We start from the raw sequence: 72089 nt of genomic DNA, 5'->3' as shown, positions 1-72089 counted from the left end.
GCCTTAGAATCTGTGTGAAAAGAGTTTTCCAATAAATATCAATTCTACTAGATTGATGCGAACAAACAATTAAAAAAGAAAATTACAAATGAACACACATGATGTGGGCACGATTATTTTATGAAAATAGAATCTCAATTTCCAAAAAATGAAAAATGAAATCATGTGTGACTAACTAGCCTTGAGGTGAGTGGAGATGCTAATCAGAACTTGTTTCCATGCTTTGGGGAAGAAAAATGAGAGAGAGAGGAGAAGAAGAAGAAAATGAACCATTAGATTGATGTCATGGTATATGTTAGTTTGTAGGAAAAATAATGGAGCATTTAGATCCAAGTCGAAAAATTTGAGTCAAACTTTCCGATTGAGTCCAGTTCCATGTGCCTTATATCAGTTTATAGGTTCAATTGATCTTTTTATGCCCATTTTGCCCTTTTATAATTTAAATGAAAATATATTTAAATTTTTTTATTTATCCAAGTTTTGAATCTTCAAAATGCCTTTAATCTATCCAATATCCGAGGAAAAAAAATTAATATCAAAATTCATGGCACGTTTTATCAACAACAAAATCTACTGTGATATAATTAGGCTTATTATATTACACCTCATAAATTGTTGAATAAACCTCATACACTTAATACACCCCATATTTTCTTTTTCACTTAAAAATTATCTTAATACAACCCACATATTTTCCCATAATACCCCCACACCCCACATTCTCAATATACACCTTATATTTTGTACATACACCCCACATTTCTCAAATCTTATAACACTCATTTTTAATTTTTAGGGACTGAATCTAACCATTTAAACATTTAGTCTGCCGAAAGATTTCAAATCATCTAAACGTTTAGTTTGCCGAATGATTTCAAAATGATGATTTGAAATCATCTTAATATAGTTTGCATTGACAGATGTCTACCATCGTTAAGTAGGGTAACATCAATAATGGCTTTATTGCTGGATTTTTAAGAACAGGATCAACTTTACCATACTTATCGTACAATGGCTCTCTGTGGGAAGAATTTTGTCGCCGCTGTAGTTTAAATCAAGCTTTCTTGCAAGTTCCCCAAAGTATGCCTCTGCTCCCCAACTAGTTCCAAGAGGAATCACTTGGATCAATACATAGCCAGGTCTCATGAACAGAAAATGTGTCATGGTAGCACCGTGAACCCCTATCATGACATCACTCAAATTAAGAACCCAATAAATTTTTACCAACTCGGTCCTCCAATCAGATCTAAGAACTTCAACTTCAAACCCAATTTTCTCAGACATTTCCACCAACAAGTCCTCATTGGTTTTGCTCTTGATCTATACGATCACCAATTTAGGCCTCTCTATTTGTCAAAAACAATTTTTCTTAATCAACATGTTCATAGTTTCATTGGTTAGGGTTTTGTTGAACAATGGAGCGTGAGAAGGTTTTGATAGTTGAGAAGAGAAATAATACACTAAAAGTGATTTGGGGTGTATTTAGAATTTTTATTTTATTTTAAAAAAAAACCTAATAAGGTCAAAATTGTCATTGCATAGGGGGAAATAAGTCATTTAATATTAAATTTTAATGTGGGGTGTGTTCAACATTTTGTGGGGTGCTAATATAAAATTCCTATAATTACCTAAATATTATTCATTCTTGATAAAAGTATATTACAAAAAGAAAAAACCTATGATATAGGTACATAAATACAAGTAATAAGTGATGAACATATGTAAATAATATCTAATTAAAAAGTGGTGTAGGTAAATAATGCATCTAATCTGTGATGCAGGTAGACAATGCAATCAAGCTTTGATGCAAGTAGTTTACAAACAAAAAAAAAACATATGATACATATGCAATTAATCTATGATATAGGTAGAGTATTATTTAAAAAATAATAAAAAAAATTAAAAAAAAAAAACCTATGGTATAGGTAGATAAACGCAAATTAATCTTAGATAGATTATCAACAAAATATGTGATATATATATAGGTAGATAGATACAATTATTCATGGTGCAGGTACACTATAATATAAAAGACAAGTTGACACACCCCGACCCGAAATGTCCACTAGGACCCCAAATCGAGCTGTGTTAGCCGACACCTGGAAGGTGACGAAGCCATAAAGTGTGATAGTGTATAAAAAGTGAATAAATTTGAATCTAAAAGTGTCTAAATACCAAAGTGCGCTACGAGTTGGAGCGAACCCATTTCACACACAATGTCAGAGCATAAGTAAGGTACAGTAGTGTGGGTAAGAATCATACCCTTAAAAGTAGCCACCAATACTAAGATTAGCTATATATCCTCGTCGATACGAACTTAGCAGTTAAAACTTGAAGGGGGTACAAAACAGAAAATGTGAGTAAGCAGTAAAACCAAGCTTCCCAAATCTATTACCTTTCTAACAGTAATAACCCATCACTGTAATTCCCTTATCGTTTTGTATAGGATAGTACAACATATATATATATATATATATCCAAACCATGCTCAGAAATGACCAAAACCACGGTTTGCCATCAACTCCACCATACATTAATAAGTAGGCCAAGTGAACTTAATCAATACAAAATGATATATCAGTTAGAGTCATCTAAAATGACATATACAACTTATCCATATCTCATCAATCATGGCTAGCATATAAGTTGGAGTCACTTACAGTGACCTGTACGACTTATCCATATCTCATCAATCATGGCTAGTATATAAGTCGGAGTCACCTATAGTGACCTGTACAACTTATCCATATCTCATCAATCATGGCTAGCATATAAGTCGGAGTCACCTCTTGTGACCTGTACGACTTATCCATATCTCATCAATCATGGCTAGCATATAAGTCGGAGTCACCTATAGTGACCTGTACGACTTATCCATATCTCATCAATCATGGCTAGCCAATAGCTCAATAAGTATACCTGCACACGAGTTGGAACCACCTAAAGTGGTCTGTACGACAGGATTGGGTGTAAATAAATACGCTCAAGTGTTACGATCACGTGAAGACTGTGCGAATAATCGCGGGTCACCTACGAGTCGGAACCACCTAAAGTGGTCTGTACGACAAGACTGTGCACCTACCTTGGATCCAAGGTGAGCGTAAGGTGCGAGAGGTGAACATCACGTGAAGGACTGTACCCTGGCCACGGGCGGGAGCACTAACACCGGGGTGCAGGTTTATGAGCTCTCAATACATCTCAATATAGCATGTGCAACTCATGGCAACCATTACGACAATATCGAACTTGCCTAACACATAAATGTAGTCATGCTATAACGCAATCGACTCAACTAATACCATAAACTCACCTAAACTTATCAGGGTGTTCTGCGTTCATCTTTGCACTTGAAAGCATTCCCAATAATTATATGCAAGTAATATACATATGGATATACCATGATGCAATCTAATACTCAACCATGTCGTAGCATTTTCAATTATAAACAATACGGTGTGAAGTGTACAATCAATAACGCCCTACTCCCGAACTACTTATTTTCAGGGATAATTATCCATAACAACCCAATTAACACTAATTTAACTAACTAATTCACAAAACTAAAACTTGCCTTTACCAATTTCCTTCGCATTACTCAATTTCCCAAATAAGGCTTTTGTCTCAAATATATTATGGCTACATCTAACGTCTCGTTAGACTGCTTACGTACCTTAAACAGGGATCAAGTCATTCGTAGTTCATATAGGTACTTTAAGCATTCACAATAATTATATCAAGGTAATATACCTAATCAATTTAAAAGTGTCAATAGAACTCTCAATAATATGCTTGATAAAAAGGAAAAGATCCATTCACCTGGAGTCCACGCTATGATTCTCTAGCGCACGCATCGAGGCGTCCTGAATGATTGGTTCATGTGACCAATTATCAAATCACATCTCATAACTCTTATCCGTAGAATACGTAATTCACATAAAACACAACCTCAACGGCATTCTAAAATAGTTTGAGACCCATTGACCACAAGTCAACAGTCGATTAAAGATCGTCGGTAGGGTCTACAACCCTGTATAACTTGACCCGGAAGATCCGCATATCAGATTTCCAATCCGCAACTCCCAACGATCCACAATATGTTTCTAGAATAACATGTTAAAATTTCATTACGATCCAACGGTCAGATCTCCGCCAATTGCCTAAAACAAGTGGCCGTGAACATTTATTTTACTAACTTACAAATCCAATTCAGGAAGATCCGTAAGACGGATTCTCGATCCATAAATTCCTATGATCTTTAAATATTTCGTATTATAATGTATCCAATTTTGGTGACGATCCAACGGTCGGATCGTCGATTCACATTTTTATCAAGTAACGTATCGTAACGAATTTAGGTTCCAACGATCAACCTACGTCATTCAAATGACAAAACTGAAATCAAGACATTCGACATAGCCTAAAAATAACATTGGCGGCTCACTGGCCATGCGCCGCCGCGGGTGGCAGTCGGCCACCCCAACTCGCCAGAAAATTCAACTATTTCCAAAAATTCTCAAACTTCACATAAATGAAGATCTCAGTGAGTGGAGCAACTTTCATACCTTCCACGAAGTCCAAAAGTGGACGAAAGATGGTCAATTTTGCCCACAAAGCCGGTGGGTGCGTAAAACTTCCCGATGTCGATTCATCTTCTACAGTGGTTCAACGGGGTCAAGGTTGGTTGGGTTTTGCTCCTGGGATGATGAGCTACAAAGCCCAAGTGGTGGCATCGGCCATCACTTTGCCGATTTGCCGGAAAATCAAAAAGAGTGGCCGGAGCACCGTTGATTTTCGTTGACTTTCGTGGCCTCAAACCGCCACATACCATGGTTAATCAAGGTGGTTCTTGGGTGGGTTTTTTTTTTTTTTTTTCTTTTCTTCTTTTGATTTCTGATTGGGTCTCACCCTCTCCCTCTAATTTAATTGGTTCCTTTCTATTTGTGCCTAAAATCAGATTGGTCACTTTCCCACAAGGTGGGAATTCAAATAATTTATAACTAAACTTTAAATAGACATTTTCAAACATCCATAACTATACCGTTATAATCCGGACTTGCAAACGGTTTTCGCCTATGCGTTCACATCCATGAGTACTACGAGAATATGTTAAAAGAATAAGTCATACGTCTCTCTAGACAATGGTCAACATAAGTCAAAATCTTTGCCTCTATGGCATTTTCGTAAATTCACGCTTTTAAAATAACATAAAAACGTAAAATTTGGAACGTGTTGTCACACAAGTGATATAGGTAGATAAAAACCAAAAACATTCGTGAAGAAAGATGATATTGAGGGAGGAAACACAAAAGAAAATACTAATTCGTATAAAAAGGAGAAATAATCTAAAAATAAAAGATAAGGAGACGAAGAACCCCAAAATACAAGATTGACTAGTGTAATCTCTTTTTTTTTTTAATCCAATCAAATGTATATTGATCATCCTTATGGAAGGAGGAGGAGCAGAAGAGGAATATTATGGAAGAAGATTATTGAGCAAAATAATGCAGGAAGAGAAATATATTGTGAGGGAGAAACAAGAAAAGAAAAATGAACGGTTTGTGGAAGGAGAAGAAAAAATGAGATTTAAATCCCTAAAAATAATCCTATAATTAAGAATAAGATTACTATTAATCACAAATTAAAAAAAACAGTAATTACTTAATTAGTTAATTTTTAAGGGTAAATGTGGCAAGAGAATACAAATAAGCTGATGTGGATAATAAATTACTCGACCTAACTCAAAAATTAAACAAAAGTGGACTATAACTAATAATGGCTCATAAAATTGGACCTATATTAAGTTTTTCCAAAAATTATGAGAATTTTAAATATAAAAGAAAGGCAAGAGATTATATTTAAGATTTGTCCCGTGGCGAGTTTTGAATGGATTGTAGTGCCAATAACCATTCGTTCCGGTATAAATAGTCAGTATTTGTTTTTCCAGCAAAAGTAGGGACAATTGAGATTGTTTAAGCAACTCACGTAATCATTGACCTCTTGCCAATTGATTCTAAGTAGCTTATCGAGATTAGAAGCGAATTGTGCAAAGGCTTCTAATTCTGCAAATTGTGCCAATTCCAATTTTAATTTGCCAACTACTTGTTTCATCGCTTTAATTTGAGCAGCATATCCTACCCTGGAAATCGAAATACCCACATTAATGGCCGGTCTGATTCCAGAATTGAATAAATTGGCAGATAAAAATGTTTGTCCATCTGTAATGGAAATTATATACAAATCAAGTCTCATACAAATTTTTCTCAATTTTCTCGCTTTTTACTAACACATAATAATTAGAATTTCTCCAATTTATAATCCTTTTTAGGTCAAGTTTTTGTTTTTGTTTTAATTTGTTTTTATATACAAATAATTTTCATAAAAACCTTAAACACGACCCATTTACCTATCTTCTCACCCCGCTCTAGACATGCACTAGCTATTTGAGACTACTTTTTTTTCCTAATGTCCATGTATTTGAAATTGACATGCAGCATGCTCCATGGCCACACAAACTCTACAGCCTTGATCTAATGACATTCTTCTTTATATGTAGGTACGTAATCTTATGTTAAATTCTTTTGAATGACGAATTCGATAACTAATAATAATTGACTTAACTCAAATCCTTCCTTTATAATATTGTTGCAGAAAATTTGTAGTAGACTTTCTAATTTTGGGATCATAAAAAATACGAACGAATAGGAATTAAACACTCATCCTCGTCAAAAGAAAGATAATTTTAATGTTATCCTCCAAAATCATATCAATAGCAGGTTGACTTGTTAGCCAATAAAATCATACATGAAAAGGGTCATCAAATTTTTTTCCCTACATGTTGTATTTGAGTTTGCTTTTCTCCAACACCGAGTTTTCCACGTGCTATCCACACGATTACGTGTGAGGTCCCCGTATGTTTAAGTTGTATATATGTTATTTGGAGGAGAATAATACTACGTTGGTGATGCAATTAACCTTTAGTTAGGTTTTTTAATTGGCAATATGCATGTCACGAGGTGTAGTTTTTACAAGTTTGTCTTTTATGTATGGTGGTGACAAACTATTACTAGTTTGATCATTATGTAAGCAGGAGGTGGCCAAGTAATTACATGCAGTTGTTGTGTTGGCAACAATCTTACATGCAGATGATTTGCACGTAAGTTGTTAGCATGAGGTGTTAATATTATCCAAGTTTTGGAGATACGTTTTGCAGCCACATTCAACTAATAAGGGCATTGTAAATTGTAATTGCGGACTTTATAACCTATAAATAGCAGCATTGCTTCATTGTTTTTTCATGGCAGCATGCAGAGAGTTTCACGTAGAGATATAGAGAGTGTGGGAAATAGAAAGAAACAAAGAAATGATGACGTATGGAGTTGGCAGATAAATTTCTTGACAAGGGTCGGTTTATTGAGGTCAGTTGTTTATGTAATGTGTTTAAAATATTCTTATTTTTCTTATAAATGTGAAAACCACGAGCTATCATGGGTTTTGATCTATATATTTTCGGATATCTCTCTATTTCAAGTCAAGCATGTTGGATTTGTTGAAATGTTTTAGAGTTATTATATATGGTGATAAATGGAAGGCACATGGGAACATTAGGGCAAAATGGCCAATTTAGGGTCATGTGGTGAGCTATATGTTATGGAGGACACTAACATGTGAAGGGACAATGTGATATGGCAGATACATCATAAAGACTTTGATATGATTGTACTATGTTATAGTGTGAGTAAAACAGCACGCTTGACTGGCATATTACCTATTCTACTTATTGGTGATGATGGTTGTTGCTCACCCCTTATCCTTTTATTGTACAAATGAGTTATTTGGCAAGATAGGTGCTAGACAAGTTGAAGTTGCATCAGACAACAGATTTAAGAGTTTTTATTATTTATGTACACCCTGTAAAGATTTTCGAGTTATTTGTATAAGAGAAGTTTTTTTTTTCTTTTTATTTTGTTTTACTCGCACGCCTACGAGGGGTCATATTTTTCCACCAACTCCAGGTTCGAGACGTGACATTATCTCTAAAGGGCAATAATGTCAATTTCTCCATACTCTTCTTCTTCGTCCTTTTCTCCACACCCAAGTTAACCAATTCACCTCTCAAACCTAGCATTTCTATATGTTTCTACTCTGTTTAACCTCTCAAACCCAATATTTCTATATGTTTCTCCTCCAATCTCCAAACCCATCATTCAATTTCTTATTATTTTGTTATTCGGTCAAGGCGTGGATTGGGTCAGTGGTGTTGAAGCTCCGGTTGCCGCAAGAGTCCAAGTGGAGAGAAGAACGAGCTTGCCACTGGAGTTTTCTGTTAATCTACATAAATCTATGGTGTTTTTAGAGAGAGGAAGGAGTTGGAGAATATCAGAGAGAAATGAGACAGAGAAGAATCTTTAAGCTTTTTGTATTAATTTCTTAATCATTAAGAAAGTACATTGACTTGGTACTCATACAATTTACAACACTTCTAACAAACAAACTACCTCTCTAAGACTGTGACATTTGTCACAATTCTACAGTTACTATATACCTCTATCACCCCCCTCAATCACATGCTTTGACGAACCAAGCATGAGATTCTTATAGTGAATTCTAAAAAAATGGTGCACTTAGCTCTTTAGTTAATATATCAGTTCTTTGGAAGACACAAATTGCACACGAAGTTTCCCTTTGGCTACTCTTTCTTGGATAAAGTGAACATCGATCTCTATATACTTGGTCTTCTGGTGTTGTATAGGATTAAAGGAAAATGTAATAGTTGAGAGATTGTCACAAAACAACACCGAACAAATAAGGAAGGAAAACTACAAAAATGTAAGAATCTATTAGATCCAATCTAATTCTGCACTAGTAGTGGACAGTGCTCTATATTAGCTTCAGTAAAGAACTTTGACACTGTCTGTTGCTTCTTAAGTGACCAAGAAATGAGATTGTTGCCTAGGAAAACAACCAAATCAGTGGTGAACCTTTTGTCATTGGGATCCTCTACCTAATCAGCATTACTAATGGCCTTCAATCCTAATTCACCTCTAGAATAAGAGAGATCAAAATCCGTAGTTCATTTCAAATATGTCATAATCCTTTTCACTACAAAGAAGTGAAAGACCATAGGTGCCTGCATAAATTAACAGGTTTGGTAAATGTTAGATACTGTAACGCATCTACTACACTTTTATACAATGCAGGATTAAGGAAGGGTTCACCATCATCTTTCAATAGCATGTTATAAGGTAGACATAGAGTGTCACGTGCTTTAACTTCAATCATTTCAGTCTTGTGAAGCAAGTCCTGAACATATTTCTATTAAGACAGAAATAAACCATTGGCTGTTCTTGAGATTTGAATGCCCAGAAAATAATGAAAAGGGCCCAAATCCTTAATATTAAACTCAGAAGTTAAGGCTTTAATCACTTGTTGAATTGCATCAACATCACTACCATCGACATAGAGCATCAAAATCACAATTTGAGAACCAACATTTTTCATAAACAATGAAGAGTCTGAGTATGTGTTCTTGAAACCCAGCTGAGGAAGAAACTGAGTAAATCGATCATTCCCTGCTCTTGGGGCTTGTTTCAACCTATAAAGTGACTTATATAACTTACAAACCAACTAAGAAGAATTTAAATCTTCAAAACCAGGTGGTTGACCTCCTCCTGCAAAATTCCATGCAAAAATGAATTTTTGACATCAAGTTATCTAAGTGACCAATTAAATTGAGTTGCAATGGCTAGAACAATTCTCACTGTTGTTGGCTTAACAATAGGACTGAATGTTTCACTATATTCTATAACATGCTCCTGACTAAACCTTTTTTGCAACTAATCGGGCCTTATGCCTTGTTATTGAACCATCAACATGTTTTTTGATCTTGAATATCCATTGACAACCTGCAAGATTTTTGTTTACAAGTAAAGAAATCATACTCCATGTTCCTTGATGATGCAGTGCCTCAATTTCTTCTTTCACGGCTTATAACCAAACTGGACTTTTAAGGGCAAACTTATAAGTATGTGGCTCACTAGTAGATAAATCAACAGGCTGAGAGGCACTTAATGCATAGAGTAATGCTTTCTTTTTAATAATTCCACTGTTACTTCTAGTCTACATAAGATGTAAATTAAGAGGTGGTATAGAGATAACCACTTAAAGAGCGTCACAGGAATGATCAAGAGCAACAAGGATTGAAGAAGTTGTACTTGATGCATCAGTAATGAACTGGGATGTGGATGGTGTAGATAGGTAGGAAAAGATATGTGAGGTACAAGAATATAAGATTCAGGAGATGAAAGCCTCAATAGTTATGTATTTGAAACGGAATGTGTATCAGTAGGTAATGTATTTGTATATGACTTAACTATAGGTGTTAGAGGTTGCGAAACAACATTTTGAGATGTAACAACTGGAAAAATATTTAAGCCAATATAAGTGCATAAGGAAATTGCATTTGTTTTGTTTTGGTCAATAAGTCTGTGTAGGGAAATTTTTGTTCATAGAAAACCACATGCATAGACACATATATCCTTTGAGAAGGTACATTAAAGAATATAAAACCTTTGTACTTGATTGCATCACCTAGAAATACACATTTGGTGGCTTTGGCTTGTAATTTGGTGCTGTTGTAAGGTTTGAGAAGAGGGAAACATGCACATCCAAATATTCTTAAGTGAGATAAGACTAGAACACACCCAAATAGAGCTTCAAATGGCAACTTATTTAATAAGACTGAGGAATGCATTTTATTTATGAGATATGCAACAGTTTGGCAAGTAAATGACCAAAATTGGGAAGGTAATTTTGCTATTTGTGACAATGTAACTGTGGTTTCAATAAGATGCATATGTTTTCTCTTGGCTAACCCGTTTTGTTTTGGTGTATATGGACATGATTTCTGATGTAGATACCTTTGGTTGACAAAAAATTCTGGAATGTCTTACTAATGTATTCATCCCCTCCATCAATTTGTAAAATTTGAATTGTTGCAGAGAATTAAGTAAGTAGAAATGAAACGCAATAAATGTTGCAAAAAAGTTGAAATCCAGAAATATCTAGTACATTCATCTATTAAAGTAACAAAATACCTAAAGCCATCCACATATAGGCAAGGTGCTGGACCCCACAAATCTATCTGCACCACTCAAATGGTTTTACATACTTATTGATACTTGTAGGAAACGGTAACTTGCAAAATTTCCCTTTTAGACAGCTCAGACATATGATAAATACGGACTTTTTTACACAACTAGTATTGAATTTTTGTAACATCAGAGACACAATAGAATCAGTGGGATGACCTAACCTGTTATGTCATAGTGTAGAAGTGACAAGTTGACCAAGGAAAGCTTTAGCTTTCAAACTGCTTTAAGTAGATGCTGGATAAGAGTTGACATGAGAAGAAATGGGATAGAGTCCATTATTGCACAACCCCTTGTATAGTATCCTTTATGTGGCCTTGTCATGTATTCAAAAGCAGAAAGCATCAAGGATAAGCCAGCAATTATTGTCTAAACATATTATATGTACTGACAATAAATTGTGTCAGCTTTGGAACATATAATACTGAATTTAACTTAATAGGATGCACTGATGGTTTGAGAATAGTGTTGCTAATATGTGACATAAACAAACCTTTACTATTTGCAGTTTGAATGGTTTCATTAGATGGATAAAGAGAAGCCATATAAAGGTTGGTCAAATCAGATGTTAGATGATTTGTAGCCCTTGAGTTAGTGAGCTAAACTTGTGGCTGAGAAGAAGAAGGTTGAGACACCATTGTATGCTAGCCTGCATTTGTGAGTGTGGGGATGGATTGTAATTGGCTTGAAACTGTTGTTGAGGGCTAAACTGAGACTACTGACTTATGGAACTAGAACCAATATAGTTAGGACTCTTCTCATTGTAAAAACAATACCAATTGGAGTGATTGAACTTTTCACAAATTTGACAGTTAGACATCTCATGTGAATTGGAACCACAAAATGCAGCAGAGTAACCCTCAGTATTACACAGCTGATATATGAGTAATGGTGGAGCTGAAGGTCATGTGTTGAATTGAGGAGATGGACCAAGAACACCAGGATTTGGTGTTTGTATGACATGAGTCTAAGTAGGGTAATATTGTCTAGGCTGAAAGTTTCAAGCCCCTTGATTAAATCTCCTATTGCCTTTGTTTCTGTTGCTGTTAAACTGTTTAAACCCTCCTCAGACAAGTCCAAATTGACCAGAATTGGAATGAAATTACTGATTGAATTTATTTTGAAAATTGGAAGGAGGATGATTAGCCACCGTTGCAGATACGAACTATGTAGTTGTATTAGAGTTAATGATAGCCTTTTCAGCAAGCAACTGAGGTTTGAACTCTTTAAGAGATATGACATTCTCTATTCCCAGTCCTGAATGTGTTATATCCTGCAGGTAAACCATTCAATGCAAGAATAACAATATCCTTATCCACAAAGTATACTCCTACAACAAACTAATAGTCTCTAGCCTCCTTGATTTTCTGTAAGCGTTGAGATATAGAATCAGACCCTTTCTTAATTGTTTGTATGTTAGACTTCATTTGGAAAATGCTAATTTTAGATATTGTAGAAAACTGTTCTTTTAGTTCAAAGATCTTTGGAACTAACAGTTCCAATAACAGAAGACATAACCACTTAAGACAGAGAAGCAGTTATGAGTTGCATAATTGCTCGATCATACATCATTAATACTAAATATGCATCACCATCAGTAGACGATGAAGAATCTGTTGAATGAAGTCCAGATTCACTAGACTAAGATGCATTGTGTGGAGGACAAGGATTGGAACCATCCATAAATCCCATAATTCCATTACTTTCAAGCAATACTTTTGGAAATGCCAATTCAAGTAATTTGTATCATCAAGTTTAACTTTTACAGAAGTTGAAATTGATGAAATAAAAGCAATAATAGGAAATTGAAGAAGTTGCAATTGAGAAGCAATTACCATTTTCACCGACTTTGCAAAAAATTCTGAAATTGCACCAAAAGCTAAGTGCGCGAAAACGTCGAACACTTGTTGTACATCGATTGAAGAAACTAGAAGAAGAACTGAGGTCACATATGTCAATTAAGAACACCACGAAACCCTAGATTATTGAGAAGACGAAATTGAATCGATCAAACCTTCAATTGTTAATCACAGAGGTAGTCGAAGCAAGAATCCTAAGTAGCAAAAGCAAGAAAGGATTGAAGATCAAGTGCGAGCAGTGGCCATTAATACCATGTTAATTTATAGAAATCTATGGTGCTTTTAGAGAGAGAAAGAAGGAGTTTGAGAATATTAGAGAGAAAAGAGAGAGAGATCTTTAAGCTTTCTTGTATTAATTTCTTGATCATTAAGAAAGCACATTGACTTGGTATTTATACAATTCATAACACTTCTAACAAACTAACTACCTCTTTAAGATTGTGCACAATCTTACAGTTACAATATATCTCTATTACGTTGACGAGGTGGGGAAATGTTCAGTTGACGACCATGACGGTGTAAACATAGTCGTAGCCCCATTTGGGAGTATTTTGTACCCCGTTAGAGAGATAGGTCATGTTGAATCGAAATCCGAAACCCATTGGAATTCATCAGGACGTTGCCTTATGTCTCTTAAGCTCTTCCATCTAGGGATGGCAACGGTTCGGTTTGAGGATGGAAATGTTATATCCATCCCCATAACCACAAAAATTAACCATATCCATAACCGCAAATTAACCATTGCAGATTATCCATAACCATACCCACCGATTCAAAATACAAATTACCAGTTGTACACAACAAAATGCATATTTACTACAATACAATGATTACATGAAAAACCACAGATTCAAAATACAAATATTACCAGTTGTACGCTAAAAATAATAACAAACCAAGGAGTTATACTAAGAAATACCAAACTATCCAAGAAGTACAAATAGGCTTGCAATAACAAGGACATTGTCGCTTGAAGACTTTACATTTCTTTGAATACCTCCAAACGAAAGGACCTTGAGAGTGAAATAATGCCCTTAATGCTTGACCCTCAACAATTGTTGCCTCTCTCTATCTGTATGGGCATAAGCATATGGATCAAAAGAAAGAAAATCTTGAACTACTATATGCAGAAATAAACATTTGATCTCAATCAAGAAAAGTGAAAAGACATACAACACTTGAAGCCAAAAGTTTTTGATTTTATTTTATTTTCATTAACCAAACCAATACCATAAACAAAGACTTCTTTTTTTAATAAAGCATAAACATTAGTAACTAAGCCAACGCTATAAACTAAATCATTAATTAGCCCAAAAATTAATCTCAAATTCTTACCTTGTCTGCAGGTTCTTTGTGCAAATAGAATAGAAACTGCAAAGCAAAGAAAGCCACGGCTTAAGAATGAAACATCAATAAAAAATTTATATTAAAAAATCTTAAACATATAAAAAGGTAAAAACTACATGTGCAGAAGAGTGCTAGCATGTATCAAATCAAGAGCCTTGAAATATTAATTTCATTAGATTACTACTTCACGACTGACAATAAGGATTGATTTTTATTTTCCATATTCAACACCAGAATTTGATAACTTTTTCTCCAAAGGCTACCCACTAATTAACGTTTTCAAGAAAACAATGGGTGATAAGATTAAACTGAAATATGTAAATAATATTTATCCACAAGCTAAAATTATAAGCATGAATAAGCATTGAGTTTGGTATGATTAAGGACCAAGAAGGGGAAAGTAGAATCACAATTTGTGATGGAATTCAAGAAACACAATTCCAATAAGAGTATAATCAGAATCACACTTAAGAAATTGGGAGTCAAAATTGTCCAAATAATATCATTAAAATCAGATAACAAAAAAAGAAAAAAAAAACAAAGAACAAGCACCCTGATTGAATTGCGGAAACAAGCATGCAATTAAAAAACTAGGGTAACCCTCAGTCTCACAGTTTTCAAAATTCTTAACCCCTTCAATGCTCTCCTTTCAAAACCCCAAATCCACATTGTCATAGAGAAAACCATAAATCCAACTCCATCTCTTTGGTTTTGAAACCCTAGCCCAATCCCCGATCCCTAATCTTTCGATTTTAAAACTTGAAATCAAAATCACCAAAATGTAGAACTTGAAATCAAAATCAAAGAAGCAATACCTTCAGGAAAATTAGGACATATGTACATCAAAATCGAATATAAATTCAAGTTCGAAATCGAACTCAATTGGAATCAGATTGAAAGCAAAATCTAATAAACAATCGCGACTTGAGAAATGAAAATTGAAATTAGAGAAATATACAGAGCACACACCTAAAGAAGTTATAACATAGAAAGAAAGAATCACAATATCATCAATGGAGGAGATTCACCACCCATAATTTAATCAATCTCATAGATCGATTGCCATTTCGACTGACAATAGCGATTGTGCCAAAGCCGCCATCGCCTCTGAAATCCACCGAGATATACATCGGTGAGATCTCGTGCTCTCTAGTTGGAGACAAAGATGAAGATCTTGTAGATTGGGAATACCTGACATGCCCAAAGGAATAGAAAAAAAAAATTAGGGTTAGTTTGGGGTTGGGCTAATCTTCGACATAAGAATAGGGGTGAGACCTGGTGGTTGGTAGCGTCTGATATGAAAACGATAAATAGGTTTCATTGAGATTTGAAATTTGAGTGTGTATTATTATACTTGTTGATTAAAAAAATTAAAAATTATAATTATAACGACAACACTTACAGTCCATGGTAGATTTAAAAAGGCGCTATTGTCAAAAGTTTTGTAACAACGGACATGCCTCGTGATAATATATAGCCAAACTATAACAGGCTTTAAACGCACGTTGTTGCTTTAACACCTTCAGCCATGGGCAACTCTACGCCCGTTGTTAAACTAATTTATTTACCACGAACTTCAAACATCCGTGATTAAATTGGACTTTTATGTCTGTGATCAATCAGCCGTTGTAGATGTGGTGTTGTGGCATAGTGGTCTAATAATAAAAAACATAACAATGAATGAATTTTATAGAGTATAAGCATAGTGATCTAATAATAAAAAACATAACAATGAATGAATTTTATAGAGTATAAAAATAAAAGTATTGAATAAAATATTGATGATGTGAGCTGTTGATATCTCCCATAAATATTATATATATATATATATATATATTATGTATTATATATATTATTTGGTTTGGATTCGGGAACGAATACGGATTGAGAACCATTATAACCATATCTAAAACTATAACCGATTAAAGTTCACGGTTTTTCTCCATATCCATTATATACCCAAATTTTCATACCCAAATTCACTCCATTCGGATGATTATCCACAGTTATCGAGTTTTACGGTTTGAATTGTCATCCCTACTTCCATCCTTCATTTGGGGCTCTTTAGAAGTTGTCAAGTTCCTCACTTTTGTGATTTTCTTCCCAAAAACCCCATCTTTTTCTTTCAGTTTCGATACCCATTTCTTAAAAATTTAACCTTGTGTTTATATTTTTGGTTTCTGCTATGTTATGAATGTTTTCAGCAATGCCCATTTGGTTTTTCTTCTTTAATTTAATTGAGTTTTGGGATATAATTGAAGATCATAGTTCATTTCGACATTGATTTTTCTACTGTAAAATATAGTTTAAGCACAAAAGTAAGGTTAATTTTAGTGTTGATTAGCTTGGAGAGGTTGATGACAGCGGTGGCGAGATGATGCGCTGTGGACAGCGTGTGGGTGGAGATATGGAAAGGAGAAGAAGGTATGGAGAAATTGACATTGTTATCCTTTATGCGCGATCATGTGGATATTGACATTGTTGTCCTTTATGGGCGATCATGTGGACAGCACGCGGAATACTAAACAGAAAATTAGATAGAAATTTTGAGAATTTAACAACGAGGTGAAAATTGACCAATTATAAAAATTGAGAGGACGAAACAATCAAAATTAAAGTTGAGGGAAAAATTGATTAATCTTTACAAGTTCAGAGGATAAATCGACGAATACCTCTTTGAATTAAGTATTTGTAAATCCGTTGCCTAGTAAGACAATCATTCTTGGATTAATATTAGTAATCACTTATGATTAGAACATGTAAGCATTCCTAAAACCATGTGTGGGCATGTTGTCGTGTAATAACCACTCACTTATGTTCTATAAATTATTCGACCAACTGTCGTTGTAACTTGTAATCCAACTTTTTTAATATTTACGATTAATCATACGATTCTTGTCCCTCTAGGCTTTTTTTTTTTTTTTTTTTGTACAAAAGGGAAATTTTATTATTGACTAAATCTCAATGTACTACTTTCAAGTTTCATAGTTTGCAACATTTATACGTGAAGTATTTTTTGTCTCAAAGTTATACCTAAAATGTTAATTTTGGGACAATCTCATACATCCGTTAGTCTAGGTGTTAAGTCTCCCGTTAACTGATGATTTGGAACCTATGTAGACAATGACTGGACAGCACGTGTCATTAAAAATCTACGTGGAAATTAAAAATTCAAGAAAAATAAAAAACTAAACCCCATTCCCCACCTGACACCCCTCTATCCCCTCCACCCCCTTCGTCTTCTCCGCCCAAGCATAAGATTCAACACTTGGCTATCCCTAGAGCTCAGAACTCAGTCTTCAAGCCGAAATCACCTCGACAAGCGCATAACAACAACTAAAACTCCATTTGCTCCGGCCCAACCGCAGAGACGGCTTCAAGGATCTGAAAGCCAGAAAGTGAAGAGAGCACGGCAGCGACGACGGCGGAAGTGGATCCGAGGATCCGGACCCAAAAGGGAAGATCTTTTTGGATTCAAAAGTCGGAGTTTTGATAATTCCTTATCATTTTTTTGGGTGCTCGGGTGGAGAAGATGAAGGGGGTGGAGGGGATGGAGGGGTGGAAGGAAAAACAAAACTATCACAGAAATGGGCATGGCGTCCAGCTGGTGGCGCAGCCGGATGCGTTGATTGGGAGATCCGGGAGCCTAAGGTCAGTGATGGAGGGTCTGGATCCGTAAGGAGGGGAACTTGGGGATTCGAAGCGGGTCGGGTCGGCTTTGGGCCATTGGATTCGAGGGTAGCTGCAGCAGACTCCCTCTGTGAGCTCCGTCGCACATAATACTCTCATCGCCAGTCTCTCTCTCTAACTTTCTCTCTCTGTCTCTGTTCTAAGTTCATCTGGGACTTTTGCACCATTTTCTTTGAACTTTTCTGTCTTTGTTTCTGAGATGGCAACTGCATAATAACAACAAAATAATTGCTTTCATGCATTTTGTTTGTATGCTGCTGGGGACTGCGATGGTGGTATTTCGAATTTGTATAAATTTTGACCGCGACAAAGATTTTAGATTTGGGTTTTGGATTTATTTTACAGGAATGGTTGGATTCTTCGAGGGATGAAGGGGGTGGAGCCGTGGAGGGGTGGAAGGGATGAAGGGGTGTCGGGTGGGGAAGATGAATGGAGGGTGGAGATGAGGGAGGGTGGTGCGGGTTGCAGAGGAGAGAAGGAATGGAGGATAGGTGGGGGTTGCATAGGAGAGAAAGGAGGGTACGAGTTGCAGAGGAAAGAAGGGAGGGCTGGGGTGAGTTAGAATATGGGTGGGTTTTTTTTTTTTTTTTTTTTTGAATTTGTGAATTTTTAATTTCCACGTAACCCTTAATGACACGTGACATCTAGTTATTATCCATATAGGTGTCATATCATTAGTTAATAGAAGATTTAACAACCAGACTAACAGATGTATGGGAACTAACAGATGTATGAGACTGTCCCAAAATTAACACTTTAGGTATAACTCTGGGACGAAAAAAACTTTATGTACCAAATGTTGAAAACCACGAAACTTAAGGATAGTAAACTGAGATTTACCCTCTATTATTAACACATAAAATATTTACAAACTGAGATCCAAATACAAATAAAGCCCAAAACTAAAATATGAATCCCAAAATGAAAATGCCCAACCCAGAGTTAAAGCCAAAACAAACAAAAGCAAAACAAAAAAAACCCTAAGTACACATACACTGTCAACACCCCCGACCACGAACCACCGCCTCTTGCATTTCTTTGAATACCTCCAAACGAAAGGACCTTGAGAGTGAAATAATGCCCTTAATGCTTGACCCTCAACAATTGTTGCCTCTCTCTATCTGTATGGGCATAAGCATATGGATCAAAAGAAAGAAATCTTGAACTACTATATGCAGAAATAAACATTTGATCTCAATCAAGAAAAGTGAAAAGACATACAACACTTGAAACCAAAAGTTTTTGATTTTATTTTATTTTCATTAACCAAACCAATACCATAAACAAAGAGTTCTTTTTTTAATAAAGCATAAACATTAGTAACTAAGCCAACGCTCTAAACTAAATCATTAATTAGCCCAAAAATTAATCTCAAATTCTTACCTTGTCTGCAGGTTCTTTGTGCAAATAGAATAGAAACTGCAAAGCAAAGAAAGCCACGGCTTAAGAATGAAACATCAATAAAAAATTTATATTAAAAAATTTATATTAAAAAATCTTAAACATATAAAAAGTTAAAAACTACATGCGCAGAAGAGTGCTAGCATGTATCAAATCAAGAGCCTTGAAATATTAATTTCATTAGATTACTACTTCACGACTGACAATAAGGATTGATTTTTATTTTCCATATTCAACACCAGAATTTGATAACTTTTTCTCCAAAGGCTACCCACTAATTAACATTTTCAAGAAAACAATGGGTGATAAAATTAAACTGAAATGGGTAAATAATATTTATCCACAAACTAAAATTATAAGCATGAATAAGCATTGAGTTTGGTATGATTAAGGACCAAGAAGGGGAAAGTAGAATCACAATTCCAATAAGAGTCTAATCAGAATCACACTTAAGGAATTGAGAGTCAAAATTGTCTAAATAATATCTTTAAAATCAGATAACAAAAAAAAGAAAAGAAAAAAAAGAAAAAAAGAAAGAACAAGCACTCTAATTGAATTGTGGAAACAAGCATGCAATTAAAAAACTAGTGTAACCCTCAGTCTCAGAGTTTTCAAAATTCTTAACCCCTTCAATGCTCACCTTTCAAAACCCCAAACCCACATTGTCATAGAGAAAACCATAAATCCAACTCCATCTCTTTGGTTTTGAAACCCTAGCCCAATCCCCGATCCCTAATCTTTCGATTTTAAAACTTGAAATCAAAATCACCAAAACGGAGAACTTGAAATCAAAATCAAAGAAGCAATACCTTCAAGAAAATTAGGACATATGTACATCAAAATCGAATATAAATTCAAGTTCAAAATCGAACTCAATTGGAATCAGATTGAAAGCAAAATCTAATAAACAATCGCGATTTGAGAAATCAAAATTAAAACTAGAGACATATACAGAGCACACACCTAAAGAAGTTATAACATAGAAAGAAATAATCACAATATCATAAATGGTGGAGATTCACCGCCCATAATTTAATCAATCTCATAGATCAATTGCCATTTCGACTGACAACAGCGATTGTGCCAAAGCCGCCATCGCCTCTGAAATCCACCAAGATATACACCGGTGAGATCTCGTGCTCTCTAGTTGGAGACGAAGGCGAAGATCTTGTAGATTGGGAATACCTGACATGCCCAAAGAAATAGAAAAAAATTAGGGTTAGTTTGGGGTTGGGCTAATCTTTGACATAAGAATAGGGGTGAGACCTGGTGGTTGGTGGCGTCTGATATGAAAACGGTAAATAGGTTTCATTGAGATTTGAAATTTGAGTGTTTATTATTATACTGGTTGATTAAAAAAATTAAAAATTATAATTATAATGACAACACTTATAGTCCATGGTAGATTTAAAAAGGCGCTATTGTCAAACGTTTTGTAACAACGGACATGCCTCGTGATAATATATAGCCAAACTATAACAGGCTTTAAACGCATGTTGTTGCTTTAACACCTTCAACCACGGGTCACTCTACGCCCGTTGTTAAACTAATTTATTTACCACGGACTTCAAACATCCGTGATTAAATTGGACTTTTTATGTCCGGTCAATCAGCTGTGGTAGATGTGGTGTTCTGGCGACTGGCGTAGTGGTCTAATAATAAAAAACATAATGAATGAATTTTATAGAGTATAAAAATAAGAGTATTGAATAAAATATTGATGATGTGAGCCGTTGATATCTCCCATAAGCATTATGTTGATATCTCCCATAAATATTATATATATATATATATATATATATATATTATTTGGTTTGGATTCGGGAACGAATACGGATTGAGAACCCCTATAACCATATCCAAAACTATAACCGATTAAAGTTCACGATTTTTCTTCATATCCATTATATACCCAAATTTTCATACCTAAATCCACTCCATTCTGATGATTATCCACAGATCGAGTTTCACGGTTTGAATTGTCATCCCTACTTCCACCCTTCATTTGGGGCTCTTTAGAAGTAGTCAAGTTCCTCACTTTTGTGATTTTCTTCCCAAAAACCCAATCTTTTTCTTTCAGTTTCGATACCCATCTCTTAAAAATTTAACCTTGTGTTTATATATTTGGTTTCTGCTGTGTTATGAATGTTTTCAGCAATGCCCATTTGGTTTTTCTTCTTTAATTTAATTGAGTTTTGGGATATAATTGAAGATCATAGTTCATTTCGACATTGATTTTTCTACTGTATAATATAGTTTAAGCACAAAAGTAACGTTAATTTTAGTGTTGATTAGCTTGGAGAGGTTGATGATAGCGGTGGCGAGATGATGCGTTGTGGATTGCATGTGGGTGGAGAAATGGAAAGGAGAAGAAGGTATGGAGAAATTTATGGGCGATCATGTGGACAGCACGCGGAATACTAAACAGAAAATTAGATAGAAATTTTGAGAATTTAACAGCGAGGTGGAAATTGACCAATTATGAGAGTTAAGAGGATGAATAGGTCAAATTTAAAGTTAAGAGGAAAATTGATTAATCCTTACAAATTCAGGAGGTAAATCGATGAATACCTCTTTGAATTAAGTATTTGTAAATCGGTTGCCTAGTAAGACAATCATTCTTGGATTAATATTAGTAATCACTTATGATTAGAACATGTAAGCATTCTTAAAACCATGTGTGGGCATGTTGTCGTGTAATAACCACTCACTTATGTTCTATAAATTATTCGACCAATTCTCGTTGTAACTTGTAATCCAACTTTCTTAATATTTACGATTAATTATACGATTCTTGTACCTCTAGGCTTTTTTTTTTTTTTGTACAAAGGTAAATTTTATTATTGAATAAATCTTAATTTTCTACCTTAAAGTTTTGTGATTTTCAACATTTATACATGAAGTTTTTTTTGTTCCAGAGTCATACTTAAAGTGTTAATTTTGGGACAATCTCATACATCCGTTAGTCTGACTGTTAAGTCTCCCATTAACTGATGACATGACGTCTATATAGACAATAACTGGATGCCACATATCATTAAGGGTCTACGTGCAAAATTAAAAATTCAAGAAAAAAAAAAAAAAAAAAACTAGAACCCCATTCCCCACCCGAGACCCCTCTATTCCCTCCACCCCCTTTGACCAAGCATAAGATTCAACACTTGGCTATCCCTAGAGCTCAGAACTTAGTCTTCAAGCCGAAATCACCTCGACAAGAGCATAACAACAACTAAACTCCATTTGCTACGGCCCAACCGCAGAGACGGCTTCAAGGATCTGAGAGCCAGAAAGTGAAGAGAAGCACGGCAGAGACGACGGTGGAAGTGGATCCGAGGATCCGGACCCAAAAGAGAAGATCTTTTCGGATTCAAAAGTTGGAGTTTTGATAATTCCTTGTCATTTTTTTGGGGTGCTCGGGTGGAGAAGATGAAGGGGGTGGAGGGGATGGAGGGGTGGAAGGAAAAACAGAACCATCACAGAAATGGGTATGGCGTCCAGCTGGTGGCGCAGCCGGATGCGTTGATTGGGAGATCCGGGAGCCTAAGGTCAGTGATGGAGGGTCTGAATCCGGACGGAGGGGAACTTGGGGATTTGAAGCGGGTCGGGTCGGGTTTGGGCCATTGGATGCGAGGGAAGCTGTAGCAGACTCCCTCTGTGAGCTCTGTCGCACATAATACTCTCATCGCCAGTCTCTCTCTAGCTCTGTTCTAAGTTCATATGGGACTTTTGCACCATTTTCTTTGAACTTTTCTGTCTCTGTTTCTGAGATGGCAACTGCAGAATAACAACAAAATAATTGCTTTCATGCATTTTGTTTGTATGCTGCTTGGGACTGCGATGGTGGTATTTTGAATTTGTATAAATTTTGACTGCGACAAAGATATTAAGATTTGGGTTTTGGATTTATTTTACAGAAATGGTTGGATTCTTGGAGGGATGAAGGGGGTGGAGCCGTGGAGGGGGTGGAGGGGATGAAGGGGTGTTAGGTGGGGAAGATGAATGGAGGGTGGAGATGAGGGAGGGTGGTGTGGGTTGCAGAGGAAAGAAGGGATGGAGGATAGGTGGGGGTTGCAGAGGAGAGAAGGGAGGGTACGAGTTGTAGAGGAAAGAAGAGAGGGAAGGCTGGGGGGAGTTAGAAGGCGGGTGGTTTTTTTTTTTTTTTTTTTTTTTTGTGAATTTTTGAATTTTTAATTTTTACGTTGTCCTTTAATGACATATGTCATCTAGTTATTATCCATATAGATGCTACATTATCAGTTAACGGGAGACTTAACAGTCAGATCAACAGATGTATGAGTGTCCTAAAATTAACATTTTAGGTATGACTCTGGCACGAAAAAAACTTCATGTACCAAATATTGAAAACCATAAAACTTAAGAGAGTAAACTGATATTTAACCTTGTTATAAAAGGATTAAAGTTTGAGAGATAACCTTTTAAGTGGTAGGTGCAAAGTAGATGTAAAATGCCACACTAAAATTATAGCACAGGCAGATAACAAATAAAAGGCAGAGGAATAGATGATGTTACTGATATTTTTCTCTAGTTTTCTTTCTTCTTCTTATTTTCTTGTAACTTACAAACATGCGGAGTGCTCTATTTATAGAGCGTCTCCAAACTGATGCAGTTAATGCATCCTGAAATTTAAAACGTATCCTCTGACATTACAATTCACTTTCCAATTTCACTTTGCATGGGCATTGAAAACTTTGCCCATGCAGAAGACTTTTGCTTTGTGGGCATTCATTGCCATCAGACATTAGACTTTTCAACACTCCCCCTTGGATACCCACATATTAACATGAGTTGCCTCGTTAAAACCTTGCTTAGAAAAACCCAGTGGGAAAAAACCATAGCGAAGGAAAAAGAGTACAACTTTTCCTGGATCGTTGATATAGTGTCAAGTATGCTTATGTTGCCTCGTTAAAACCTTGATAGGAAAAACCCAGTGGGAAAAATCCTAATCGAAGGAAAAAGAGTACAACAAGCATGTATCAAGGATGCTCCCCCTGATATGTATCTCCCCCTGATTCCGCATTTTCCAAATTTAGTTATTTGGTAAGTCGACGTAATCCGATGCCTTGCACTAACTTCTGAAATGTGCACTTTGGTAAAGATTTGGTGAACAAGTCTGCCAGATTTTCATTTGAACGGATTTGTCTGACTTCAATAACTTTAGCCTTCTTAAGTTCATGTGCACTGAAAAACTTTGGAGATATGTGTTTAGTCTTATCGCCCTTGATGAATTCTTCCTTCATTTGGGCAACACAGGCTGCATTATCTTCATGGATGACAGTTGGATTGTCTGTCTTCGAAGTTAGACCACATGAATTCCGGATATGATGGATCATTGATCTTAACCAAGAACATTCACGACTTGCTTCATGTAAAGCAAGTATTTCTGAATGATTTGAAGATGTAGCAACTAATGTTTGCTTGGTTGAGCGCCATGAGATTGCGGTATCTCCATTCTTAAACACATATCCGGTTTGTGAGCGGGCTTTATGCGGATCAGAGAGGAAGCCAGCATCTGCATATCCAACGAGGACCTGGTCATCTGTGGAGTTCTTTGAGTAGAAGAGACCCATGTCTGTTGTCCCACGAAGGTATCGCAATACATCTTTGATACCCTTCCAATGGCGAATTGTTGGAGCAGAGCTATACCTTGCTAACAAATTAACTGAAAAAGCTATATCTGGTCTAGTACATTGTGCTAAATACAACAAAGCACCTACTGCACTCAGATATGGTACTTCTGGACCAAGGACCAGCTCATCATCTTCTTTTGGACGAAATGGATCTTTCTTAATGTCCAAAGAACGAACGACCATTGGCGTGTTTAGTGGATAAGCCTTGTCCATACCAAATCGCTTCAGAATTTTTTCAATGTAAGCTGATTGGTGGACCAAAATTCCACTAGCACAATGCTCGATCTGCAGGCCGAGACAATATTTTGTTTTTCCAAGGTCTTTCATTTCAAATTCGCTTTTCAGATATTCAGCAGTTTTATTGAGCTCTTCAGGAGTCCCGACTAGATTCATATCATCAACATATACTGCCACTATAGCGAATCCAGAATTGGATTTCTTAATGAACACACAAGGGCAAATAACATTGTTGATATACCCTTCTTTAATCAAATACTCACTGAGATGATTATACCACATTCGTCCAGATTGCTTCAGACCATACAATGATCGCTTTAATTTGATCGAGAGCATACCTCGTGGTTTATTACTTGTTTCAGGCAACTTAAGTCCTTTTGGGACTTTCATATAGATGTCAGTATCTAATTCTCCATATAGATACGCAGTGATGACATCCATAAGTCGCATGTCAAGTCTTTCTGAAACCACTAAACTTATTAAGTAACGAAACGTAATTGCGTCCATTACAGGAGAGTATGTCTCCTCATAATCAATTCCAGGTCTTTGAGAAAAACCTTGTGCAACGAGTCGTGCTTTGTATCTTGCGATCTCGTTTTTCTCATTGCGTTTCCTTGTGAATACCCATTTGTAACCCACGGGGTTTACACTAGGCGGGGTTTGGACTACTGGTCCAAAAACATTCCGTTTTTCCAAGGAATTTAATTCTGCCTGGATTGCATCTTTCCACTTAGGCCAATGTTGTCTCTGTTTGCATTCATCAACAGAACGGGGCTCAATATCATCACTTAAGATGATTTCAGTGGCTACTGCACATGCAAACATATCATCGATGATTATTTCATTTCGATCCCACAATTCATTTGTACATGCATAATTTATGGAGATTTCTTTGCTTTCATGTACTTCTGTCTCTTCAGGGACAGATGTCTCATCAAGGACATTTTCTTTTTCTGGAAGTCCAGAATGATGAATTGTGGATGTATCATTCATTTTCTCTTCCTGAATAATTTCATTTGGATTCAGTTGTGTCCTCGACTTTCTCTTTCGATGAGCTGAATCTTTTGAACCTTGGGGTCTACCACGCTTCAAGCGTGCACCAGATGAATCATTTGCTGCCACTTTATTTTGTCCAACAGGGACATCAATTTTTGCATGTGCATTTGCAGCTGGTATATGTGATTTTGTCACTTTCATAGCATCATTAAATGCATCTGGCATTTGATTGGCAATGCTTTGAAGATGAACGATCCTTCTCACTTCATTTTCACATTGAATGCTGCGAGGATCAAAATGAGACAAGGTGGGAACAACCCATGTCAGCTTTTTCCGTTCTTCTGGAACGGTCTTTTCTCCCCCTAACGACGGGAAAATTGTCTCATCAAAGTGACAATCAGCAAAACGAGCTGTAAACATATCACCTGTCAAGGGTTCCAAATATCTAATGATAGATGATGAATCAAAACCCACGTAAATTCCCAGTCTACGCTGAGGTCCCATTTTAGTGCGTTGCAGCGGTGCAATAGGCACATAAACAGCACAACCAAAAACTCGTAAATGGGAAATGTTTGGCTGATGTCCAAACACGAGTTGTACTGAAGAGTATTGATGGTTGGCTACAGGTCTCAATCGAACCAATGATGCAGCATGTAAGATGACATGTCCCCATGCAGAGACTGGCAATTTGGTTTTCATAAGCAGAGTGCGAGCTATTAACTGAAGCCGCTTGATTAATGCTTCTGCTAAACCATTTTGAGTATGGACATGAGGAACAGGGTGTTCAACATCAATACCCAATGTCATACAATAATCATCAAAGGTTTGAGACGTAAATTCACCAGCATTATCAAGTCGGATTGACTTAATGGGATAATCTGGGAACTGTGCTCGTAACTTAATTATTTGAGCAAGAAGTCTCGCAAAGGCTACATTCCGAGTAGACAAGAGACAAACATGTGACCATCGGGTACATGCATCAACCAAAACCATAAAATATCGAAATGGTCCACATGATGGTTGAATAGGCCCACAAATATCCCCTTGAATTATTTGCAGAAATGATGGGGATTCAGCATCAACCTTTAGTTGAGATGGTCTAATTACCAACTTCCCTTGAGAACAAGCTTTGCAAGGGTTATCATTTAAGGCAGCAATGTGTCTGCTCACTAATGGATGTCCATTAGAGTTGGTAATGATCCTACGCATCATGGTAGATCCTGGATGACCCAGACGGTCATGCCAAAACATGTAAACCTTTGAATCAATGAACTTCTGGTTCATGACAGTATGTGATTCAATTGTCCTTATGTATGTATAATATAATCCACTCGACATACCATGCAACTTCTCCAATATACGCTTCTGGGTATCATTGGAGGTAATGCATAGATACTCCACATTTTCTGCACTTTTTGTTTCAATGTGGTATCCATTTAGACGTATGTCTTTGAAACTCAACAAATTTCGAGTAGATCGAGTAGCATACAATGCATTATGTATGGACAATATTGTTCCATTTGGTAACATAATCTGGGCTTGTCCTGAACCTTGAATTACATCTGAAGGTCCTGATATTGTTGTTACCCCTACTCTTGTAGGTATTAAGCTTGAGAAATACTTTCGATCACGAAGTATTGTATGTGTGGTTGCACTGTCTGTAAGACAAATATCTCCGCCATTTCTCATGTTTTGAGAATAACCACAATTTTTATCCATGCTCTCTGAGTAAGAGAAAAACAAGTTATAACAAGAAAATTTACATGCCACTTTTATTGAATCTGAAAATACTACAAGTTCAGCATAATAAAAGTACATTAATGATTCAATCAGACCGATATACTTCATTTCCCCTTTCCACAATATAGTCTGAAACATCTAGATGAGTTGTGTTCAACTGCCCTGATAAGTCGAACACTGGATCAGGTATATCCATTGGTCTAGCCTGGTCGAGAAAGTTGGTCTCGACACCCTTCTCCTTGAGGGAGGCTTGATACAGATCCACTAGATGTTTTGGGGTACGACAAGTACGCGCCCAATGCCCATTGCCACCACACCTATGGCAAGCTCCTTCAGAGTTTCTAGGAGCATGGTTCATATGAGCTTTGCCTTTGTGGCGATTCACATTTTTGAAGCTCGGGCCTAAATTATGCCTCGGAACCTGGTTGTGAAACTGAACTCCATGGTTCTTGCCTTTCCTATTCCATCGACCTCGCTTGTGGCCACGTCCTCGTTTATGATTATCATCACCAGAGGATGTGGCGTTCACTTCGAGGGAAGCAGCATTCACTTCTGGGAATGGTGCAGATCCAGTAGGTCGGGAATGATGGTTTTTCATCAGGAGCTCATCATTCTGTTCAGCTACTAAGAGCACAGATATCAGCTGGTTGTACTCAGTGTAGCCTCGCGCTCTATACTGCTGCTGCAGGAGCACGTTGGAGGCATGAAATGTGCTGAGAGTCTTTTCCAGCATATGCTCTTCAGTAATAATATCCCCACAGAGCTTCATCTGAGAGGTAATTCTGAACAATGCAGAATTGTATTCTGCCACTGACTTGAAGTCTTGAATCCTCAGATGAGTCCACTCATAGCGGGCCCTTGGAAGAATCACCGTTGTCTGGTGATTGTATCTATTTCTCAAGGCATTCCAGAGAGTTAACGGATCTTCAACCGTTAAGTACTCGCTTTTTAGCGCCTCATCAAGATGGCGGCAAATGAAAATCATGGCCTTTGCCCGATCTTGAGAGGATGAGTTGCTCTCTTCCCTGATGGTATCTCCAAGATTCCCTGCTTCCAAATGGATCTTGGTATCCAATACCCAGGTCAGGTAATTCTTCCCGGTAATATCCAGGGCAGCAAATTCAAGCTTCGCCAAGTTCGCCATTTTCTTTTCTGAAAGAAAATGAGATGTGTAAGAACTTGCAATAATATGTATTCCTGGAGGAATATGATGTTAGAACTTCTGGTTCTTACAAATTTTTCATTTTGATCTTCAGGCCAAAATGATAAGCACTCGAAACTTCTGGCTCGAGATTTTCAGGATGAATGAGAAGGGCGATCGTACCGCACCATTCTCATTGAAATAATGTAATATAGAATGGGCGATTATTCCGCACCACTCAAGTAACAGGAAAATTAAATATGCAGAGCAGCGTGGGCGATTATACCGCACCACATAAAATTGCAATGAAATTAAACAGCAGGTAAATTCAAATATGCAGGGTAGGGTGTGCGATTATACCGCTCCACCTAAAAATTGCAGTAAAATTAAATCTGCAGTCCAAGATAGGCGATGATACTGCACCGTCTTGGATCGCAGTAAGAATAAATTTGCAGTTCAAGATGGGCGATTGTACCGCACCATCTTGGATTGCAGTAGAATTAACATAAATAAATACTGGGTTAGTAATCAATCTCTACACCAAACAAGTAATCGAAGATGTATGTAACCGTTAGTTGGAGGACTAAGAGCAGACATGGAGCAAACAATTCATCACGAGGGTACACGGCGCAGTTGAGGCAGAGGAAGAAGATGAACAGTAAAAACCTTAAAGGAAACATTTTTTTCTTTCTTTCGTTCGTTCGGCGAAGAGAGATGAGAGAATAATTATATATAGAGACTCGTGCTGATAACGTGTTATAAAAGGATTAAAGTTTGAGAGATAACCTTTTAAGTGGTAGGTGCAAGGTAGATGTAAAATGCCACACTAAAATTATAGCACAGGCAGATAACAAATAAAAGGCAGAGGAATAGATGATGTTACTGATATTTTTCTCTAGTTTTCTTTCTTCTTCTTATTTTCTTGTAACTTACAAACATGCGGAGTGCTTTATTTATAGAGCGTCTCCAAACTGATGCAGTTAATGCATCCTGAAATTTAAAACGTATCCTCTGACATTACAATTCACTTTCCAATTTCACTTTGCATGGGCATTGAAAACTTTGCTCATGCAGAAGACTTTTGCTTTGTGGGCATTCATTGCCATCAGACATTAGACTTTTCAACAAACCTCTATTATTAACACATAAAATATTTACAAACTGAGATCCAAATACAAATAAAGCCCAAAACTAAAATATGAATCCCAAAATGAAAATGCCCAACCCAGAGTTTGAGCCGAAACAAACAAAAGCAAAACAAAAAACCCTAAGTACACATACACTGTCAACACCGTCGACCACGAACCACCGCCTCTTGTAGACACTAGAATCCAACCAAACAAAGCCTCCAAACATGAAATCAAGAAGATTCCACCCTCCTCCCTCATGCCACAAAACTCAAATCCACAGACATCAAGTGAGGGAAACTCAAGGGAGGAACATCCCACAGGAAATAGCGCCAACAAAGGCACACAGATGGAAGGTGGTGGTGTGGCCAGCCGAGCAGAAGCTCTACATACCTTCTAAGAGAGTTGCGAAACACGGTAAGAAGATACAGTTGCAAATCTAGGAAATTATGGGATCAAGATAGGCCATAACCATTGGGGATGGGTAGAAAATGGGTTAAAAGTGTCATGGATGTTGGAAAACAGCAAGGGAAGAGAAAAAATGGACAGAATTTTCTGACGCTGGCCAAGGTTTAGCTCTGCTGCCTTAGAAATATGTTAGCTGCAAAATCTGTAAAGGATCCATGCCACCTCTGTTTGACAAAATTTGCTATTTCCACATACATGTCGGGAGCTTATATCCATGACCTAGTTCCAGCACTGGTCTTTTTTCTCAGAGGAATGCCGAATTTATCCACCTTATATGTAGAATCAATTGGCCTGCAATTGTAATTCAAGAAAATGAATAAATAAAAAATAAAAAAATAAAAAAAACGAATAGAGAGAGTTGTTTAATTTGATATTTTTACAATGGCAACAAGCTAACATGGCATATCCATCCATAGTTGACTTTATTTTTTGGTCTGTCCAAGCATACCATATGTTCTTCCATTTTCATGCATGATTTTGGTTTCTCTGTCATTGTTTCTAAATCACCAATCTCAACCCAGCATGAAACCGCTATAATAACTCTATGTCTTCCTATCAAATCGAATTCCCCCATTTCAAAAACAACCAAATCAAAGTGGAAAAAGGAAGCATTCATCGGAACAAAGCCGCCGAAACAAGTTCAAAGAAGTTTAATGGTAGAAACTGACGAAAAAGCGTCTGGGGAAAAAATTAAAAAAAAAAAAAAAAAAAAAAACCAAAACATAAAACTGTTTCTGGAGAACCCAAAACATAATATTGTTTCTGGGAAAAAAAAAATCAGATACAATGTTTGTTTTGTCTGTGTACAAACAAACACTGTATTTAGAAAGAAAAGAAACAAAATCCAAAAACAGTGACTTAAATTCCAGAAACAGTGACTTAAATTCCAGAAATAATGACTTAGATTCCAGAAACAGTGACTTAGATTCCAAAAACAGTCTATGATTTAACCTTTGATTGTTTTTTTTTTTCCTTTAATGCATCAATTGATTATATTTAAGAAACATGATGCTTATTTTACTTTGAATCCAAATACAGTGAATTTTATTATTTCTTTTGTAGCTTACATTTCAGAAACAATGTGTTTATTTCATTTGGATCTAGAAACAGTAACTTAGATTCCAGAAACAGTAACTTAAATTTTAGAAACCGTAACTTAGATTCTAGAAACAATGTAACTTAAAATCCAGAAATGTCACATCCCAGACTCCAACCTCTCGGATATTGTCCGCTTTGGCATTCTGGGCCTAGACTATGTCGCAGCCACCCAGCTACCGCACGGTTTTGTTCTTGTGGACCGTAGTCCACAAAAGGCCTCTCTGAAGTTAAAGCTCTGGGCATGGATATATAAGGCCCAAAGACCACGCCCTCACGGGCGATGTGGGATACTACAATCCACCCCCCTTAGGGAGCCCGACGTCCTCGTCGGCACACCACGGCCGTGAGTCTGGCTCTGATACCAAATTGTCACATCCCAGACTCCAACCTCTCGGATATTGTCCGCTTTGGCATTCTGAGCCTGGACTATGTCGCAGCCACCCAGCTACCGCACGGTTTTGTTCTTGTGGACCGTAGTCCACAAAGGCCTCTCTGAAGTTAAAGCTCTGGGCATGGATATATAAGGCCCAAAGACCACGCCCTCACGGGCGATGTGGGATACTACAATTGTCACATCCCAGACTCCAACCTCTCGGATATTGTCCGCTTTGGCATTCTGGGCCTGGACTATGTCGCAGCCACCCAGCTACCGCACGGTTTTGTTCTTGTGGACCGTAGTCCACAAAAGGCCTCTCTGAAGTTAAAGCTCTGGGCATGGATATATAAGGCCCAAAGACCACACCCTCACGGGCGATGTGGGATACTACAATCCACCCCCCTTAGGGAGCCCGACGTCCTCGTCGGCACACCACGGCCGTGAGTCTGGCTCTGATACCAAATTGTCACATCCCAGACTCCAACCTCTCGGATATTGTCCGCTTTGGCATTCTGGGCCTGGACTATGTCGCAGCCACCCAGCTACCGCACGGTTTTGTTCTTGTGGACCGTAGTCCACAAAAGGCTTCTCTGAAGTTAAAGCTCTGGGCATGGATATATAAGGCCCAAAGACCACGCCCTCACAGGCGATGTGGGATACTACAAGAAACAATTTAGTTTTACAATCCAGAAACAATCTTCTGGACTATAAAAATAGAAAAATAGATTTCAAATTCTTTTGGACTATAAAATTGAAAAACATATTTCAAATTTATTTTTTGGAGAAACAAACGATGAACTCCACTGACGAAGAAAAATTGAAAAGCAGTATCTCGAATACATTATGAATAATAACGACAATCACATTTCAACGAAATAATAAAAAATATAAATTAAATAGCACGCTTAAAATTCCAATAATCTTGACACTAGTGAACACAGTTATGCCATACAGATATATCAACCCGTAAAATGTATACATATCAAGTCTGATAAAGCAACTTCAATTGGACAGTGAAGGCATCAAATCATTATATATAAAATGCAATGCAATAGTAGTAAATCAACCATCATATTAGCTAATCATAATTAACCTCACCAATTGCAATCACAACAGACAACTAAATGAAATTTTCAATTTCAGAATAAAAGCGCACACAACAGTTGCAGGGATAAATCTACACAACAAACCACGTCTGTTAGAAATAGATAGACCCTTGGCACGGATGATGAAGCATTACATTAACTCTCTTCAAAACCCTAGTCTTTAATCCTTTACAAACCTCCCCAACTACTTTCAAGACAAAGCCACTTTGAAGATCCAACTCTCTTTTGTAATTTCAACTTAGTACAGATGCTAAAAGAAAGGAAAACAATCATAACCCCACTTCCTCATCAACTTTGCCATTGTTTGCAAGATCCAAGTTATGTCTTCAGCAATCACGAGACAAGACACTCCGGAACAACAACGTCCATCGCTAGAGATCGTCGTCAACCATTTATGTCGTTTACGATGGAGAACGAAAAGTTTCAATTGTTGTAGAAGAGAAGGATTGGAAGTAGGTGGCCGGAGAAGAAAATGATTAGTGTTGGGTTGTTGGAGAAAGACAAGATAAGACAAGCTATTTTCAATGGGGCAACAGAGCATAGAGGAGAGAAGGGAAGAGAGATTTAACGGAAAAGGCTGTCAGGGGAAAAATCGGAAACTAATTGTTTGGGCTATTTTAATTGTACTTGTTTAGTGTGGGTATTGTCCTACTCATTAAATAAAGTTATTACATGATTTTTTATTAACATTCAAAGTTTTCAAATCCTTTTCATTAGTTTTTTTTTAATTTTGTTTTTAAGAATGGGGGAGGGTCAAAGATTGGGTTTTTTAGGGGTGGTGGTGGAATTTTGAGATTTAGGGTTTTGATTGGGTTTGATTTCGTAGGCGGATAATGGAAGTACTTCGAAGAAAACGACTCCCGAGGTAGAGAATTCGAAGGAGCTGTGTACGCCTCCGCCAGCGGCGGTTGTCGATCCCAGAGGATGAGGTCCCGACGATTCTCCAACCGTCGGAGACGGCTTGACTTCTGGAAAGACCGAATCTACTGCGCCAGATGTGGCGGTGGTGGCGCTGATAGCGGAAGGTAGGTTCTTGGCGCGCCGACTCGTCATTTATGTGTTTGTAATTTGTGATTTTGGGTTTTGAGCTACTGTTTTGCTTGAATTTGGTTTGTGGGGTTCGGGTTTTGGTTGAAATTTGAAGTCTTGGAAATGTTGGTTTGGTGGTTGTGGAATGTCATGTTGGATAGCGGCGCCATTACGTTTGGTTTAAAAAATTGTATCCAGTTCGGTATTTGTGGGTTCTTTGCTTAGAGGAAGAAGAGCAGAGAGTTATGGAGGTTTAGATATAGAAGAAGAGGAGAGAGAGGGGGAAGAAGAAGGAGGAGGAAAATGAAGATACTTTCATGGTTTATGGAGGGTCAAAGATTGGGTGCCACAACATCGGGTACGCTTTTGCACCCAAAAATGAGCAGACCTTCATCAAACCCTCTCTCCTCCATCTTGCTTCTTGATACGGCATTCATTTCATCCCCATTTCAATCCTTGATTCCACCACCACCGCTAAGACCCTGATCGAGCAAGGCCTTTCCGATTGCATCATCCACAAGAGAGAAGGGAGGGAATGGGTGCAGGTGCAGAGGAGAGAAATGAGGGTGGTGTAGGTGTAGAAGAGAGAAGGGAGGGAATGGGTACTGGCTGCAGAAGAGAGGAGGGAGGGAGAAAGGGTGCGAGGGAGAACGTGGGTACGGTTATTTTTTATTTTTATTATTTTTTTTTAATATTGAAGTGGGCCCATATTGACACGTGGTGTTCAGTAATTGTTCATGTAGATGTCACGTCATCAGTTAACAGAAGTTATAACGGAAAACTTAACAGAGTATGAGATTGTCCCAAAATTAACACTTTAGGTATGACTTTAAGACGAAAAAGCTTCATGTACCAAATGTTGAAAACCACGAAACTTAAGGGTAGTAAACTGATATTTACCCTTTAAAAATAAGTAGATAACTGCGTTACATTTTTTTTAACTGTATTAAAAATTGAAAAGTTTTGTCTCGTCCAACATCTAAAGTTTAAGAAAATGATGACTTAAGCATATTATCCTAAATTGCAACAATTTGTAGTGATTGAAAATCGACAGTGTAGAGACTACAGTTACATTGCGACTTGATATTTGTATTTGTACACAAGAAGCACACGGGGACAAGTTTTAGCCATGCGGGGTGGCTGAACTTAACCAAATACTTTGTATAATATACAAGTGAAAAACCAGATTTAGTTTCAGTAATCCAACTTACCAAGTAGTTCGATTCTTAAACAATATTTATCGTTTGATTGTTTGGACAATTTCTTAAAGCGAATCTTCACCGTTCATTCTTTGAACTATTCAATGCTTCTGATATATATTGATGAAGGGTAATGCTAGGAAAATTAAAATTTTAAACTAAATTTACAAACTAAATGATGTGTCATCAATAAGAAATAAACACGTTAATCAACACTTAAGTAATAATCTAATCATCAATAATCACATCATTTAGTTTATATAATTTAATTTAAATTTTTAATCTCCTTAACATTACTTATGAAAGGAAGTGTGGACCCGATGACCAGCAAATGAAAGAAGGCTGGAGAGTCCATATCCAACCTTGTGCATGCACGTTCCAGCTTTCTTTTGTGAATAATATATTCAGTAATTAATTAATTAATTAAATTGTGAAATTGTGCAAAGCTTTTAGAGTGTGTTTGTTGAACCGGACTATCTTTGATTGAACTAGCTTCAGGGACTAAGCGAGACTGACTTAAACTAGACTAAAGCTAGACTAACTTAATGAAGTGTTTGGTACAGTATCAAACTAAGAAACTGAATAATAACAAATTCTAATATAATATTATTTAATCTAATATATATAGTAATATTTTATTATTTAATATCTTTTTCTTTTTTTCTAAATTCTCTTTTCCTCTCCCGAAAATTCATTCCACCCCTGCAGATCATTCAAACAATTGTAGAGCAAATCAAATGCCAATTCCAAATCACATCAAACCCAATTCGAAATCAAAATCAAATGAAAACAAGAATCCCAAGCCGCTGCAGTTCGAAATTCTGGGTTCAGGGTAAGGTGAGAGTGGTGGTGGGCTGGTGGTGTGATCTCGCTAGAGTTGGCGAGTTGTGGTGTGATGGTGGCTATCGGTGCTCAAGAGAACAGAGAGCAGAGAGCAGAGAGAAGATGAGAGGGAGCATACGAAGATTGGGCAGGCGAGGTCTTAGCAATCTCATGGGTATTGGGAGGTCTCGCTAAGAACTCCTAGTAAAGGGGTTTGTCCATGCGAGTCCCCTTTAATCTAATTAAACACAATACCCTACGGAACAAACAACTAGTCCAGTAATACTTAGTGAGGGCAACCAAACGCTTCCTTAATTTTCGGATGAAGATGATAATAATAATAATAATAATAATAATAATTAAGGGAATAGACAAATGAGAACATTCCTTGAATTTTTCTTTTAGGCTTACACTGCCTTCTCTTTTTGTCTTTGCTTAATATTTGTTTACTCGTTTTCACAACGAGCATGGCAGCCGATGGAAATTGATATATTGCCCACTCTAATTCTTAGGTATCTACACATATTAAACAATTTAATTAATAGTTCAATTTGATTTAATAGTTAAAATTGAGAACAGTTGAGGCGTCACCGATAAGAAATAAACACGTGAATCAACGGTCAAGTAATAATTCAATTATCAACTTCAATGTTATTTAGTTTACAAAATTTAGTCTACAAATTTAATTTCCTTAGCATTATGCATAAATAAAGGACTCTAATAATGTAAATCTTTGTTGGATTGTATAATATATTTTAGATAGTTTCCTAATCATAAATGTATTACTTTCATGTAAGTATTTTTCTTTTTTTACTAGCATAAATAGACACAATGAGGTGAGAAATAATCACCAAATTCTTTGCCACTAACCCATCAATTTTTCCTTCAGTAAAATAGACCTACAACACGTTATTAATACACTTTCATTGATGTGCTAAGGAACTTAAAGTTCTTGGAGAAGGTTTTTCTTCAACTAGCTGTCAAAGGTTTTATTTCTTTTTGCAATTTAGTAATATTTTTTTACGTGTGAGAAGGTTTATTCCATATATGTTAGTTTAAATATCAATTTTTTATATATAAAAAATTATTTTTAGTCTAAATATAAGGAATTATTATCCACATAATTATTTTTATTTTCGACATCCTATTAATTTAAGTTCTTTAATTTTTTTTCGATTCATTCGATTTGATAGATAAAAATTAAGAAGAATATGTGAAAAGTAAAGAGGACGGTGTAAATAGTCACTATTAATAAATCTGATAAAAAAATCATAAATATATAAAACAATATATTAATTTTCAATTAACCAAAAAGTTAAAAAAATAAAAATAAAAAATAAATGAGAAGAAACCGTTGGGGTGTGTGTGTGTAATGTATAACTACAGTCCAATACTTGGACTTCATCTCTCTCTTCCTTTCTCTGTATCTTCTTCAATGGCTCACCTCTTCAGAGACCTCTCTTCACTGGGCCAATCTAAGAGGGGGACCACTGCCGCCACCACAACCACCGCCACGCCACTCACCATACCCGCCAAACCCATTGCCACTATGGGCACCGATCTCCCATCTCCTCTAGGCCAGCTCTCGGCCCAGCTCAGCGACTCGGACCTCCGACTCACCGCCTACGAGATCTTCGTCGCCGCCTGCCGCACATCTACTGGAAAGGCCTTGAATTACACACCCTCCGCCGCTGACTCGCCAACCCAGCACGCCAATTCTCCCAACGGGTCGCCCGCGCTGCAGAGATCGCTCACTTCCACTGCTGCCAGCAAGATGAAGAAGGCTTTGGGTCTCAAATCGCCGGGCTCCGGCACCAAGAAGAGCCCTGGGTCGACCGGGTCCGGGGCCGGGTCGGGTCCCGGGAAGCCCAAAAGGGCTATGACGGTGGGTGAGCTGATGAGGATCCAAATGGGGATTTCTGAGGCCACTGACTCCAGAGTCCGGAGAGCTCTGCTTAGGATTTCTGCTTCACAGGTCAGCTCAATTTCAATACTTTTTTTTCTTTCTCATTTGTGGTTTTTGTTAATCTGACTTTGAAGGGTTTAATTTTGTTTTGATTTATTTTTAGTGGGTAGTGTTTGTTTTTTGATAATTCTGATGAGATTGTTTAGCTCAAATTTGAGAGTGGTTTGGTCCATTTTGTATTGCAAAAATGGTTTCTTTGCTAAATGTAGTTTGATCCTATGAAATTTACAGTGCTAAATGAATCAAAATCTTCGTTTCTAGGTAGTATGCTGCACCGAATGCTTGGTTTATAGTCGGGATTTTCGAGCTCTTGTTTAAGGGTCGTTTGCATTGGAGTTGTAATTAATCAAGTGTTTTGTTTGATGTACTCGTTGCAGGTCGGAAGGCGAATTGAGTCAGTGGTAGTCCCACTGGAACTGCTACAGCAGCTCAAGTCCTCTGATTTCACTGACCAACAAGAATACGATGCATGGCAAAAAAGAACCCTCAAAATTCTTGAGGCCGGTCTCCTCTTGCATCCCCATGTGCCACTAGACAAGTCGAATAATGCTGCACAGAGGTTGCGCCAAGTTATTAACGGGGCATTGGACAGGCCCTTTGAAACCGGTAGAAATAATGAGACTTTGCAGGTTCTTCGTAATGCTGTTACTGCTCTTGCGTCCAGGTCATCCGATGGTCTGTATGATACATCACATTGGGCAGATGGGTTACCATTGAATCTCCGGCTTTATGAGAGGCTTCTAGAAGCCTGCTTTGATCTTCACGACGAAACATCTATAATAGAGGAAGTTGACGAGCTAATGGAGCATATTAAGAAGACCTGGTCAATCCTTGGAATGAATCAGATGCTCCATAACCTTTGCTTTACTTGGGTTTTATTTCACCGTTTTGTTGCAACTGGTCAAGTAGAATTGGACCTTTTGTACGCTGCTGATAGTCAGCTAGCTGAAGTTGCTAAAGATGCAAAGGCAACGAAGGATTCCGAGTTCTGCAAGATCTTGAGTTCAACATTGACTTCAATATTGGGTTGGGCAGAGAAAAGACTCCTTGCATATCATGACACTTTTGATAGCAGTAACATTGACACCATGCAGGCAATTGTTTCTCTGGGTGTAGTAGCAGCTAGGATTTTAGTTGAAGATATATCGAATGAGTACCGCAGGAGGAGAAAAAAGGAAGTTGATGTTGCTCGTAGCAGGATTGACACTTATATCAGATCATCGTTACGCACTGCTTTTGCTCAGGCAAGTCCTCTGTATCTGCCATTGGCTGCTCCCTTTCCTTCCTTAAGTAAGAGGGAAAATACAACGAATTTCATATCCATTTGGTTATAGGGGATCATTTGATGTTGTGTGAAGCCAGTAACATCTATGCAGCATGGATACTAGAGCGGGATTTGGTATCCAACAACTTGCATGATGTTGTATGCTTTGTCAATGTACCCCAAAGTAAAAGCCTAATTATACGGAGTCTGCATTACGTGCTTAAGGCATATCATGCATACGACATAACAGTATACTGTTATTGTGAAAGGCCTAAAAAGAACAAAAACAATAATTAAAAAATATACATGATAATTGACGTCCTTATATCTCTCTACCTGACCTGAATTTTTTTTTTTTTTACTTATTATGCAGAGAATGGAAAAGGCAGACTCAAGCAGGAGAGCATCAAGACACCAGCCAAATCCCCTTCCTGTTTTGGCCATCCTTGCGAAGGACGTTGGTGAGCTGGCAGTTAAGGAGAAAGAGGTTTTCAGTCCAATATTGAAGAGATGGCATCCTTTTGCGGCCGGGGTAGCTGTGGCAACCCTTCACGCATGCTATGCGAATGAGATTAAACAATTCATATCGGGTATAGTGGAGTTGACACCAGATGCTGTACAAGTTTTGACAGCTGCAGATAAGCTGGAGAAAGATCTTGTGCTGATAGCAGTTTTAGATTCCGTAGATAGTGATGACGGTGGCAAGGCAATAATTCGTGAGATGCCTCCTTACGAGGCTGAAACTGCAATTGCAAATCTGGTGAAAGTGTGGATTAAGACAAGAGTGGATAGACTGAAAGAATGGATTGATAGGAATCTAGAACAAGAGGTGTGAACTAACTATATTCATCTGTTAGTCTGAATCAAATGTTGATAGTGTTTTTGGGCCTTATATATGGAACACTCCTTTGCATTTTCTTTTAATGTTAGGCATTTTTCATTTGTTACTTTGCTCATTACTTGCGACTTTGGTGAATCTTTCCCAAAGATAACCATTTACATTGCACTGTTTCAGGTATGGAACCCACAAGTAAACGAAGATGGATATGCTCCATCAGCTGTTGAAGTTTTGCGAATCTTTGATGAAACTCTGGAAGCATTCTTTCAGCTGCCAATACCAATGCATCCTGCATTGCTTCCTGACTTGATGACCGGCCTTGATAGATGTCTTCAATACTACGTAACCAAGGCAAAATCTGGATGTGGTAAATAATTTTGTAACTCAAGTTATGTGTATGTGGACTAAGGTGTGTTCTTTTTGTGGTAGCCAATAGTGTTCATTTTTGTTGTGCAGGATCTCGCAATACGTTTGTTCCCACTATGCCAGCATTGACCAGATGTACCATCGGATCAAAGTTCCAAGGATTTGGCAAAAAGAAGGAAAAATCACCAGTTCCTCAGAAGAGGAACTCTCTGGTTGCAACACTCAATGGGGATAACTCCTTTGGGATACCACAGATGTGTGTTTGTATAAACACATTGCAAAGAATCCGGAGTGAGTTGGAGGTTTTGGAGAAACGGATTATTACTCATCTCAGAAATTCAAAATCTGCTAATGAAGAAGACTTCTCGAATGGACTGGGGAAAAAGTTTGAACTCACACCTGCAGCTTGTGTGGAAGCAATCCAACAGCTTTGTGAGGCAGTGGCTTATAAAATGATCTTCCATGACTTAAGTCATGTTCTGTGGGATGGTTTGTACGTTGGGGAACCATCCTCTTGTAGGATAGACGCTTTTCTTGACGAGCTGGAGAAGAATTTACTCATCATATCCAACACTGTGCACGAAAGAGTTCGAACACGGATTATTACTGACATAATGAGAGCGTCATTTGATGGATTCTTACTGGTTTTGCTTGCTGGAGGCCCCTCTCGTGCATTCTCTCGGCAGGATTCCCAAATAATAGAGGATGATTTCAAAGCCCTCAAAGATCTATTCTGGGCCAATGGGGATGGCTTGCCTTCTGAATTAATAGACAAGTTTTCAACAACTGTGAGAGGTGTGCTTCCCCTTTTCAAAACCGATACTGAGAGTCTTGTTGAACGGTTTAGACGTGTGACCTTGGAGTCATATGGCTCGTCCGCCAGGTCCAGGCTCCCGTTGCCCCCAACTTCCGGGCAGTGGAACCCAACTGAACCAAACACGCTCCTCCGGGTGTTGTGCTACAGAAATGATGAAGCAGCCACCAAGTTTCTTAAGAAGACTTATAATCTGCCCAAGAAACTGTAAGTTAATGCGAGGATGCTACATGGAAAGATAACCGTGGGGTGGACTTTTGGCGGGCATTGTCTTGCTGAACATTCTCAGACCGTGCTGAGATGTCGCATTTGCCCTAGGTAGTGGCAGTGGTTTTGTATAGTAAATTCTTGAGACGAGTGGTATAAATCCAGCAGTTTGCCAAGACACGAAGATGAGTTTAGAAGGACGCAAACTTCTGGAGGTCGATTATTCTTTGCCTTTTTCATTCATTTTCGTCGTTTAGAGGCTTATATAATCCTATTGGTGTTATTCTTTTAAATGTTCTACTGCACAGCATTTTTTTCCTACTCTCGAAATGTTCGATGTTATATTTTGTCAGTCATTTGTTGGTTTTCTTGTTGGTATAGAGAATAACAAGGTTTTGCTGATCGTATAATTGATCAGAATGTGATATAAGTGATGCTGTTGATTGCAATTTATGGATCCCTAATTCGCTAAAGCAATTGTTTCCCCTTCAGCTTTTTCCTCCGGCTTTTTCCTTTTCTTTTGTATGAAATAAATCGAAGACAAAAACAGAACGCGAGAGTGAAAATCACTACCCTAAGATAACTCTTTCTGTAATCCGAACTTCTACTCGAACATTATAATGCTAATTTACAAGGACGCCCATTTCGGGGAATTTCTGCAAGATACTACCCAACACCTAATGCAGCAGTTCAACGTGTTGCTGCCTATATCCCAGAGCTGCCGGGAAAACAAACACTTTCTTTACTCCTCCAAGGTGGCACGGCCGAGATTTGTAGCAGGCGCTAACCGTGCAGAAGTGAGAGCTTGCGGTGGTAAGTCTGCCTCGACAACGTCAGGACGGAGCTTAGCCATGGAAAGCTCTTGGAGTTTATTCAACAAGACGCTTGTCTGAGACACATTTAGCAGAGGCTGCTCCGGCCAGTTAAGCAACTTCTACTGCAAAAGAGTTTAAAAAAAATAAAAAATAAAAAAAGCCTCCAGCACCTTTCCTACCATGCTTGCAATGGTACACCCCAGCAATCTAAAAACTGAAAAACTTTTAAACACAAACTAACAGTTTAGAGGGAGTAGGCTAAACCTCGTAATGAAGCGGTACTACTTCTTATGTTCCTATTTCTCGTACATAGTACATAAACTGATGATAATTTAGCATGAACAAACGACATTATCTACACTAGCTGGTAGGGGACTGGGCTAAGCCTGGGCTAGCCATAATAATGTGGTTCAAATTTACCTTTGGCGACAATCGAACATAAGATTTCTCACTTACAAGTAAAGAGGAATACCAATAGATCATAGTACTAAGTGGCGCTAACGGTAAAATGTTATCTATAGTTCTCTAAGTAAGATACTTTAGATTCAAAACTCGAAAATGACAAGTCCGCATTCAATTTATTTTTTCACCGCAATAGTGTAGACATATCGTCATATAAAGAAACTATTTTATCCTATAAAAATCATAATTAGAATTGTTGAATCACAAAATATGTCAATTACAATTTAGTAGAGTGACGGAGCAGACAAATACATGATCCCCAAGCTCTTTATTCAAACATTACAAATCATTTCCTCAATTACATATAATCTCTTTATTTCTAAAGAATCAAACTCTCACTTTACATCTATATAGCAAGCAAACAACTTGGAAAAACCAACTTCCAAAGTTTCTGTACGAACTGCGCAGAGATTTGTATTACAGCTTCAAACATATGTACATCGCCTTTGTATTCACCATTCGGAATCACACAGCTCGATTTATCGGAGAAGAACCGAGACATTCCTTTTATCATCTCTTACATCTCTGCTTCGGCGTCTACTGTCAAATTTCTTTCCCTTCTGTTATCTCCATCATCAATAGGTTTTCGCTTATCGACAGTGTTTAATTCTTCTTGCTTGAAATCCGCTGTAAGAGGAGGCCACAAGACCTCAGCAGGAGAATAACAGTCAATCGTCTTACCATTTCCAAGAACCCCACTCCTTCCTCTCCCCCAAGACCAAAGCTTAAATCCATCATTTGCAACTAGAACAGTATGGGCAGCCCCACAGACAACTTGGATTGGATCCTGAAATTTTGTTCCATTCAATCCGTTAATCTGTAGGGGAGAGACGGCATCCCCTGAATCAGTCTCGCTAAAAGTAGCATCTCGGCATAGGCCAAGACCCTTCTCCATTCCCCACGACCACGCATCTCCGGCAGATGAAACAACGCTGGTGTGAAATAAGCCACAGTCAAGAGACACCAGGTATACATTCTGTGGCAATTCTTTCACAGGTTCAGGAGACAATCCACTTTCAGTGGTTCCATGCCCGAGCTGCCCATTTTCTCCAAGGCCGAACGTCCAACACATGCTTTCCAATGTGTCATTTGGGCTTTTTCTGTGGGTAAGCAAAGCTGTGTGAAAAGCACCACATGCTACCTCATAAACTGCGAAAGGGGAGTCGTGATCAAATAGTTCTACTATTTGGGGACGATTCCTGCTCTCTTTATCCCCCAGGCCTAACTGGCCATGGCCGTTACCGCCCCAAGAGAAGCAAACAAGATCTTCACCTTTATATGCTTCTCCGGCAGAAACCAGGGCCACAACATGCTCATTTCCACATGCCACCTTCACAACAACGTGGCCATAGAAATCCCAAACAGGAGTTGGGTTGCAACTGCTAATCAGCGAGAATCCACCTTCATTGCTGCTGCTTTCGTGTGGGAAATTTCCCCACACCCAGAGGACACCAATGCTATCAATTGCTAGGGACATCATCCCTCCAGCTTTAACAGAACAAACCTGATGTAGACAAAAACGGTAACTGAAAAAATTACACAAGGGTCTTATATTAATCATTCACTTATTGCAATGATAATATAACTTCTTCCACACCTTTAGTGGCACGTCACTCTCCGTTGCAGAGGCCACCTCAAGAAACTGCACCAGCAAGCTGGGCACCAAAGAATTTTCTCCAGTTACGCCAAGTTGGCCATCCGTTCAACAGTCAAGGATTTAAACAACACAAATGAAAGAACACAGTGGCCATTTCCATAAGTAAATCTTTTCATTGCACTGAATTACTTAGTAACTCTAATGAAGGATACATTTGTTGTGACCCCAGCACCAAGCCGATCCATCTTCTGCCACCACGAAAGTAAAGTTAGAACAGAGGAGTTTCATGTCCAGCGTTCGATTATTTCACTGTTTTATTACTTCAATCTTGGAACTAGACTCCGGCTAAACCTATTCCCAGATACATATTCTTGGTCCTGATATCGAACCGATTGACTAAACACCTACCTGAATAGTTAGTTTATCTATAATATTATCATATATAGTTTGTCAAGCAACAAAATCCCATCACACACATACTACAACCACACTGTAACATTTTAAATTCCAATGCCATTAATTCCGGTAAAAACTTCAAAGTCGCCTTCTATGTATGCAAAATGGAGGAAAGTTATAAACTTTTCATTGGACGATATTTTAAACTACCCTAATATATAGGAAGCGCAGGATTCCAACTTTGGTATAGCCAACTGGCCTAACACACGTCTGCGGAAAGTTGTGAACTTTAATTATCAGAAATAAGTTATAACCGCACAAAACAAACTCACAGCAATCATAAACTGACCAGCAAGAGCAAGACTGTGGTAAGCACCGGCGGCAACTCCCACAAATTTGGGCCTCGCTCCTTCTTCACTGCGAGGATCAATGAACTTTATTCGAACCGGGGAGAGCTCGTCGGACTCCGAACCGGTCCCGAGCCGCCCAAACATGCCTCTTCCCCACGAATACACAAACCCATCGCCGGTGAGAGCCAGAGTGTGTGCTTCGCCGGCGGCCACCGCCACCACCTTTTGAGACAAGTTGTCGCCGTTCGGAGGAGTGACGATTTCCTCTTCCATTCCTGGAGCTGGAGCGACCCAGAAGAGAGGTGTTTGAGAAAATGCCGATCAGAAATGCAGATGCCTTCTTGTTTAGCTGGAATTTCGTTGTGCAACGACCCTGCTTGTCAGATGTGATGACAAAACGCCAATGAGAGCTACACCATATGTAATGAAAAGTTTTGTAGAAAAATACCTTAGAGACATGTAGTACTTATGTTGTGACAGTTAACATTGCCTTTCATACTCTCGTTACGCACTCATGTTTATTTATTTTGTATCGATTATTTTTAAATTTATTGAATTTAAATGTTCGATGTATACAAAAAAATAAAAAATAAAAAACATGAAAAATAATCTTTTTTTTTGTGTTTTCGTATAAATGATATTTTAGATTAATCTATTTTGAGAGAAATAAAATATTTTGAAGAAATCCTTTAAAGGAAGGGATCTTCATTTTTTTTTTTATAAAACTATGGATTAGTTGTGGGATCTACATCATATCGAATTTTAACGATCCGAACCGTCTATTTTTCAAGTTGTACCTTATAGATCATCCTTGAAAAATATTAACTAAATCTGAAATATTTCAGACATCTAATTGGGTTTAAAAAAATGAACGAATACTTTGTTATATAAGAAACAATGAAATTTGATCTTAATTAAATGGGCAAATAGTTTCGGATTGAATTGAATTTTTGCAAAAATGATTTATGAATCAAAACTTACAAAAATAGACTGTTCATATCGTTGAAATTTGATGTGGAGTGGGCCCCATACCAGATCCCCATTTTTTTAAAAAAATGGGATTCCTTTTACATAAAGGACCTGAAGTTTGGAATATCCAAAACATAATTGGTTGAAAAAAAAAATATGCTAAACATCATGACAATCTACTGCTTAAATTTTGTTAATCAATTTGATTAAGCGCTTAAAGAAGATGAGGAAAACACTAGATTTTTCCATGCAAATTTAGAGCCACAAATTAAAAATCAGCCATAAATGTGAAGCAAAATAATAGAACTTGGGTCTGGTTGAAAGTGACTTGAACCAATTTTGATAAGGCTAATCTATCCGCCGATTTGTAGTGTGAAGTTGTCATTGGCAGATGGTTGATTGGAATTGGATTTGTCAGACGCAAGAAGTTTAGGTACGTGCACGTTGCATTAAGAAGCTTATCCGATCAATTGGGTTTCTAATTGTCAAAATAATTGATCATTAGAATTTGACTTAACCTGCCACAGCCGTACGGTTGATCTCTTGCTTAGAGAATAATCCAAGAAATGTCCACTCGTTCCTAATACTACGAGAGAATCTACCCTGCAATGGAAGAAATTTTTAGGAGTGCCGGGAACATCATGACACATGGTGTTCCCTCACTCATTAGGATTTAGTTTTTTATATTTATTGAAATATAAAATTGAAGGATATCCAAGATGTCAAATCTTAATGATTGAGGGAACACCATGTGTCATGGTGTTCCCGGTGCTTGGAAAAATTTCTCCTGCAATGGGATATACATCTCCTTGTATCTATAAGACGTGATGTGTGAATATACACAACGAAATATATTTGGTGACACGACATATTTTTCAAATAATGATAGGTTGCTGAAAGAAGCGCAGCAGCTTACGCTTAAATTCAATTAAATTTTGACAAGTGTTTGAACAAGTGGATTGATATTCGTTCAAGTTTATCTATTTTTTGAATACGTGTTGAACTCTGGTTGAATTCAACAGAAGATTCTGCTTGTCTTTCATCAGCAAATGATTACGGGATAAATTACATAAAATTATTTTAATTATTAAATCTGTCACAATTTCATACCAATCGTTAAAAAATTTCAATGTCATACTTCATATATGAATTTGTTACAATCTGTCAGTTTGTCTGTCAATTCTTCTGTCGGTTTGTCTGTCAATTCTTCCGTTAAATAGTGACGCGGCTTGAGACAGGCCTAGTCTCTATTAAAAAATTAATTAAATATTAAAAAATAAAATCATTTAATAATTTTTTTTGCATGGGGGACCCACCCCTTGTTAAAAAAAATAAAAATAAAAAACATAAAAACTACACAGAATCCCCTATTCAATTACACACCCCACCGCACCAAATCTCCTCCGTCCTCCGGGTCAACCCCGCCATATCCTTCCTCCTCTTGACGGAGGCCCTCTTCGCCCTCCGCTCCATCCAACGCACCACCGACGAGCTTGTCGTCAAGGACTTCAACTTCTCGGCGCTCTACGTCGCGAACTCCCCCTCCCTCGCCCATCTCTGCGAGGCCGGCCATGAAATTAAGGCGCAGTGCAGCCTCGTCTTCCAGAACTTCACGCACGCGTCTCCGTCTTCCAGAACTTAATCATCAACTACGACGCCAAGAGGATCGATTTGGGCAGCAAGTCATTGAATAATTACATCAAGAGGATCGATTCGTTGGGCCGTGGTGGCTGAGTTGATGAAATCGCGAACTAGGATTCGGGATCTGCGAACGAATAACGCACGGAAGTGAGTTTGAATCACTCGGGAGGTGGAATCTCTGAGAGAGCGGGAGTACGGAGAGTGAGAGCAATGCGAGCCAGAGGAGGAGTAGTGGTGGAGGGAGGAGATATTTAGGGCAGGTGGGTTCTGGGTTTGGGGTGGTTCTGGTTTTGGGTTGGGAGAAGACGGGAGCGGGGAAGAAGGGTGGGGAGGATAAGAGGTGGTCCCCCTTGCAAATTTTTTTTTTTTTTTTAGTTTTTAATATTTAATTAATTTTTTAATAGAAAATGTGTTCTACGTCACTCGTTAACGGAATAATTGACAGACAAACTAACGGAAGGTATAAAATTGTAACAAATTCGTAGATGAGGTATGTCATTGAAATTTTTTAAAGATAAGGTATGAAACTATGATTGATCTAATAGTTGAGGTAGTTTTATATAATTTACCCATCATTATTTTATTTTAAAGCTTATCATGTTATACATGTAATAATATGGACAATTTCAATTCGAGTAATTAAATAATAAACCATTGGTCTATCTCTTTCAAATTTTTGATCACTTTCAAGTTTCCACACTAAGCAATTTGTAATTTCCTTTTCCTAGATTATCCGTCAATCTATTTACAATTATGAAGCATCCCTTTAACCTGTCCTTGTAATAATTTAACTTAATTTACATGAAATTACACAGAGATTATTTGGGTCAACCATCACCAGATAGACCCTCACTAGCATTACCAATGTCATCTTGATCATGATTAGTAGCATAATAAGCAGCCAAATTCAAGTACTTATCTTGTTTCACAATCCTATTAATATCCTTCCACCTTGCCCTACAAATCACGCAACTAGCCGACCTCCTCCCGCTGCTCCTCTTCCACGTCATCAAACACTCTTCGTGAATAGGGTTTCTACACGTCCCGCAAGCCACCACCTTCTCCTGCTTTCCCGCCATCTCCTCCAAACAAACCGGGCAGCTCCTTCCCTCTTCAATTTCCACCTGATGACGTGGCTTTGTTGCTGACGACGACGAAGAGCCCTGAAAAAACAACTGGTGAAACCTCTCTCGAAGGCTGAAAGCCGCCAGTGCTTCCGGCAGCGTAGGCAGCCCTAAGAGGCGGTTGACCTGGCACGGCCGCAGCGTCCCCCTCCTCAGACATGCGTCATCGAGGGGAAGGCCCAACGCTCGGATGAACACGAAGAAAATGTGCTTGCATGGGGTTGTACGGTCCGGGCACGTGCATGAAGGAGTGGCGGATAAGGAGACGGTGTAGACGTTCCCCGTGGCGCCTAACACGAAGAAGTTGGAGTCTCGGCGGTGGAGGAGGCGGAGGTGGTGGTGGAGGGCTCGAAGAATGCGGTCGGCAAAGGGTTGCGTGGGTTTGAACCGGGTTCGCTTGCGTTGGGGGTGGTGGTTTGGTGGGGAGGAGGTGGAGGCAACGGAGTCCATTAGGGCAGTTATGGCAGCTGTTAAGGTGGTGGATTATTGGGAACAAAATGTGACAAATGCGGAAGAACTGTTTGTTATGTGGGAATGGTGGGATTTGTATGTGGATGGGATTCTTTGTGTGAGATGGAGGAGTACATGAGGGATAGCGGGAGGGTAGGGAAGTTTGGTCAAGTTTTTTGGAGAACTACAAAGCCTTGACTTGGAGAATTGGATTGTGAGGGTAGACCCTCAAGCCACGTTATAGGGCAAGTGCCGTGGTACAAATGTTTGGCAAACCATTTCTTTTCTGCATTTGCAAATTGGATAATATCCTAGAGAATTATTCTCCAAAGCCTAGCACCAAAATAGCTAGAGGTCTAAACTCTAAATTGTGACCAACGTTACTCTCGGTTTGGATGATTATTCTACTTTTTTATGTTGGAAGAAATTTTAAGTTCGAATATCTTCTCATGTTGATTAAAAGGACAAAAAAAAAAAAAAAAAAAACTCTAAATAATTGTTACCGATGATTATTGTCTATTTTGATACCGTTTCATAGCATGCCAACATGATATATCTAATTCAATCATATTATAATATGTTTATGCCAATATTTTGTCTAAATTATGAACAATAAACTCTTCAGACTTGGTTAATATTGTTAACATCATTTGCTAATAGCAAACATGATGAAATGGGTTGCCTAGAACAATGTATGTTTTGCACCCACATTCGAATCATGCTCCAAGTAAAAATATCGTCTAAATGGTGTCCTAATTTGTTTTTCTGGGCTAGACTCATAAAGTTGAGTAGTTCTTTGTACACCTTAGTTTCGTCTTCAAACACCCAGTTGCCTGTGAAGAATTTATTATGAACTTCTGAATGATTGGAATCGATTTCACCATTCAAAAGAGTTATGTGATCAACGTAATTACAACAGTCTTCTTTTTGTTTGAGGAAAGAAAAGGCAAGGCTACTGTACTTTATTGTTAAAGTAAACAATAATCCAATTTTTCCCTCCCATAAAACCCCTTTGTTTGATACAAGCGGTACTCGGGAAAGAGGAAAACTAATACAAGAATGTATGTTTCCATAAGTAAATGTTGTTAATCATTCAGACTATTGCTTTAACTATGACAATCATTATTTTTCTTTTTGACAAAGCGAAATTCTAAATCTACCTATGGAACCGAAGATTCAACTCAGTTAGAAAAAATTGGAGCCATTAACTTTTCCAACTGACGTAATATTCACTTCTCTTTGTTGTGAGTTAATCGGTTATGGCCTATGCAAAAGAGATTATAATTTGAGAAATTTGGAAAAGTAACCATATTTTAGACGTCATATAGAATTATAGCTATCCTTTTAATTTTATGATAATTTTAACCAAAACTTGATGTAAATTCCTCATTGCTCTTAATCATGAAAAAAACAACAATTAGTTGAGATCTTGAAGCATTAAAGAGGTAGCCTCTTCAATACTACCCAATACCCCTATTCTCGAACCCCTCCATTTCCTACACTCTTTTTTTTTTCATCAATATATGTATATATATATATATACATATATATATATATATATATTTTTATATTTATATATGTATATATAGTAGATAGAGATATTCAAATGTAATAAGAGTATATAAAAATTGAAGATAATCCGAAGCAAAATTTGAATCTAAAAATAGGGGAGCAAAAATCCTTTTAAGCTAAAATTTGTGTGGGGGTTTTCTGCTAAACTAGTGATTGAAAATATAAAAGCCAATAATGTTATAAATTCTGAATAATATAAAAGTCAATAATGTAATAAATCCCAAAGAAAAACATTCACATCATGCACTGGAATGGAGTCTAACTAGATTCTTGCAAGTTTGGCGATTGTGGCCTATCCCACCACAGCAACTGCACTTCTTCACTATCATTCCCTCCCCCTAAGATAGGATTCAGTTTGTCTTGCATCTTCCAGATACAACTGGTTTGATTGGAGGTAACACAAATCTATTCTACACCTCTTCTGGCACACTCCATTCACTTTTGTTTCCAACCGGCCAAATGGGCTCCACATACGCTAGCACAATTGCATTGGCTGTGTAGAATTTGGAGCACATAGTGTTCACTGATGTGTTGCGAATTCAACATGCAGCAATTGCATGGACACATGGAAGTTGGTTGAGATCAAACCTTCTACACGTCCATGACTTGGCATTTAGATCAACTATATGATATAAGTCTACCTCATGTACTTGCAATGCATGGTGATTAATGGAAGACACCTGCATAGTTGTCAACCATGTGAAAAGAAAAAAAATTAAAGAATGCACACACATTACCTTGAAGAAACACCAATGGGAGAAATTAGGGACTTCAAAACTTATTATAACACTTCAAATTATGTGCAAATGGCAAATCTTCTAATCTGATAAGTGACAACCAACAACAAGAGATCAATTAATCATAATTATCATATTCTTTTATCAACCTGTTTATTTGTTTGAAACATGTTAACTATGTTTTTGGTTAACAAAATATGTGCACTTACCACATAGATTTGACCGTCATCCAACTCACTCAACCATGAAATATTACATGTTTCTTGGCCACAACTGATTTAGATTTTAGCTTGTAGCTTTTGGCTTTTAGATTTTAGCTTGTAGCTTTTGGCTTTTAGATTTCTATTTAAAACAATAGGTGATTATCATGATCCTGATAAGAACAAAATGTTGGTCTTATTCGGAAAATTTGGAGAACAAGTTTGGGAAGTTTTTCTTCGGCTGAGGCCTCAACCTTTGACTATGAAGAAGCACTTTTGGAAAAAAAAAAAAAAAAAAGAGCTACTATGCTACCTAAATAATAAAATCTTTGTCTACCTAAATGATAAAATCTTTATCAACATTGCAAGTATGGAGGGGTGTCGGTTCTTTATTTTTTTTATTCGCCTGTTCTTGGTATGGACTCTATGTGGATTTAGGTGTCCAGTGTGCATTAGGAATGTGAGAGTGCATAAAAATGTAAACAAATGATACATACCAACATACGCAAGCCTCTATTTTGATTCTTGTGCACTTTTTCCTCTGCCCACTTTGTTAAGGTCGAATTCCATGAACTTGCTGTGTTTCAACATTCGTTGAACCACTCTTGGAGAATACCCCTAAGGTGATCCACTAAAGCAATGATAGGCAACCTTTGAGCATCCTTCAGTTTTGCATTCATGGATTCGGCAATGTTGGTTGTCATCATGTTGTATCGTTTTCTACTAAAATGTGCCAAAGCCCATCTATGATACCCAATTTCTTGAAGATATTTTCCTACTTTTACATCTTTGATTGCCCAAATATCAGTCATAACACTATTAAACTTTGACACAAAGTATGCTTTTGCCGTAGTGTAATATAACTTAAACATCGTTTCATCATCACCAAAGTTATTCCTCATGTTGCCAGCTCCATGATACATACAAGCTCCATGATATGCCTCTGGAAACACAGTTTGCACAGCTTTACTAATGCTTCCATGTCGATCAGATACAAACACCAAGTCTGTTACCTCTCCAATGACACTTCTCAATTTTGTAAGAAACCATGTCCATGAAGCGTCATTTTCTGAGTCACCCACACCAAATGCCAAAGGATATATTTGATTTTGTCCATCATGGCATACAACGACAAATAAGGTGCCAAGATATTTACCCTTTAGAAAAGTCCCATCAACTACTACCACATGCCTCATAGAACCATGAAATCCCCTTATAGAGGCTCATATTGCCATAAAAAAAGTATAAAAAGTGATTATTGTCATCCGTTTCTATATGTGTTACTGTCCCAAGATTTTTACTTTCTAACATGGCATAATAGGCAGGAAGTGCGGCAAAAGATTCCTCTGACGATCTTCAGATCATGTCAAATGCATGCTCTCTTACTTTCCAAGGTTTCTTGTAGGTCATATTAACCCTAACTTGTGCTCGCATATCCTCAATGATGTCTTTAGGTCTATATACACGTGATGCCCCCTCATACTTTGACTTTATAAATTGGCCAACAACAGAACTACTTGCTTGCCGATGATCACGCTGAACAACATCTAATGAACAAGAATGATTAGTTTCAAATTTTGTTACTATAAAAAATTCTAACACTTGTACCTTGGTTCCATGAAGTCGCCACTTGCAATTATCATCCACACATCTAATTTCCAAACGATCCTTAGTTGATCTTTCCACTTTAAACTCATAATTCTTCTATCACATCCCGGTCCGGGGGGGACCACTTCCCGGGCCTGCTCCACCACCGTAGCACGATATTGTCCGCTTTGGGCTTACCATTCCCTCACGGTTTTGTTTTTAGGAACTCACGAGTAACTTTCAAGTGGGTCACCCATCATGGGATTGCTCTAGCCCCCTTCTCGCTTAACTTCGAAGTTCCTACGGAACCCGAAGCCAGTGAGCTCCCAAAAGGCCTCGTGCTTGGTAGGGATGAGAATATACATATAAGGATCACTCCCCTGGGCGATGTGAGATGTCACAATCTACCCCCCTTAGGGGCCCGACGTCCTCGTCGGCACACTCGCGGCCAGGGTTAGACTCTGATACCAAATTGTCACATCTCGGTCCGAGGAGGACCACTTCTCAGCCCCGCTCCACCACCGTAGCACAATATTGTCCGCTTTGGGCTTACCATTCCCTCACGGTTTTGTTTTTGGGAACTCACGAGCAACTTCCCAGTGGGTCACCCATCATGGGATTGCTCTAACCCCCTTCTCGCTTAACTTCGGAGTTCCTACGGAACCCGAAGCCAGTGAGCTCCCAAAAGGCCTCGTGCTTGGTAGGGATGGGAATATAGATATAAGGATCACTCCTCTGGGCGATGTGGGATGTCACATCTTCCTCATTGCAATCATAGCTAATTGTTTTTACAACTTTTTCTTACTCGAGTACAATTGTCCGACCATAATATCTCCATCTATATTCAAATCTACAATATTATCATAGTCTTGTATGCTCTTACGTTTGTTACGACGAGACGACGATATATTGACATTAGCATTCATTAGACTGCACATTATCAAAATGGGTACTGTCATGTTAGTCATCAGTAAACTCAAAACTCACATATATTGAAGTCTCACTAATTTAGGCATTGTCTTGAAGAACTTGACTTGGTTGTTCATCATCCAAAATGTCATCATTCTCTTGAATTGCCGCTGTTGGTGATGGGGAATTGTATGCAATTGGGTGTTCATCTTCAAGTTCATTTAGAGGATATGTTGTAACATATAACGGAATCTTGTTCAGTTTTACAAAAAGACTTTCACATACCCAACTAGTCACATCGTCATTGTCTACAATCTTCATCATATTTTGCATCCCTAAGTTGCTCATGCATTGATGATGTACTGAGATTCTAAATTCACTCGAACTAACATGAAGACTATATACCATGTATAAGATCTTGATAAGTAACTTTGGTTGACATTACCATTGCTTTCACTTGACCATCTGTGTATTGGCTATCAACCCTCCTCCATCCATAATGGATCACGGTCACAAATTGAGTCATATTCTGAAAGAAAAAAAAATTAATTAGCGCATCTAACTAACCTGCAAATATATTAAAATTAGGAAAAAGTTTTAGAGAAAAATTAACTAGCACATATAACTAACCTGTTACGGTTTTGGGTTTTGGGTTTCGGGTTTCAGTGGTGAAATGGACACCTCCCTGATATATGGCGGCGATGCCAAAGCCTTAAGAATCCACACCAAGCAAAAGCTCCCCCTTGATTCCAAAACCCACTTGCAGGTCCTCTCTTCTCCTGATTTTCTTCAATTTTTAATCTCTCCATGTTTTTCTTTTTCTTTTTTGTCAAAATCTCTCCCAGTTTTTCATTCTTGGTTGATTGTTGTTGATTGCCATGAAGGTTTTGTTTTTGTTGTGAGAAACCATAATATTAAGGGTACATTAATACTTTTACATCAAGTTTTGGTTAGAATTATCATAAAATTAAAATGATGGCTATAATTTTATATGGGATCCAAAATATGGTTACTTTTCTAAATTTTATGTATAATTTCACCCAACACTTAATAAACTGAAATAATAATATTATCCATGACCTTTTTGGTAATTTCACCAAAAATGCAAAAACCCCGCTAGAATCCCTGCCTCTCCAACCTCCAACTACTGTGAGTCTGCGACTGTTAACCCCAAAACCCTAACTCCGTCGTATCTCCGCTGAGTGCTCCAATGGCTTCTCGCTGCAGATCTTTCTCGAAGCCGGTTTTCTCTCTTCTCAAATCCGCCGTCAACAAACCGGCGTTCAAGGCCACTGCCATGCCTTCTCTCCCCACTGCCCGCCCTTCTATCAATCTCTCAAGGTGAGCAAAGTCCTTTTAAACCCATTAAATTCTCAATATTTTGGGATAATTCTCAATTGGGCATTGTCGAATTTTTTAATTCAGGTCGTTTTCTCTATTGGGTTTTTCCTCAAGTCAGCAAAGCTCTTGACTTTTTTCGAATTTTTTGAATTGCTGGCCGATTCCTCGGTTGGGTTGTCTGCAATCTCTGCTTCCATTTCACACAGCGGTGTCTTCAGCCCGGCTCACGTCGTGCCTCGGCATTGACTCGAGGAGCTCGAGGTCATTGTCTCAGGGTATGCTCGGTGCAAACCCAGGAGTTTGATTTCTCCAATGTTTTGTATTTATTATCTGTAAGCAACTTTTTTACTCTATAGATAGCTAAAAGTTGAATCCTGAATTTGTATTGTTCTTCATTTCCATGATTTTAATGCTCAATTTGTTTACTTGTCGTTGCAAATCCATGAAACGAAGAGGCACAAAATTGGTATTCATTTATAGCACTCTGAACCATTATGTCTTTGTTATTTGCTTACTCAGAATGTGCAAACTTCGGATCTTTTGTTAATGTGATTTATCTAGTCAAATTTTCGGTCTGAGAACAAAGTTTACAGGAGCAAATTTGGGCCTCATAGTTAGAAAATTGAGAGGGTAAATAACATCTAAAACTGGTAGAGTAATTGTACTGCTCAAGAAAACCAGCTTGCACTGACCTTTAGATGTGTTGTTTGACGTACAACATGTCACAGTTGACGTACAACATGTCACAGTTGACGTACAACATGTCACAGTTGAGAATTCATCTAGTGTTATTTGTTGCCTGTGATAATACTTTAGATTTTGGTAAGATTCAAACTTTTAGAAACAGGCACCTAGATTGGGGTTGGAAGGTGCTGTTTGCTGCCAATAGTGTTGAAACTCTATTGGTTTTATGTTTTCCTTACTTTATTAGATAAACTGTGGCTTTTAAACCTCAATGCGTGGGAAGAAATAATTCATGAAAAGTTTCAGCCAAATTGCACACTCCATACCAAATACTTGACATATTCTTTATAAGGATAAACTTCCAAGAAGCAAGAAATTTTGTCAATCTAATAGTTTTTGAGAAACTAATGGCATATAATCTTTTGAAGTCTCAGAAAAAGGAAAAAGGGTATGCATCTAATCTATGCACTGTATTAAAACCATTGTCTCTACCTTTAATTTCCTGGTTCAGTTTTCATAATGCTTGGAGGTTTTTCCCCTCTATGATCTTGTGAAGTCATGATTGGATTTTGAGCTTCAATTTGTTCTCTAGATGTTTAAGTCTTACAAACTTAGACGTTTTCGTGACTTGGACCATTTTGTTTCAGTGCTTACATCTAAGTTGTTTACTAGTCTTTGAGTATGATGAATGCTTGAGCATTTGTTATTTTAACTGTATCATATTGTTCTCATGGAGTGCATATGATAGTGATAGTTCAAATTTTGATTCCTTGATGGAAGACCTTGTAATGTGTACACAAGCCTGAAAACTAAATCCTGTTCTCCGGTGTAAGCCATCAGTTGAAAATTGTGGTTTTCAAGTTTTGATGTAAATAGTTAGTAACCAATCATTAATGTGGGAAGAGCCGTCTGATTTGTAAAGGCCGAAGAAAGATGTAAATAATTGTGCTCATTTTATGATTAAATTGCCCATCATTCTTTGGGTTGTGAATACGTGGTTCTTAACACGACTGTGGTACACTCAGAAGTATGGAAATCTGTTCTGTTTGAAAATTATAAGTCTGACATTACATTACTAGTATTTGCCCTTCCTATTATGATCTATCCCTTCTCAAAATAGATGGATTTACAAATTTCTAATGGTGGTTTGCAACTACTCGACCACTTCATGCAGTAATACTGGTTATATATGATTTAGTTTGTTCAGCGGAATATTTTTGTATGCTAAGGATTCAGATTACCTGATTAAGTCGTTTTCATCAGTATTGATAGTGAGATCCTTTAATTCTAACACACTCTGCTTATTTTTCTGCTTCTTTAATATATTCAGAAATAGGTCTCAGCGTGCCTCGATAAGAGATTGAAGAAGTTGGAAGATAGAGGCCAATGGACGAGTCTCATCACCTCTGCTCTCAGCAAGTCCTTTTCATCTTGGAGTTAAGATTTAAACAGTTTTGTATCACAGCAGCTGCAAGAATTGAATGCTCTGACTCAGAGCTATAATTGTTTGAATTCTCCTTCAAATATTTCTTTTACGTATATACTCATGCATGCCATACACCACAGCATAGTAGAATTGTCGGCATGCCATACGCCACAGCATAGTAGAATTGTCGGCATTTATGCTCTATAGCAGCACAGCAGCAATGTAGAGGAGAAAATAATAGTGATGAGTTTGTCACATTTCAAAGGGTGATAATTTGGCTTGTGTTCTAAGTTACAGTTGTGCATTTTTCTCCATTTAATAAAGTAAAGGTGCCATTGCCAAGGTGGGCAACTGGGTTTCTGTCACGTAGCACTCAATTTGATAAAAAGGACAGGATAAAAAGTGAAGTGCAGGTGAGGATGCGGGGCGGTCGATGTGATAAGTTGATGGTGTCCAAAATGTCTCCCATTTGTTTGAAAAAGGAGCATTGGCCTTAGTCCCAGTATGTCTCCTACCTCCTCCATCACACAATACACTCGCATGTGCACTTCTTTCAGACTGAAGCTATGTTCGTGTACGGAACTCACTGTCAATGTGTCACTTCCCAAGCATGATTGAAATGCAACGAAAATCTAATCACTTGTTTCGTATTCAAGGGGTTTGTGTTCGATTCCTGCTGTCCTGATATTGCTTGTGCGGGAGATTTTGGTCCTTATAATGAGGTGAAGTTTCGTTTCAGTCTAAATAGTTTCAAGTGTTGCTAGTCAATGTTTTTGAATTGCCATGGTGCCTCTTTGATGTATATTAGAATAGTGATATCGCTTTTTCGAGAATAATACTAAGTATCCATTATTCACTGAATGAGCCTTGGCTGCCGGACATTTCAATGGTCAATATTCTTGTGAACATCAAAACCCCACTCCATAGCTAAATAAATACTTGTCATTAGCAGCCCCTTCTGCAAGTGTACAAATAACCTGCCCTGTGTATTTGTTCAGTTGGTACTTGTTGAACGGAAGTTTAATTAATTAATTAATTGATAAAATATATTGAAGTTGGAGAGTCACTGGTTACCATGTTAGGGCAATTGAGAGAGAAAAAGCTTTGGGAGCTTATAAAAATGGTGGCCAAGTCACTGTCGGAAAGAAAAAAAAAAGAAAAAGGGAAAGGAGACAAAACCCTTTATAATGCACATGAACATATGCTCCATGCATGGAAGCCATTCACTTTTGGTTTCAAAGATTTCAATTATTGACTAATGACCATATTTAGTAGTATTAACTTTAATCTAATCCTCCCAACTGAAAGAGCAGTTTTCACTTAATTAACGAAGATCAAAGGACATAAATTAATTAGGGGTGTATGAGAAGTAAAAATGGGTGTTTGGATAGCACACGCCTAAACACATCTCACTTATATATGTTACAACTTTTTATTGCATTACTCTATAATGAAATAGCATGCATGTAGTCATAAAAGATTTTTGTCCCAAATTGAGCCAGTTATATAGAAGAATAAACTCCACGTTGTAATATGTTAACGCTTAAAATTAGGAGATTAACAAAGTCCAGTGTGGTCATGTGGTCAGCCCTTGATTGGCTTTAGATTGCAATGATAAGAACTGAACAACAAAGTTTAAGTGGTTCACCCTAAAAAACTGGGTTACATCTGGGTTACGTCCACTGAATCACTTGTATATATTGAATGAAAGGTTACAAATAGCGCTCGGCATAAACTCGTTTCTTTATTCTCTTTTTTTTGTCTGGCATGTTCTAAGGAGTACTCGTCCTCCTTATATAGTCCCTCAATGAGCCTCATGTCCATGGGCTTGAGTCTTCCACCGCTTTGCATTTAATGCACTGAATACATAAAGTTGACATGCTAGCTGCCCTTCCGTCCTTTACTCGACACATGGTGATGAAGTGACATTTGTTTAGGTCCACTTGCATGCTTTCTTGGGACAATGTGTACCGAGCGCCTTGTTCGATCCTAGGGTTTATGAGATTCCTCACCTGAGCGCTTGATCTGACAGCCTTTATATCCCTTATAGGCTCTTGTTCTCTTAGTGGCCAATACGTGGCCAAAAATTAATGACCGAGTAGGCCTATCCCCACAGGCGGAGCCACCTTAGGCTCAGAGGGGGCGGATGCCCCCACTCATTTTTTTTGTGTGTGAAAAAAATATGTACTTTTTCAGTTCTTTGTAACATTAGTATTAACTCTTTCATATGCTTTTTTTTGTTCGTTGAAAAAGCATTTTCAGTCATGAAATTTATGAAGATCGATTGTGAAATTGTATGAGAGAATAACAGATAAATGATAACATGGTTATTTTTGTAGAGAGAGATGTTTGATGGTATTGGTAATGAGGTTGTCATGCAACGCTTTCAAAACATTAAAACGCATCAATGGATATTGTGATATGTTATATGAAAAACCTTATGGACTAATATATAAGTGTTTTGTTTAGTATATTTTTGTGCTTTTTAATTTGTGACTTTGTTGTTTAAAGATGCCCCTATCCATGCATATCTCTGGCTTCGTCCCTACCAGTCCCTGTGTCCTTGGAACTTCGCGCTATAAGCAGTCAGAAAGTACTTTATGAGAAAGCGCTTTGACTTTATTGCTTATAGATAAACTAGACCATTGAGTGGTCGGCTGTAGCACTCGAGACCATCCTTTCAATTCCGTTGGGCCTTGGTCTTCTCGTTTTTTGGACCTTCCTTCCTTCCTTCTTCCCTTTGGGCCTTTATTTCCCTTCAGGCTTTGTTCCCTTAGGCTTCTAGGGGTTGGAAAGGACCTGCATTAGAATAATAAGTTATAATTTTTCTATGTCGCATCTTAAGAAACTTGTCTCCGCATAGTAAAAATTCTCAATAAGTAAAAAACTATGCAATATTGTTATGAACATAAATTTAAGATGAAATAAAATATTTTCGAGATTAGGTGTCTCTCTTTTACCAATGTTATATCTTGAAAATTGGCATGCTCCACCACTAATCTAATGTGATTATTTGTTCTCATACTATATTCCTTAGGGATAACTAAGTAAAAAAATACTTTTTTTTTTAACTATACCTCTATTAGATAATAACCTCGCGATATAAAATTGATATATAGAGGTTTTACTTTAGCGCAACATCAGTTGAATTAATAACATTCGAGTGCAATAGCAGGAAGGACCATGGAGTATGTTTAAAGGGTTTTTCATTTCCTGAAATGGTTAAATTATAGATTTAACATCTCTTACCCTCGATGTGTAGTTCTCCTTACAACTAATAATATTAACGAAAAACACTAAAAGAGGCAAATGATTGAAAGAAAAAAAAAACGCTTCTTAATTGGGTGGTGTTATCCACACACTTATATTTTACCTTTCATACTCTCCTGTTAATTTTTGTCATTTTTCTTTTGTTCTATAATATATTTTTTTTCCAAAGTATTACAGTTCAGCTTTATTTTAATTAATATTATTATTGTTTGTTACACTTATAAGATTAATATTAATGCAGTGAGACTGGGTGTGTCTCTTTGTGAGAGATGGCATCATAAACCAGTGAGACTGGGTGCATGAGGGCATGAAAAGGAGGCATGTGACCACCGCAAACTTTGCTACACCCTCACACTAATGTACAAATATTTATCAGAATTAACTGTTTAATTAATAATTAAAGATGCAAACTTTTATCTTTGAAATTAATTAATATTATTATTCCCAGCAGTACTACTGCTAAGGTTCCTTGGTTAATTTCCTATTATTATTTTCTGTTTACTTTGTTGGCTAACGATAAGAGCAAAATCAAATTTCAGAGACAGAAAATCGTGCAAACTACATAGCCAGCTTAGAAAAATATATTTAATTTATAAACAACGTATAAATTAAACCTAATTAACAGACCTTTGGATCAGCACTGTCTAGGATCCTGCATGCATGCATCTGCAGTATCATAGCATTTGTCAACTTCAATAAACAATTTAATTTCATTTACCAGAAACTAATTTTATGTACTTAATACTCTTAATTAGTTTTGTTTATACAAATAATATCGAAAGTTAGAGGAAATCGAACTTAGAACTTCTAGTATACATAAATATTGCGTTTGATTAATAAAGTGCTAACAATGCACAATGTCAGTAGCAGACACCGCACCTCTAGTGTAAGAACAATATGAAATAACAGTTAGCTTCGCTGTTTTTCTCTTCTTAAAGAGACTCTAAGCGTTTTTCTTTCACATGAAAGAGCGCTTTGAAGAGAGATTTTTTTTTCCTTGTTTGATGCACAAAATCGGATAGATTTTGGAACAATGTAAAACGTTAAGTTTTCTACCTTGGTAAGGTTACTCCAGTCAGTTTTTTACCTTGGTAAGGTTGCTCCGGTCATTAAGTGTAGATACACATGTAGAGGGATAAAGATAGAAAAGCAAACACAAGATGTACGTGATCACCTTAAGTTGGGCTACGTCCACATGGGTAGATGAGTTCTTATTAATATTTTAGAGTTTACATAATACAATGGTTTAAGCAAAATCATCATTAGTGAGTTCTAATAATGATTTAAGTACAACAATGGCATTACAAATTAATTGTAGGAGAATGATCTCTTTTTATAGTTGCCGCACCCTTTTGTCTGCGGTTGATGAAGGACTCTCGGGGCTTCATTTTAGCATTGACTTGTGTTGCGTTGTGATTGGCATTCTAATTAGAGATTGATGAAGTTATAAAGTTGACCCGTTTTCAGTAGCTTCATATTTAATGAAGTATGTTACAAACAACCCTGAACACCAAACCTTAAGCCAAACTGATATCTGGTTCGACCCAAGTTCGACCCGAAAATTTTCTTTTGAGTGATAAATTAGGAAACCAAAAAAAGTGACAATAAAAAGGGAGTTTGTGTTTCTATGGTCTTGGTCCTAGTATTTGTAGTCCTATACTTATGCTGAAATCTTGTGGAAGTGAAACCACGTGCAATAAAGTTATAGAAAAAGTGTGGGTTTTGCGAAATGGAGGCGGATTGTCTGCGGTCCTGTTTGGTGCTCTTCTCATCCTCTCTTATTTTGTGCAGTCACGGTTAAGTTACGTCAATATTTTATATTAATTTTTTTTATAGAGATAATAAGATAAAAAGTAATAGAAATATAAAATGTTGACGTAGTTTAATCATGACTGCACAAATAAAAAGAGATAAGAATAGCACCCAAACAAGAGGGTAGACGCCTCCTTGCGAAATACATGCATCTTCAATTATTTTCTTTTCCATTGGGAGTTTCGTATTTTATTTTCTCCAAATCCAGTAAGATTTTTTTATCATATATATTTAGTAACAAATTCAGCCAACCGGATTTCTTGCAGCAGAAAACGATTTCAAAAAATCTGCTGGCCAATCTGCCTCTTCTTTCTAACATTCTCTGAAATGGTTAAAATCCCCACCAGCTTCAATCAGTTTTTTTCACTGAAATTCATGCAAAAAATTATAATATTAGACTAGTTAATTATCTTTCCTCACACTCCTTTCTCTTGCTCAAATCAAAGTATATAAATAAACAGAAACAATTTACGTAATATTTTCGAAATTTCGATGTCTATAATTCCGTTGGTTGTGGTTACTCACATTTAGATTCAACCAGTAAGTGGAAAAGGATTTGGTGGGTGTTTGTTTACCTTGAAAACCAAAGCGCTTGGAATGAAATTGGAACACCGAGCTGGGGTGTGAAGGTGAAACCAACAGATTGGGACTTGTAGAATTATAATATGCTTTCGAGACTTGTAACTCAAGCAGTTAACGTGATTAAACTGATAACTGTGTAAATGATGGGTAATTAGTATATTGGAGGAGAGATTAAAGAGGGTGGAGTCCAGCAATTGTTGTGATGCAAATTATGATTAGGTTTGGAGACCTTTCACCTGGTGAAGTTGGGGTGTCAACAAGATAACATGATTATCTCTTACCAAACACCAACTAATTAATTAGTGGGTGCACATTGCACATTTGGACAACTATAACATGTATAATTCAACATCAATCACCTGCCCCCATGAACAATTTTTTTTACCAATAATTACCTTAATTGCATAAAAATTGCATTCATGCAAACCATTAACTTGGAAATTAGGGTTATACTCTTAATAATAATGATGATTAATGATGAAGACGATACTACTCCAACTGTTTTAAACGCATTGGAGGCAACTCCAAACCCCAAACAACGTGGTAGGGGCAAACGAATAATGATAGGTTACTAATGAAAAGATATAAATTATGTTCAACAGAAACTGTTTTTAGCATTTTAAGAAAGTCATTACGTGATTCTTACTGCTAGCTCAAAGTTTAATATTGAATGAGAGCCCATCTATTAAAAACTCAATAGTTTAATTTGACAACAACGTCAAATTAGGCAACAAGAGCCTTGGCGCTATTCCACTTCAAAAATGAAGATACTATTGGAGAAATGTTTTTTTGTTGGTTTTTTTAATCATAGAATGTGTATTTGGTACTTTTGACATCTTTTTTAAAAATGATTTTGCGGGCTTTAAAAACTACTGTAGCTTTGATATTAGTTCATTTCAACTTAATTATGCTCAAAGAATATGTGAAAAAATAAAACAAAGGAAACTAGAAAATTCAAAATTAAGTTAGGGAAAATAACCCTAGGATAAAGAAAATAACATTACGAAATTGTCTAATTAATTAAAAAAAAAAACAAAAAAAAGATCAACTGGGGCCCACTAAATTAACCTCGAAAAGTTGCCTAGTTTAAGCTACTCTAGCTCGCTCCCCGACTAGATCAGCTGCCGGAAATCGGGCCCCACGTGCTGATGAATCAAGTAATCTCCGCCGTTGGATACGTCAAAGACCATATTCTGATGGTGGTGGTGGTGATGATGCTGCGGCGGCGGCACCTGGTGAATGAAAGTCTGCTGCGCCCTCACTATCTCCTTCTGCCGCCGCAATTCCAGCACCTTACGGTGCGAGTTGGAGTGCTTCGTCAGCACGAACGTCGGGCTCGCCGCGGGTCGGTACTCCGGCACTAGCCGACCCGACTTGTATCGAACACCGCACGCGTTGCACAGTGTCTTCGGACCCATCGGCCCCGTCCGCCACTGCGGCGTCTTGTCCGTTGCGCAATGCATGCACTTTCTCCCGTCACCGGGCCCACCGCCCGAACCTTCCTGGCTCTCCTTCTTCTTCGGTGCCGCCTTCACCGTCTTCTTCCCCGTGCTGGAAGGCGGCGGTAATGGAGACGCTGCCTCCGCTGCTGAAACCACGACGTCGGATTGCTCCGGAGTCGAGGAGAGGAGGAGGAGGCGGGAGGTCCAGTTGCACGGGGCGGCCCTGGACCGCTTGCTTCGGGCCTTGGCGGGGACCGAGACTTCCGGGTTGAATATCGGGTTGTTATTGCCGTTAGGATTGATATTGGTTCGGGTGGGGTCCGGTTGGAATTGGCGGGTCTCGAAGGCCGGTTGGTCGGGTCGGGATTTCATTCCGGATATCAGCTGCAGCTTCTGCAGGTCCTCGCTGGAAAATGATTCCTCCACGAAATTCGACAGCCATTCGAGCTCAGCCAAATCGTCGCACTGAAACAAAAATCACATAATTAATTAATAAATTAATCAATTAATCAAAACCCCACTTAAATTTAAATTTGAATCTTCCATTTTTTTCATTTCAATTTCGACTTCCGAAGAACTGTAGGCAGTAATTCATCAAAACTCAATTTTGTCGTTTTTTGTTTTTGGGATTGAAAAACAAATTCAAAAGTCAAATTTACCCAAAAAATCAGCTAAATTATTTACCGGGACGCAGAGGTCACTGGAGAAGGGGCCCTCGGTAAGATTCCGGGGCCCGAAATTGGGTTCAGAGCCCGATAAGGAGGACGAATTGCAGCTGTCGATGACGTTAATTGGCGAAGAGTCGGTGGAGTTTCCGATGACGTTGTCAAAAGCAGCAGGACAACCACCGTCGGTAATGACAGCGTCGTCGTCGTTGGAAAAGTCAAGGAGGTCCTCCACCATAAAGTGGTCCCCGCCGCCACCAACGGCGGTCCTGTTGTTACTGCTATCGAAGGAGTGGCGCTTTTCGGGTGTGAATTGTGGGCAGAAACTGTTCTTGTAGTACTCCGGAGCTTCCATGGCTGCAAGGGAGCTCTAGAATTTTAGTCTGTTATTATATTTTTGGGTTTTTTTTCTGGTATTTTTTTGGGTGTTGGAGTTAAGGCAATGAGGAAAGAGAGGGAATGAGAGGAGAGGGAGAGTAGTGAGGGAGGAGTGAGAGAGAAAGTGTAGGAAGAGGGAGAGAGCCCAGAGGGTTTATTTTGCGCTTCAAGAGGGTCACACGGACACCTAAAATGGTGGATTTTGACGAGAGCAAAAATTAAAAAATTATTATTATTATTATTTTTTTTTTTTTGCAAAGCAAATTTTATATTTTTAAAAGAAAAGAAAAGAAAAGAAAATCACTTAATACAACAAAAATTTAAAGAGGCTTTAATTTTGGTTTTAAAGGAAAATCTCTCCATGTTTACTCTTATACCCTTTTTCTCTTTTCGTTTCTTTTGAACCGCTTAATATTACAGTCTAATGTTATTTCTCTTCATTTGTAAGTACGAGATTTTAGGTTGAATTCTTGTCAAATGCGAATTTGAACTACATTATTGCTAACTCATTGTGAGGTTTAAGCTCACCCCTCCTTAGTAGTTAGTATAGATATATCGTTTGTTAAAATATATGTATATATTTTGCCCATTTGCTATTTGCTTCAACAAGAGAAAGAAAATCATGAATGAGATCGTTATACCACTACTAGATGTTGTTAACAAATTTGTTGCGATCGATATGAATGGCATATCTTGGACCTAGAACACCTTTACAACATTTTAAACCAGTATTTCATTAGCATGTGAGAAAATTACAGTAAATTAAGTAAATTATTAACCTTCGAAATAAGAAATTAATCTTCCAATATCTACATTAAGAGGAGAGGACCCCCTCTTTATCAAAGGTATGAAATCGAACGCACGTGCATGGCTAATGATGTTGATGATCACCTGGTTGCACTATTGGCATGGAGGGTAAAATGGTAAAGTTCGCGTGAATTTTTTAACTGGGAAATTTAAGATAAAATATAAGTTAAAACGTGATTAAGAGTTAAAATTCAACCCCTTAGGAACCGATCCAGCAGGTTTGTCGCTGAGACTTGTGCATTAGCGTCCAAGTTTACACAGACCGATTCCTCTGCTTTAATTTTTATAGGGAGACGTGCTTTTATTTCTTTATTTATTTTTATTTTAATAATTTTATCTTTTTTTGTTTTTGATTTTCACCTATTTTTTAAAGAATAATTTATAATAATGTTCTCTTAATTTTAACTTAATTGAAATAATAATTCCTTAACTAAAAATCTACTACCATTGGTTCCTCAACTCATCAAAACGTACAGCTATGATCCCTCAACTTTAACTCAATTGGAGCAATGGTCTCTAAAACTTTAACCTAATTGTAACAATGATCATTCCAACATAACTCATTCTGACAAAATTCTGACGAAGTTGACGAAAAGAACCATAGCTACAAGTTTTGATGAGTTGAGAGACTCCAGCAATAACAATGGTCCTTCCAACATAACTTATTTTGACAAAATTCTGACGATGTTGATGAAAATGACCATAACTACATATTTTGATGAGTTGAGGACCAATGGTAATAGATTTTTAGTTGAAGAATCAGTGCTCTAATTTAATTAAAGTTGAGGGATCAATGTTACATATTACTATTTTTTAAATTAAATTATAATTGTGTGTTTTTTTAACTAATACCTGTGCAAAATGCTTTATTTTATGGGGAAGCCCTCACTTGTAAGCACGACGGTTACAGCTAGACATGAGCTAATCAACGGCTGGGATCTTCCGAACGTGTTCCCCTCTTACTACTACCCTGCCATTTCGGATTTCACTTTTCACCTCGCCTTGCCTCGTAGGATTGTGAACGGGTCTATTGTTAATTTTGTAAAACACTTTGTTTTTACTAGCTACTAGAGTAGAGAATCTGCTTTACAACTGCTAAGAAAACAACTTAAATAATATATGTATAATAATAGTGTAATGTTTCGTGTCATAAAAAATTACAGTTCTCGACTGGATGCACACATGTGACACATCAACATTTTCTTTTATTAAACATGATTAATGTCATTTCAATCTATGACTTTTAAATCCAAAAATCTAATCGCACGGCTACTTATTTAGCCGAACAAGGATTAGCAAGTGAAAAAGAGTTTTGATCCAGTCTTTTAAAAAACAGAATAGTCTTCTTCTCATTCATTAACATTTGCAAAACTTGTAGCCGTCAATCCGCCACTGCACTCTTCTCCTCCGCCACATACTCAAACTTAGGTGGTCCTCAGAGATCCTCGCCACCATTTATCTGGGCTTTTTGGTGGTTCCTTAAGGTATCGTTTGGTATGCAGATAGGACGGGACGGAACGGGACAAGACGGGATGGAATGGAGAGGGAGCAAAGATGCCCTCGGATGGAAACAAGGAGGAAGAAGAAGGAGACGGAGAGGTTATAATTTTGTGTTCCACGAATGTGGAACGAGTCGTTCCAAGGGGTGAGATGGAACGAAAATTCACCAAAACTCGTCCCGTGGAATAGCTCGTTCCACCCGTTTTAGGTGCATCAAACGTGGGACGGAACGCATTGTCCCACTCTGTTCCCTCCAGTCCCACGTACCAAACGGCACCTAATGCATCCGCCACTATATATACTATTACAACCAACTTAAGTTCGATTTTGGTCAAAAATGAATTTGAACCACATTATTACTAGATCATTTTGAAGATTAGTCCACTCATGTACCCTTTAGTGTAAATAATCCCTTTTGTTAAAAAAAAAATAATAATAATAATTAAATTCATAGCTGCAAGTAAATTACAATTAGGTACACGATCAAATAGTATGAAAATTTTATTTCTCGTAAGTAGGGCTAGGAACAATTTGATTCCAAAGCCATAGAATATTTATTGCCGCCAACAAATATTAACTCACTCATCTCCTACAGTCTACTACAAAAAACGAAAAGCCACGTCGTCCCAATTAACATGCATAAGGGAAGCCGATGGTGGTGAAAACTTCCGGACTAACAAAAAGATATCGTAAACGTAACTGTTGAATGTCGGGTGAGTCACCACGTGGCGGACACTCAAAAGTGCAGGCTCGGAGTCGGGTGGGTCCCAATCTGATGACACCAATCCCTATGTAAGCCCGGGTAGAATTGGATAAGATATTTTTTTATAGAGAAATTGGAGAAGGCGTTACTCTGCTTATTTATTGCCGTTAAGATATTTTATTTTATGCTCCCTTTTTTTTCCTATTATTTTTATTTATTTTCTCACTTTTTTGCGTGAATTAAAAGGAAAGCCTGAAAAAGAGAGGGTACCTGGGCCGTTGCTTGGCATGGAGGGTTCCACTTTTTCACAGATATTTTCGTCTTTTCACCATTTCATTAATGGTAATATTTAAATATCCTTTTGAAAAACCGCAGCAGGTGATCTTTTGATAAAGGTGTGGATTGCGGTTTCTCAATAACTATAAGAAATATGAGAGGTTCCAGATTTGATATTCAAAGCTATAAATCTGGTTAACTGTGGTCATGGATATGATAAATTTCCGGCCCATAACCTATTTGGATCCGAAATGAGTGAATAATCATAATTTACTATTAATTGTTCTATTTTTTAATAAATAAATAAATAACAGTTAATATATATTTTTATCAAGAGGGTTTGTGGGGTCCATTTTGCACGAGATAGAGTAGGGTGTAGTGTCAGCTGCCCATGTGAGTGCTTTCGCTCGTGTCGAAAGGAGAAACTGACGGTGGTCAATGACACGTGTCGACAATCTATAGCGCATTGCCTTTTGTAAGGTGTTCGGACCGGATATGTTAGAATTTAGATGTAAATCATGCACATGATTCATCGTCTTGTAGTTTACGATAACGTGCATGCACGTGCCGCGTGGGGGTAACATGTGAAAGGTGGGTAGTGTCGCGTGTGTCATTTTCTACACTTGTTGCAGCCATGCAGTGAGAGATAATGGTTTGGAGGTTGTTAGGTTTGATTTGTTTGACTAATTGTGATTTGCAGGACGTTAATCATATGCGTCAAGATGCAGTTACTAGTTAATTAGTAAGTATTAAGGGCATCGATAGGGAGCTAAGCACAATCGTCCAAGCACACATCAACCGTTGATATATGTGAACTCTACACCCATCAACGTCCGGTAATCATCTGTTTTAACCTTAATTGAAGACATGGTTCAAAAGCTGGTGACAGATCTAGTAATTTTTCAATAATTAACGAGAGGAAGGATGAAGAAGTACTAAGATAGTTTTGTGAAAAGAAACTATTCTACATCTAAGTATACATGTGATTGTCGAAAGAATAACTCATTAGGGTTTCTGCCGGTAAAGCTAAAAGGAAAGCAAGAAGTAGTTAGAATTTGACTATCGTGATGGAGCTGGATTAATATTTCTATTTTTTATACAAACTATATTACTACTTTAAGCTAGACTAAAAAAAAGGGGTGTGCTATCCACACACCTCTTGTTAATTTCTGTCAATTGATCTTTTTCAAATCATCTGATCTGACGGCTGAAAACTAAAAATGTGTTAGAGAAGTAAAAATGGTGTGTGGATATCACACCCCAAAAAAAAATAACCTGTAATGCAGTAAGTTGATAAAAAAATAAGGAAAACTAATATCAATAGTACCATGATTGACTTTTTAGTGTAAAAATATGATTTTTCGTTAAAGTGAACAGTATCAAAAAAATTTCATTAAAATTCCCAAAAAATACTCTTACCATCGTAACTTTCCTCATCGTGAAAGGAGCTATAATGTTGTAATGTAACGAGAAAGGAATAAAAGCTGCATGCAATGCTGCATGGCTAAGCTACTCGGCAGTCGGCAACCGTCTTCAAAGGCCTCTTGAGATTCTGGGCAATGGGCAACTGTGAGTTTGCGTTGACCAAAAGTTACTTAGTCCAATGGATTAAGCAAAGGCCCACAGGTTTGCGTTGCAAGCCCAAGTCCATTTCTTTTTCAAATTTTGGTACTGTGGTGGGTGCATATTTACCACTTTGCCATCCTAGCTCCGCATGCAGATGCAGTCCTTGGTTTCTTCGGATGGTCTTTAAGTCGAGTGCTTAATTAAGCTTTTTAATACTTGCAAATGGATGCCCCAAAAAAGAAAAACTCATCTAGTAAGTAAGGTATCAGAAACCTTAGAAATTGCTGAGAACGTGGAAGATGGGTGGGGATATCAGACGGAAAGATGGTTTGGACGGAGAAGGGAGAAAGGTGGGAAAGAATTATTATTTTTAATTAATTAATTTTTTTATTCTAGTTAGCGAATGAATGGACCTCGCTCCTGCCACATCATCATTTAACAGCTAAATTAACAGAAATTTTAACAGAGGTAGGACATTGTAACGAATTCATAAGTTAAGGTATGATATTGCAATGTTTAAAACATGAGGTATGAGATTTTTAATTAACTTGGCAAAACAACCAGAAATAAATTGTTAGATTTTTATCTTCCTAAGGGCTAAAAGTGATTTTTGCAATCAGAACGCTTCTGTCATAAAACCCTTCCAAGTTCTTTTGAACTTCAACCCTTCTTCTGATTCAAGTGCTTAAGAACAAAAGCGCTTCCGACAGAAGCAGTCTAGATTTTAGTACGCGCGACATTTTCTTTCTTGGGTTTTATGAGGCCTTTGCCTGGGCTGGGTTCTTCCAGTCCAAAATAGGCCCATGACCAATAATCAATGGAGGAACACTCGAGACTTGGAGAGTGCGAGATGAAGCGGCTTTGTGCATTGCGGTGGAGCACTGAAATTCTCAGAGCTTGAACCGGAGTCAGATCGAGCGCGAAATCACAGAGAGAGATTCA

General features: G+C 37.6%; 6 protein-coding genes, 1 long non-coding RNA gene and 1 pseudogene across 9 annotated transcripts; 3 read left to right on the top strand and 5 right to left on the bottom strand.

Moving 5' to 3' along the window:
* Window positions 1–28097: 28097 nt before the first annotated feature.
* Window positions 28098–29209, bottom strand: LOC137716995 (uncharacterized). Its single transcript, XM_068456321.1, has 2 exons — window positions 28616–29209; window positions 28098–28115 (listed from the first exon to the last, which is right to left on the bottom strand). The coding sequence occupies exons 1-2, from the start codon at window positions 29207–29209 to the stop codon at window positions 28098–28100; spliced, it is 612 nt and encodes a 203-aa protein (XP_068312422.1).
* An 8594-nt stretch (window positions 29210–37803) lies between these two features.
* Window positions 37804–42238, top strand: LOC137717503 (protein unc-13 homolog). Its single transcript, XM_068456889.1, has 5 exons — window positions 37804–38406; window positions 38775–39641; window positions 40035–40490; window positions 40677–40866; window positions 40956–42238. Exons 1-5 carry the CDS (start codon window positions 37804–37806, stop codon window positions 41888–41890), a joined length of 3051 nt encoding a protein of 1016 aa, XP_068312990.1. The 3' UTR covers window positions 41891–42238.
* Window positions 42239–43412: 1174 nt separating this feature from the next.
* Window positions 43413–45929, bottom strand: LOC137717726 (ultraviolet-B receptor UVR8-like). 2 transcript variants are annotated; one of them, XM_068457184.1, is made up of 4 exons: window positions 45506–45929; window positions 44973–45008; window positions 44761–44846; window positions 43413–44667 (listed from the first exon to the last, which is right to left on the bottom strand). In XM_068457184.1, exons 1-4 carry the CDS (start codon window positions 45777–45779, stop codon window positions 43681–43683), a joined length of 1383 nt encoding a protein of 460 aa, XP_068313285.1. In that variant the 5' UTR covers window positions 45780–45929; the 3' UTR covers window positions 43413–43680. The 2 variants fall into 2 exon arrangements, with proteins under 2 accessions (XP_068313285.1, XP_068313286.1); XM_068457185.1 differs by having other exon boundaries at window positions 44973–45005; window positions 45506–45927.
* A 2779-nt stretch (window positions 45930–48708) lies between these two features.
* LOC137718667 (uncharacterized) lies at window positions 48709–50141 on the bottom strand. Its single transcript, XM_068458217.1, has one exon. The coding sequence runs from the start codon at window positions 49688–49690 to the stop codon at window positions 48944–48946; it is 747 nt and encodes a 248-aa protein (XP_068314318.1). The 5' UTR covers window positions 49691–50141; the 3' UTR covers window positions 48709–48943.
* Window positions 50142–52783: 2642 nt separating this feature from the next.
* LOC137716994 (uncharacterized) lies at window positions 52784–53395 on the bottom strand. Its single transcript, XM_068456320.1, has one exon. It carries the CDS (start codon window positions 53393–53395, stop codon window positions 52784–52786), a length of 612 nt encoding a protein of 203 aa, XP_068312421.1.
* A 2307-nt stretch (window positions 53396–55702) lies between these two features.
* On the top strand, window positions 55703–58924 carry LOC137718479 (uncharacterized). Of its 2 annotated transcripts, none has more exons than XR_011065885.1 (3): window positions 55703–56036; window positions 56121–56311; window positions 58051–58924. It is a non-coding gene; the product is annotated as an uncharacterized lncRNA (long non-coding RNA). The 2 variants fall into 2 exon arrangements; XR_011065884.1 differs by lacking the exon at window positions 58051–58924 and adding an exon at window positions 56812–58037 and having other exon boundaries at window positions 56121–56769.
* Window positions 58925–64851: 5927 nt separating this feature from the next.
* On the bottom strand, window positions 64852–66452 carry LOC137718683 (GATA transcription factor 12-like). The gene is made up of 2 exons (XM_068458230.1): window positions 65937–66452; window positions 64852–65717 (listed from the first exon to the last, which is right to left on the bottom strand). The coding sequence occupies exons 1-2, from the start codon at window positions 66270–66272 to the stop codon at window positions 64923–64925; spliced, it is 1131 nt and encodes a 376-aa protein (XP_068314331.1). The 5' UTR covers window positions 66273–66452; the 3' UTR covers window positions 64852–64922.
* Window positions 66453–72017: 5565 nt separating this feature from the next.
* The window catches only part of LOC137716861 (uncharacterized), an 8618-nt pseudogene continuing 8546 nt past the window's right edge, over window positions 72018–72089 (top strand).

The sequence above is a fragment of the Pyrus communis genome, chromosome 15, assembly GCF_963583255.1.
Source record: "Pyrus communis chromosome 15, drPyrComm1.1, whole genome shotgun sequence".
Taxonomy (NCBI): domain Eukaryota; kingdom Viridiplantae; phylum Streptophyta; class Magnoliopsida; order Rosales; family Rosaceae; genus Pyrus; species Pyrus communis.
The sequence above is the reverse complement of the archived record's forward strand: the minus strand, read 5'-3'. Positions and strand labels throughout refer to the sequence as shown.

Bases quoted from the DNA above. Each gene is read 5' to 3' on its own strand.
- LOC137716995 (XM_068456321.1), bottom strand. From the start codon at position 29,209: ATGGCGAACTTGGCGAAGCTTGAATTTGCTGCCCTGGATATTACCGGG.
- LOC137717503 (XM_068456889.1), top strand. From the start codon at position 37,804: ATGTATAACTACAGTCCAATACTTGGACTTCATCTCTCTCTTCCTTTC. The intron at 40,491-40,676 runs GTGTGAACTAAC...GCACTGTTTCAG, and splicing joins ATAGGAATCTAGAACAAGAG to GTATGGAACCCACAAGTAAA. The intron at 40,867-40,955 runs GTAAATAATTTT...TTTGTTGTGCAG, and splicing joins CAAGGCAAAATCTGGATGTG to GATCTCGCAATACGTTTGTT.
- LOC137717726 (XM_068457184.1), bottom strand. From the start codon at position 45,779: ATGGAAGAGGAAATCGTCACTCCTCCGAACGGCGACAACTTGTCTCAA. The intron at 44,847-44,972 runs GTATCCTTCATT...GCCAACTTGGCG, and splicing joins GTGCTGGGGTCACAACAAAT to TAACTGGAGAAAATTCTTTG. The intron at 44,668-44,760 runs GTGTGGAAGAAG...TGTCTACATCAG, and splicing joins AGAGTGACGTGCCACTAAAG to GTTTGTTCTGTTAAAGCTGG.
- LOC137718667 (XM_068458217.1), bottom strand. From the start codon at position 49,690: ATGGACTCCGTTGCCTCCACCTCCTCCCCACCAAACCACCACCCCCAA.
- LOC137716994 (XM_068456320.1), bottom strand. From the start codon at position 53,395: ATGAGGCATGTGGTAGTAGTTGATGGGACTTTTCTAAAGGGTAAATAT.
- LOC137718683 (XM_068458230.1), bottom strand. From the start codon at position 66,272: ATGGAAGCTCCGGAGTACTACAAGAACAGTTTCTGCCCACAATTCACA. The intron at 65,718-65,936 runs GTAAATAATTTA...TTTTTGTTTCAG, and splicing joins CCAGTGACCTCTGCGTCCCG to TGCGACGATTTGGCTGAGCT.